The sequence below is a fragment of the Cibotium barometz genome, chromosome 11 (assembly GCF_041138505.1).
Source record: "Cibotium barometz isolate CiBa-2024 chromosome 11, ASM4113850v1, whole genome shotgun sequence".
Classification (NCBI taxonomy): Eukaryota; Viridiplantae; Streptophyta; class Polypodiopsida; order Cyatheales; family Cibotiaceae; genus Cibotium; species Cibotium barometz.
Genome location: NC_141056.1, coordinates 58,612,024 through 58,683,834, shown reverse-complemented (window position 1 = coordinate 58,683,834; position 71,811 = coordinate 58,612,024). Strand labels below are relative to the sequence as shown.

Sequence of the window (71,811 nt, the reverse complement as noted above, 5' to 3'; positions counted from 1 at the left end):
ACCCTTGTGAATATTGCTTCTCAAACATGTGGGAAATCAACACACTAAAATGCAAAGCTTCATCATGAGAAGAAAAATGCAAAGGAGAAGGTGATGATGATATTCATGTGGGCGATGTCAAAATGCAACATCTTGAGTAGCACAAGAATGATGATGATGGCAATGGCAATCCAAGCTGTGATACCATGTTGGCGTCCACAAGATCACACTTAGAGATATGGAGGATGAAATATCATCATCATAGTGGAGTGTGTAAAAGAGAGAGAGAGAGAGAGAGAGAGAGAGAAGCAATAGAGCTCAAGTATGAGAGAGAGATTGCATAGCTTGAATGGTACTCATTGTGAGAATGAAGGACCCAAGTACATGCTCTTATAGGCACCTAGGCCTTATCTTTGACCCTTAGATAGAGGTAGTTCACACCAAAGATAGAAAAGACCTTTCACACCACTAAGACTCGGATAATTCCAACAGTCAGTAGTCATCCAACTATTGGAAAATGTAGGCAACGAAATGCGTCATAAAGCTGACATGAGAACTGGCCAGGTAGTCTTCCAACCTACCAATTGTTGCCAAAGAATGGGATTTGAAAAGAATATACAGGTTGACAGAGAAGGATTGTGCTCAAGTTTGACAAGCCTAAGCCCGCACTGGGAAGATGTGATCCTACTGCATCTCATTATGCCCTACAGATTATGGTACACATACCTCTCTTTCTATAATCCCCATAGAGTACTCAAGTGGATGTTGGGTTACTAACCAGGTTTAAAATGGCACACCTCTGCCAGAACCCTAAGGCAAGAAAGGGAAAATTGCGTAGAATTGATACATGCAGGAATAAAGAGGACTTTCTCACTAAAGAATCCAAAAGAATCTACTTCTCACTAGGGTAATATATTAGGGCAGCATGAATGCCATAGACAGGTTGCCGCCACCACAAATAATTGCAAAAAGTAGGAGCATGAATGCCATAGACAAGTTTCCCCGCCACCACGAATAGTCGCAAAAAGTAGGAGCATGAATGCCATAGACAAGTTTCCGCCACCACGAATAGTTGCAAACGTAGGAGCACCTCCTAAGACCCCTACCAGCTTGAAGAAAGACAAGAGAACACATGAGGAGGGAAGTAGTGAGAAGCCAACTCAAAATATGTAGAAGTCTATCATAGACAAACACAAAAATATTACTGTGGAGTCAGGCTCAGAGATGAAATAGACATAGAAGCCGAAAAGGAGAAAGAAACAAAGAAGAACATTGAACCACAAATAGAACAAACCCCACCTCCTCAAAATAGAGATCCCTCTGCTCAAAGAGTGGAATGTAGACCATCCATCACAGTTATGGGCAAACTAGCACAAACCTTCTTCACTATGGCTCTACCATTGAAAACCAGCCCACTTGGAGGCTTGCTTGGTTTGCAGAGAGACCCTCCTACCAAAACGCTTAATGCAAGACATTAACTCAGCTATGCATTGATCCCCCAATACATGCCAATGAATAGAATCTTGGTCGAAATCTTTCTCCGGCGGCTGGGTCGAATGGTGGCATGGATCCTTCATTCGTATCTATCGCCCCGGAAACCAATGGCTCGCTGTCGCTTTTTGGTTGGTCGTCTGAAGGGAAAATCATTACTAGAGGAATTTTCCATGTCAAATGGTGGCTATGAATCTCATAATAGGGTAATAAGTACTATGCAATAGCTAGGAGCAATTTATAATCAAGTAAGCTAGGACTTGTGTCTCTAGGTCTAAACACTTGACGACTTCTCAAGCTAATCTATTGGAGGTAGTTCATTGAGCAGCAAGCCAACATGCCTTCTTAATCAACTTTCCAAAGCTCCCCGCACCACCTCCCGGAGAAGCAATCTCAAAGTGTTGGATGCTCCAAGTGATGTATTCCTTCGTCCGAACAACAAAGACTCCGAAGACCTCCATATCCAGGTTACTTGCAAGATCTTCCACACTCTCATCATCTTCTTGGAGGCCTTTGAGGATGTCAAGCCATTCAAGGGATGACATGACTATCACAAAAGTCAAGTATAGAAAATGGCTTTTGACTTTGCCATCGGCCCCATCATGCACAAAGAAAATCTATGGCTATTACGAGCGGGTCTAATACCTATCATCTCATCACCAGTGGACCTTTGAAGAACATTTCATGATATAATTCTTCCAATGTGGCGTGCCCATAATCATTCAGGACTTCTTAACAAATCCTCTTCTTCAATATGATGTTATCCCCAACTTTTTGCTCACCCCGCTTGTTGCAGTGTGATGAAGCTTCTGAGAACGGAAGCAAGTCTAGGCAGGGAAGGATGTTACCTCAATCCGTACTCATCCACACTTTTGTAGCTCCCAACCCTATCCTAGGTGGTTTACAGCATGTAAGGCTTGTAGCCCACTTTTTTAATGGAAGGCCAGCAATATAAATCTTGTGTATACATGAGAGTCTATTTTGGACATCCCATAAGTGTTGGTTGGCCAAGAAAATCCCTTTGTATATAAGTGAGACTTATCATAATGTGACGGACAACATTTTCTAGTGAACACACTCCTTCCTTTTTCTCTAGAGCTTCTACCTTCTTGCTGGTGCTTGCTTGTATGCTTGTGGTAATTGATTGCTTGTGCATGATGAGAGATTTGTGCATGCTTGCTTTCATTTGAGTAGCTTGTGGATGCTTGGATTAGGAGTAGGGAGTTGCTTCAAGCTTGCTAGCTTAGCCATGTTCTATTTATGAAGAAGTTTTCATGGAGGATTGAAGGGGGATTCAAGGCTTTAACTAGAGGGATTAACCTCTAGGCTTCTCTCACCACTCTTCCTAATTAGAAGGGACTTCCATGGAGGTGATGATCATGCAACCCATGGTGCATCATTCTCTCTTGTGGCTGGTTTCTTCTCCTTGCTATTGGCAATGGTTCATAGCCCCTTTTCTCTCAATACAAATTTGACTTTGGTTTGCATGTGTGAAACCCTTTCCCATTAAACTTTTATGTGTTCTTTTTCTTTCTGGGAAAAAGAACCTTCTATTAGTTAATGAAAGACAACCAGAAAGGGCTAGATACAACCACAAAGGGCTGGATACAAACTCGCCTCATATAAGGGCGGGAATCGTATGATCATGAGAGGAAGAGACACTTCTCCTCCGGCTAGCCACTCTGTGGAGGAGAATGCTAGCTCATACAGGGGGGAGGGGGGGAAAACAACTACATAGGTGGTTAGTAATGCCAAGTGGGGTCACCATCTCTATCTGTGAGAAATGGGCCAGACATCTAGAGAAAGCTTTCGACGCTTCCGCATGGAGTCAGAACCTCCCTACAACTTGCCCCACTGATCGTGGAGAGTATAAATGATGTCAATCCAAATGCTCCCGATGAACTCAGCAGGCGGAGTGCGGGTACCCCTCGATGGCCTCATTGCATCTAACGTGCCAAATGTGCCAGGCTACGATGCTACTACGAATCTTGCATCTCTAGCATGAGCGTGGTCACCACTGGTCATCAGTAAGTGGGGTTGTGGCTGGTACTGCCAAAATACGATGGTGAGAGACCTGAAGGGCTAGCCCTCCCCATCCTCCTCATAAGCCCTGACCACTCTAGCCTATGTGGCCCTAGCCACACTGGGGGAGTCAGGTCTGGGATAGGGGTCAACCACTCCTGAGGGATAGCTGAGTAGATGTCAATGCTGAGCACGCCTCTATCCCATACCCCTGCCAGCCCTCGCCCCTACACCTGGGGGTAACTACATGAGTGCGATCCAATCTCCAAGGGACGGTCCTGGGTCGAAGGCACACCAAGTGAGCGCGAATCATGTCCTCCATATAACGCCACTCTGTCCAAGCACGAGAGTATGCATACTTCGGACTCTATCGATGACAATGGAGGTACATGTAAGAAGGGGGAAGAGGTATTGTGACAGAAGTATGAATAAACACAAAAAGGAGTACCTCCAGCGCTTGGAGGCCACCATCTCCCCATCCTAGTCTCTGTGGCCTAAGCCTCCAAGCTCCATCCTAGGGAATGGCCAAAGATGAGTGAGTACATCGGTGACACCGCGAAGGTCGTGAAGATGATGGGAGAGGTCAACCACCTAACCCTGGATGGTGGGCGGTCACCGACTATGAATCCCACTTCGTCCATGGGGCTACACTTAAAAGGGAAAGAGAAGATCATTGTGACATTCTCTAGCGTAGAGGATTTCGAGTGGTGAAAAACCACACATACCCAAATAGGTGCTATTGTCTCCTCAAACAAATATGTCCCTTCTGCCCGAAAGACATCGGAAGAAACTATAATCCACAAGCTGTCCCAAGATCTTGGGCGGCCCACCTAGGGACTCTGGCGGGAGAGCCCTCATCAGAGAGGCAACAATGGTCATCTCCACCGGCTAAGAGAAGCAGTGAAGAGGTGGCAATGGTCATCTCCACCGACTCAAAGAGGCAGGCGGAACTCACTGGCTGCCTCCGCTTCGAGTTGAGCGTTGCTGGGGATCGACACACGGGAGTGCTCTAGAGAGGTAGAGGGGGGATGGGAGGAGGGGGGGGAGGGGGGGGAGGGCGGGCTCTAATGCAGAGGACGGGGCTGAAGGAAATGCTGCAGGGGTAAAAACGGGGGCAAGGATGGAGGAGAAGGGAGAGGGAGCGGGGGAGGAGGCGAAGGGGAAGGGGAAGGGGGAGGGGGAGGGGGAGGGGGTGTTTTGGGAGAGATCCATCAAGGAGGAAGGCTACTGGGAGAGGCTCGCAGAGGTGGTATAGTGGGGTCTACCGGCCTCACTGGGCACTAAGAATCTGGGAGGGGTCTCAATGTGGAATCGGCTGGCAAAACGAAAGGGCCAGAGGGGCCACTCAGTGAGACTGCCGGGGTCGTCACCAACAGGTGGGTGCTGTGATAAATGCTCATAATGGTTCTTTGACATAACCGAATCCTCCTGGGCTCTGTCAACCTGGCGTGCACGACATAGCACACAGCCCCACCCGGTGGTCGACTGAGGGCCCGGGCGCAGCCGTCCGCCACTCTCCGACAGTTGTGTCCTCCGCGGTTAGGACTGGTGCTCCACTACCTGAGAACCTGCCTCTCTCTCTACCCCCTAGTGAGAATCTAAACGGCATATGGGAGGGGGAACCATTGGAGGCAGTCTCTTGGACTAACGCCCAAGGCAAGCTTTGGCTAGATGGCCCATCTGCCTGCAAATGAAACATTGGTCTTGAAGGCTTGAATACTCCACTCGCTAAAGGATGGGGTCTCCCCAAAGGCATGGGATAGATATAACATGTGGCACTAAATCCAGTAAGGCAACACAGATGCGGAGGGATGGAATCCCAGCTGCTTGTGCAAGGGCCAAGGCAACAGTGAGACGGGGGGTTCCATCACTCTCCCAAATGGCACCACCAATCACCGGGAGGAGAGGAAGGTATTCCTTCCTAAGGCCTAGGAAGAAAACTGTCACTGGGAAGTCTAACATGCCAGCAAGTGGGTCAAAGCTGTGTTGCACCGCGCAAAGAAGGCTTCCGCTGTACGTAGTGCGAGGAGGCTCAGCTTCATGACTTGGTCTAATGTCGTTGGCGAGTCGAACTCCACCTGGTAGTAGCCACGTCCTAGAGGGTGAATGTCTGTGATCTTTGCATGCAGGGGGCGGCTACCAACAATTTTGCCAACGAGGGTGGAGGCCTCTAAAGCTATAATAGTCGTGGGTGGCGATGACAAGAATCTAAAGGTCCACTTCGAAAAATGATAAGCAAGCAATGGCGACCTCAGTCCAAGATGATGGAGGGGCTGCCATGGAGTCCTCCTAGGGGTGAAGAGGGCTCTACCTGCAGCGGCATTCGGGGCATAAACATTGAGGAAGCCAACATTATCCTCTCCAATCAAAATGGTAACCCACTGTGCTCATCCCGGGACTATAACTCCTGAGCATGTCAACTGTTGGCAAAAGCTACTCACTGTGACAGAAATACAAACTCCTCCCTGCGTCCGTGAAGGGCCGAAGGATGAAGACCAGAAAGTATGGCTCCTTCCTAGTAGAAACTTCCCGCATCGGCGGGTGTGCCCCTCAAAGATGTGATGCTCTTGGAGGAAAATAATGTCAATACGTCCCCCCACTATGGCTCTTTGAAGCTCTCCTCTGAGAGGACGTCTCGTCTCTGAAAGCACTGAGGGCCCCCTAAACCCCGTATGCTCCATGAGACTATCTGTATATCAATCTATGTGTGAGCGAAACTACCCTCCACTCGAAGAGTCTTGGGCAAGGGTTTAGACATGGAATAATCACAATAGGTCCTGGGTCGAAGGCGCACCAAGTGAGCGCGAATCATGTCCTCCATATAACGCCACTCTGTCCAAGCACGATGTAAGAAGGGGGAAGAGGTATTGTGACAGAAGTATGAATAAACACAAAAAGGAGTACCTCCAGCCTGGAGGCCACCATCTCCCCATCCTAGTTTGTGGCCTAAGCCTCCAAGCTCCATCCTAGGGAATGGCCAAAGATGAGTGAGTACATCGGTGACGTCGCGAAGGTCGTGAAGATGATGGGAGAGGTCAACCACCTAACCCTGGATGGTGGGCGGTCACCGACTATGAATCCCACTTCGTCCATGGGGCTACACTTAAAGGGAAAGAGAAGATCATTGTGCCATTCTCTAGCGTAGAGGGTTTCGAGTGGTGAAAAACCACACATACCCAAATAGGTGCTATTGTCTCCTCAAACAAATATGTCCCTTCTGCCCGAAAGACATCGGAAGAAACTATAATCCACAAGCTGTCCCAAGATCTTGGGCGGCCCACCTAGGGACTCTGGCGGGAGAGCCCTCATCATCAGAGAGGCAACAATGGTCATCTCCACCGGCTAAGAGAAGCAGTGAAGAGGTGGCAATGGTCATCTCCACCGACTCAAAGAGGCGGGCGAAACTCACTAGCTGCCTCCGCTTCGGGTCGAGGGTTGCTGGGGATCGACGGGAGTGCTCTAGAGAGGTAGAGGGGGGGGGGGAGGGCGGGCTCTAATGCAGAGGAGGAGGCTGAAGGAAATGCTACAGGGGTAAAAACGGGGGCAAGGATGGAGGAGAAGGGAGAGGGAGCGGGGGAGGAGGCGAAGGGGGAGGGGGAGGGGGAGGAGAGAGAAGGGAGGAGGGGAAGAGGGAGGGGGAGGGGATGTTGTTGGGAGAGATCCATCAAGGAGGAAGGCTACTGGGAGAGGCTCGCAGAGGTGGCACAGTGGGGTCTACCGGCCTCACTGGGCACTAAGAATCTGGGAGGGGTCTCGATGTGGAATCGGCCGCCAAAACGAAAGGGCCAGAGGGGCCACTCAGTGAGACTGCGGGGGTCGTCACCAACAGGGGGGTGCTGTGATAAATGCTCATAATGGTTCTTTGACATAACCGAATCCTCTTGGGCTCTGTCAACCTGGCATGCACGACACGGCACACAGCCCCGATGGTCGGCTGAGGGCTCGCGGGCGCAGCCGTCATCCACTCTCCGACAGTTGTGTCCTCCGCGGTTAGGACTGGTGCTCCACTACCTGAGAACCTGCCTCTCTCTCTACCCCCTAGTGAGAATCTAAACGGCATATGGGAGGGGGAACCACTAGAGGCAGTCTCTTGGACTAACGCCCAAAGCAAGCTTTGGCTAGATGGCCCATCTGCCTGCAAATGAAACATTGGTCTCGAAGGCTTGAATACTCCACTCGCTAAAGGATGGGGCCTCCCCAGAGGCATGGGATAGATATAACATGTGGCACTAAATCCAGTAAGGCAACACAGATGCGGAGGGATGGAATCCCAGCTGCTTGTGCAAGGGCCGAGGCAACAGTGACGGGGGGTTCCATCACTCTCCCAAATGGCACCACCAATCACCGGGAGGAGAGGAAGGTATTCCTTCCTAAGGCCTAGGAAGAAAACTGTCACTGGGAACCCTAACATGCCAACAAGTGGGTCAAAGCCGTGTTGCACCGCGCAAAGAAGCCTGCGTCGTACGTAGTGCGAGGAGGCTCAGCTTCATGACTCGTTGGCGAGTCGAACTCCATAGTAGCCACGTCCTAGAGGGTGAATGTCTGTGATCTTTGCATGCAGCTACCAACAATTTTGCCAACCAGGGTGGAGTCCTCTAAAGCTATAATAGTCGTGGGTGGCGATGACAAGAATCTAAAGGTCCACTTCGAAAAACGATAAGCAAGCAATGGCGACTCAGTCCAAGATGATGGAGGGGCTGCCATGGAGTCTTCCTAGGGGTGAAGACCAGAAAATGTCGAAAATTTGCCGAAAAGAGAACACCCCGAGATCGTGAAACTCAACCTGCGATAGGAAGAGGGAGAGGAAAGAGAAAAGGGGGCAGACAGTGAGGTGGGAAAGGCGGGGAGACGGAAAGGAAAAAGGGGGGAAGGGGGGGGGGGGGGGAAGGGGAAGGAAGGGGGGACGGCTGGGCGCCAAAAGGGGCATCGAAAGGGAGGGGGAAGCGGATGAGGGGGGGCGACGGAGGAGAGTCGGGTGAAGCTAGCGAAGGGGGGGCGGGGTGAGGCTGGCAAGGGGGGGCATGGCAAGCACAAGGAATGAAAGGGGGGCAAGGTGGCAAAGAGGACGGCGAAGGGGAAGGGGGAGGGGAGGCTGGCGAAAGGGGGGGAGGCAGGATGGACGGGTGGGCGAAGGCGAAACAGCTCGAGAGGTTGGGAGGGCGCACGGAGCTGCGCGAAGGGGGGGGGGGCGCAAAAAACGAAAGCTAGACGGGAGCACAGGAGACGATCAAGGAAAGGGGGGGAGGTCAGAGAGCGCTCACGACCGTCCGGTGAATTGCTTCTTCACTAGGGAGACTCTTCTTCTAGTGAAGACTCTTCTTAAATTTTGGAAAGATAGTTTGAGCCTTGAGGCTTTCTTTTTTTTCTTTCCGTTTTTTTTTTAAAATATGTGTTCTTTCGCGAGTAACATCTTAGGAGACTCTCCTATTTCTTTTACACTTGCACACTCTCAACTTACTAGAATCCTTCCTCTCCACATAAATGGATATTATTGCTCAGAAATTCAAAAAAAGCTCAATCCTTTAGAGTAGTATGATTTAGAACTTTTTTTTGAGTTTGGTCCTTCTAATTTTCATCTTGGCCTTAAGCTTGTTTACATTGGAGGATTCACATGAAGAGGGCATTGTGAAAAAAAAAAATCCAAAGGAATGTCGTTGAAATCCTAAGGGGGTTTGATGATTTGAGCTGAAACAATGTTAGAGCAACTCAACCCTTTGAGCCTTGAAGCTTGAAAGACTCACAAATTATAAAATGATTAGCATTTATCTCATCTTAATGTCTGTGAGTTGAAACTGCTAAAGAGCTTGGATATCACCATGTCAATGAAATCTTCCAAGATTTGATTTGTGCATAGCTTGTTTGCTGATCCAATAGATGATTCTTCCTAAAAGCGTTTCTCTTCACTCAGCACCACGGCCGCGAATTTGCGATTTTTCTCATCTTCACACTCGCGATTTTGGTGCAGTCTTTTGCGATTGGGCCACTCTGTTCTAGTTGGAGAAGGCATGCGCTAAGCTGCCAGCCCATGAGTTGAATTCTGAGAATGTGCTAAATTGAGAGGCCGCTACTAGAATCATTAATACTGCAATTTTGCTCAAAACCACTAATGCTAGTACATAACTACTAATGGTGGCTGATTAACTTCTAATGATGGCTCTAGGAATGTATTAACCTGGCACCGATACCAATCAATGAAGATAAAGAGTGGAGTTATAGCTAATGCAAGTGTTATGGTGGATTGAAGTAGAGGATTCTCACGACATTAGAGAGAGGATTAGCATAAATAATAAGTATTACTACTAGTCATCATCATCTAATTACTAATGAGCTAGACCAACACGATGGTGTAATTCTCACCCTCGTCTTCATTCATAGGGGCCCTCTTAAATAGGCTACATATACATAAATGACTACTTCATTCAGATGAGGTTAGTGAGGCTCCTCATATTCCTCCATAAATCTAGGGACTAAGGTCAACATGGTGGCTACAATCAAGGCTAGAGAATCTCTCCTATTCAAGTTGATGAAGGCACCTAGAATCCATGTGAGTAGAGTGGATTGTTTTACAAAACTTTTCAACCTTAGACTTTGGCCCATCAAACATATGAAAGCTAGGGACATGATACACACTTCTAACAATTATTGCATTGGGACTAAGTGATGTATTCAAACAAAGACCACATTGCATTGGAGGACAAAACTCCAAACGGGCATGGGATGAATTGGAAAATTTATTTGGGACGATGGGAAAGAAATCTAAAATCAGCCTTAAACTCAAATTTTTGGTTTGGACATGAAAATTTAAAAAAAAAATCATGTTTCCACACATGTCAATAAATTATTTGGGGAGAAGGGACAGAGTTTTAAAATCAGTCTTAAGACTCAATTTTTTTGTTTGGACATGAAACTAAAAAATTATGTTCCCTCACCATGTCAATAAAATGAAGAGTATCATGCAACACTTCAAAAGAAAAAGATGTCATTGACATCCTACTGAAGAGCATGTCAAGTGAAGACTTTGGGACATTGATGGCCACCTTGAAGAATTTTCCAACCCAAAGCTTGAAGGCATAGAAGTTGAACTCACAGAGAAAAAGATGTCATTCACATCCTATTGAAGAGCATGTCAAGTGAAGAGTTTGGGACATTGATGATGACCACCTTGAAGAATCTTCCAACCCAAAGCTTGAATGCATACAGAAGATGCACTCATGGAGGAAGACTAAAAGGATCAAAGCCTAAATTGCACCTACAATGGAAGAAGAAGCATTCTTTGACAAAGGACCAAGATCAAAAACCAAGAGTGGAGGAGTGTTAGAAAATAAGTGATGAAAGGTACTTGGAAATGAGGGAGGGTATGCACCTTAGAGATACAAGTGGTGCTAAGGTTATGAGAAATGGTAAATGTTAAGAAGAAATGTAAGCCTAAAAAGATGTTCACAAGCATGGTAGACTCCCAAGAAGAAGGCACCTACTTCAAGTGAGCATGTGGTGCACAAAATTCTCCAATGAGCCTCGAATCAAGGAGAGGTGGACCTAGAATCAAGGGAGATACTTAGGGCATGTCAAGATAAAGCTAGGCCATGGGCTAAAGGCCGTCATCTAATGGAAATTGTGTGTATTGGAGATCAAATCTCTAGCATTGTCATTATCCTATCATTAGTGTTGATTATCATTTCTCTTAGTGCTAATTATCTTTTCTCTACTTAGATTACGCCAAATTGTTTAGTCTAATCCACTACTATCCGGTCGTACATGGTTTGGATAGCATCTCCATGGACCTATGCCTCTACTCCACCTATCTAGCTCACAAGGCATGGACCCATTCTCAGACTCATCATGCCACAACAGATCTCCAAACCTCTTCAACCACTATTGAGGCACTTCACGCGGGGGTTTCTTCCTTACAGATGACACTATCCACTTCGGACATGACCCTCTCCTCCACTAGCGAGAGCGAGCAAGAAGTCATTGTTCCTCATCTTAGTAAACGCCACTATCCACTTCAAAGACGACCCTCTCGTCCACTTGCAAGCATTCCCAGGGAGAAGCCAAACTCACAACACTTCATGCCTACTCATCTCACCACAACATGGAGCTAGGCACCATACGAGCTCCAGTTGCATAACTTTTCATCAATCTCTTCAGATGCTTGTGGGCAGTGTCCCGTCTTCCAGATCCATCTACAAGGACTCCTACTAGGCCTCCTACCTCCTCCATAGCCCCAGCTTCAAGGCCTCCTACCTCCTCTGACACCACCTCGACCTGCACTTCCACCGATTGACATATCACTTCCTAGCTTAGCTCGTTTTTCCCAACATTTCACAGTTATTTCCACTATATCTATTATGATGCTTCACACTTCATACATCAAGCACCAATCACGGTTGATATTGTATTTACTTCTGGTTATCACTCTCAGCATTCACTTATTTACATTCCTCCTTCACATACTGCATCTTCTTGGCTTCATTGAGGACGGTCAACACTCTAGTGGTGGGTGACGTGAAGCCACCAAAGGTGCCTAGATTGATGTAACTCCACTTCCCACACCAGATCAATGGAACTTTACTTTCAACTCCACACCAGATCAGTGGAACTCCACTTTAGTGGAAGCACCTTAGGAGAGTGGGCGAGTGGGATTAAACGGTGTCTCGTGGGAGTACCCAAGGGCCATCCAACACAATGGCTATTCCATGTGGCATGCATCAAATTATTCCACTGGTGCAAGTCCACCACAAGTCATTGCTGGGGTGATGCTATCCACCACACCACCTACCAGATTCCACCTACCACCTCTCCAAGCTAAAAGGACTCTCCAAAGGGGATCCACTCCTTTGTGCGCCGTGTGACTCAACCTGCTACAAGCAATGTAAAAAAGTCCTCCACTTGTGCTTCTGCAACTCGTCTTAACACCCAAAGCCCCGTCTCAAGAAGATGAGCATTGATTGCAAGCTCAATGAGCAACTCTACAAGCATAGAAACTACCACCACTGCATCTTCCTCATCCCCAACGACACCACCAGCTGGAGTCATTCTCACCTCATGAGTATGATGGCAAGGAGGCGGGTTGGAGTCATTCTCACCTCACGAGGCATCATACTGAAGATGGAGTCCTTGCCGGTCATGTGCATGACCATGTGTTGGAAAGCATTTCCTCTGTTCCCCTCGTGTTGCAGGTGCAACAATCGTTCATATGCATTGTTTTTCTACAAATCAATAGTTGGCATGCAAAGCTTGCCCTGATTACAAAAACCTAGCAAAAATAGCTAACATATGTATGAAGATGACTCAACTGTCTCAACTCCCTTAGCTTGTGGATCAACCATAAGTCATTTTACCAGTCTTCAATCAAAGTAGACACCAGAGTAGACACTATTTTAAACCACAAAAGGAAAATTTAAGGATTATAACAATGCAAGCACCATTGATTTTTTGTTTTTTTTTCCCATGAAAAGGAAACAATACAAGAGCCAAGGCTCACAAACAAAACAGCACGCACAGCATATAACTAAACCACATAGGTGGCTGGAAACACCGACATAAACTGCATTTGGTTCTCCAGATGTGCCACGCTATGATGCTGGCCACAATCTCCCAACGAGTATCAAATAGGAAATGACATGACCTGAAAACTGAGGTGAGCTGCAACCACATGGCAAAACTTAATAGAATGACCATAGATCTTGATAGCCAGAGAAGTATGAGAGATCTCACTATTGTATCAACTTTCTGAGTTCATGCCTATGGTATTTCCAAGTGATGTGAACAGTTTAATTGTATACTTTTACTAGGTTCTATTTGCATTCCCACACTTCTTCGAAATCATGACTAATCAAAACCAAATAGAGTGAACAATTTGCATCCCCTTGGCATCATCAACTTCGCAATTTTGAGGAGCGATGTGTAGATAGAAATGTATTGACATCACCATGTTTGTAATTTTAAGTTACAATGTCAAGGAAGAGATGCAAATTATGATATTGTCACCTTCAAGGAGCTGTGTAGAGAATCTAAATTGCTCCTAAGCAACATATTCAATGACTTGCAAGTGGCTTTGTGATGGTTTGTTCTAATTATTTTCTTACAAAGGGGTCCTGACTTCACCCTTACTAATAAACAATTGGGATTGGTCCTCAAGCCCCGTCTCATTGCACGTATCCATTGCCATCAATTTTTATCTTTAAGGTATACATTGGGCAGAAAAAAAATGGTGATACACAACCCAGGACGAAAGATATGGATAGAGAACTGATAAGCCGCTTAATGAGCTAACGACAAAGAGACTCCAGTGTTCACCTGTATGGCTTTCTGTTTGTACCTCAAGTTCGAAGGATCTTGAGTTCAAGCATCCTCTATGTGTTCATAGGTCTCCTCAGTACGGTGAAGCATCTATGTCTGTCTTTTGAAAAAAGCTTGGATCTCCTCCAAGGTTCTGCCCTTCGTTTCTGGCACACTAAATGCCACAAACACCAGAGCAAGAGCACATATGCAAGCAAAAATGCCAAAAGATCCTGGAAAAGAAAAGATGATAAGAGTATGTGTGAGATTGTCTTTGATTCCAGATCATTTATTGATTTTAAAAAAATCAGTTCTGCTCATATAAATATCACCTGCTGCACTCCAATCAAGCATTGTATTGAAGGACACAGTGACAACCCAGCCTGAAAACCAGTTCATAAGGGTTGCCAAGCTTCCAGCGATTCCTTTTATATTTGATGGGAAAATCTGCCAATAACAGGTTTTGAACGACAAATACGTGTAAAAAGTCTCATGTAAACTTTTGACCTTTATGAAATGGGTTGACAGCACATTTTATGTGACTGCAAAGAGTTCTACCTCTGACATTATGACCCATGGTATTGCTCCAAGACCAAGTGAGAAAGAGATAATATAGGCCTGCATGCAAGCATTGTTGTATAGTCTAGTGCAGTTGAAAGCAAATCGCCACACTTGTTTATACAGGAAGGATCCTACTAGGCATAGATGAGTACCAAAAGGCTGACAAGAGCCATAACCCCTACAAATGTGTGCAGAGATGAACTGACACGTGTCTGTCAGCATGAAACGAACTCATTAGTAAGCAAGCTTCTTGTGTCTTGACAGAGGCATACTTCTGATCCTCTGAAAGGTGCAAACACCCAGAAAACCCCACTGTGACCAAAGGCCGCCTCCTCAAAAAATGCATTAAAGACAACCATATCTGTATGTTAAAACAATGGAAAAGAGAAGTTCAAAGCTTCCATTTATTTAGATTGCACCTAAGCAAGGAGGTTAGCCTCTTTACCTGTAAATAGAAGGAAAGACCAACAAGCAAACAGCTAGCGCTCATACCCCCAGATGACACCTGCACAAGAACAGCTTCCATTATTTCAAGCTTTCCATTCTACTTCCAAAGTTATAAAAATGCTATCATATCCACCTTGATAGTGAATGCATGGCTCCAAGTATGTGCACAGCAACTAGTCAAACTCACCATCAGCAGGAGGCGCCGGCCAGCTTTGTCAATCAACACTGCTGATACTCCCGTCATTACCACCTGCTTTCACCATTCAGGTGGCATAACATAGACCTAAGATTGCAAATACCAATATGTGGAGCAATTCTAGATGAGAGATAGGACTCATTAGCAAGCATCCATCACATACCCAATCAAGTTCAATTGAAATTGAAATTGGTACACACTTTCTAATAATGTTTTTCTCATCCGAGAAAGTATTCAGTGGACCAAGCTCATGGATGTAAAGCAACCAACCTGAAGAGCAGCAAGTGCAAGAGATGCTAAGCTACCAGCAGAAATGCCTGCATCAGTCATGAACTAGAGCATGAGATCTTTTATAATGTTTAGCACAAGATTCTTTTGATAAATGCAACAGAGTCTAAGATTTTACCAGCAGACTCAAAAATTGAACTTGCATAGAACAATAGTGCATTTACTCCAACAAGCTGCTGAAAACATAAAAGACCAACACCAACCTGTACATGGTGAAAAGACACTGTTTAGATTTGTACCTACTGAAGTCGGCGGCTCTACAAACAGGAGAAAATTGCAAGTGCAAACATTTGCTTACAATAAGAGGTTTTAAGTATTTTCCCTGGAGCATGTCTGCCAACCTGATCCTAGGTTGTGCCCTAAGAGCTTCTACAGCATCCTGATCATGTCAAACAGAATAAGAAATCTCTGTAAATAGTCTCTTGATCCGATCCCACATGGATTGAAACGTTGAAAACAAAGCCATGCAAATGTGAACAAAACCCACTCTAACACAACTTTAAGACATCCTTTTTTGCTTTTATCCTTGATGAGAATTTTTTACCTCTATCTCAAAAACCTCTTGAGTGATATCATTATTTTTCCCTCGAAGAGCTCGCAGGGAGGCCTTGAACACTTCATCGTGGCCTGTTTTTGCCTGCAAAACATCCCACTTGGTATCAGCCAATGTTGAACCGATGAGTACACATTTTAGAAGCTCCTAGATAACAAACAACACCCCCCCCCCTCCATCCCTCCCCAACAATGCATGTATTTCACTCTGCAAATGCCTGATTTTACAATGCTTTTTGGTGTAAGGTGGTAATGGAATCCACCTACCAGCCACCTCGGGGATTCTGGTATGAAAAACAGGCCCATCAACAACAATGAGCATGGTGCAAGACCTGGAAATTTTGAAAACAAAACACGTATGCAGTTTAGCTCACTTTATCAAAATCTTTGTTCTGTGAATGTTTCTCATAAAGTATCACCTGTCGTGTCTAGTCTAATTTGAAGTGAAGCCTAAGTGGAGAAAAAAACATGCGAGGATGATATCTATCTGGAAAAAAAAAAAAAAACGGGCCCGGACTCCAAGTCCAAAGGAAAGCAACTAGTTACTGCTACATCCGGTCCCAATCACCGGTCTACTGCCTTCAGCATTCCCCAAAAGGTGCAAATGAGATCCATCCAAATAGATCTGATGGTCTCCGCTGGTGGGATGACAACCATTGACGATCTTGCTGCACCGGCCCCCCAAGATGTGCCAAGCAATGATGCTACCGATGATCTCTCATCTCTAGTCCTCACAGGTATGTGGTCACACCGGAGCGGAAGAAGCAGGGGTAGCCATGATCCGGAAGTGAGTGAGCTGGAGCCTGGAGTGCAAGGCCCATACCATCCTAAAATACTACTGCCAGCCCCACATCCATGAAACAAGCAATAGAACTCCAGGTGATAATCCAACGAGTGCTGGGCTCGAAGGTGAACAGGCAGAGGATCCTCCACAAAACCGGCTGCACATTTGGGCAATCCCAAAGGCAATGGTGCTGAGTATCCAAGTGGGGCCACAAGAAGCTGGCCAACCCACCAACCATGTGCTCACGGCTATGCTTTTGTGAGCTAACACCCAAAGCAAGAGGGTGACCTTCCGAGGGCAACAGCTCTCCCAAAGCTGAGGGCAATGTTATTCTGTAACCACTGAAGACAGATCTCAGAAAATTACAACATACAGCTCAGCCTGTGTTGCTGAACAATGGAGGTGAAGGATGACGTGCCCTTGCAAGTTCTGTTATCCCTCCCTCCCCTTCCCCCCAGTCCCGCCGTCGTTAGTGTCGGATCTAGCTTCATCAGCAAGTCCATACTCCTCACTCCATCAGCACTGGTTGGCACAAGGCATGTTTGGCCCATCCTTGCAGAGTTCTGCAGATAGCTATAGTGCAATTTCTGAGCTCGCAAAGTCTCCTTTCTTTGGCTAAAAGCTCACAGGGATCTTACTATGTTGGAGTCTTGCATTGGCAGAAGCATAGACAAAGGAAGAGAGAGAGAGAGAGAGAGAGAGAGAGAGAGAGAGAGATATTAAGTGTCTACTAAAGACCCAATGGACCTATGGGACCAAAGTGATACAATAATGTTCATGGCATATCTCATCATGGAATGGAAAATGAAACCAGAAAGAAAACATAAACATAGCTATCTCACTAGGGTGATACAAAACTGTCCATGGAAACTCATCATGGAATACTACGAACATAGAAACATGAGAGCAGCATCAGCTCCAACTAGATGGTATACCACTCTCCAAAAAATCAACCATGGGGCTAATGAGTATGGCCGAGAGGTCTCCCTCAGCTATGTCACGTGGAAAGGTAGCTCGATGGCGATGGAGCATGTTCTGGATTTGGAGCTGATGAGGTGATTGTGGCCGACGGCCAAGGGCGTTGGGCACGCTGGAGTGCGGAGGCTCGATCCGAGGTAACTCCTCTCGGGCAAGGTAGGTCCGGAGCAACTCTTAGAGGGTCCACAAGATCCACTATATCGGTGTCCTCCACATCCTGGGTCCACAAGATCCACTATATCGGTGTCCTCCACATCTTGGGTCCACAAGATCCACTATATCGGTGTCCTCCACATCCTGGGTCCAAAAGAAACAAGTGATGGTTGACTGGCAAGGGATGGGGAGGGGTGGCTAGGGCCGACAAAGCTCTCTCAAGAAGGTGTCCCTGTGTCTGTGGAGCTCAAGCAGAAAGAGGCCTAGGCAACGCTGGTCCTGGAAGTCAATGATCCTAGAGAGTGGACCAAATCCCTCACGAAATAGACAGTGAGACCTCTCGGGCAGATCTCATAGTATACTGGGTAGCGGCATATGTAATGCTCCTCCGTCTCAACCTCTGTGTGGCATAATCGGCAGATCCTCTCCTCTCTGGGTCTCCGTATGAGCTTCCCGGCTCTAAAGATGCACTCGCTCTACCTATATCCACTCTGAGGCGGTGGGATGAAACCCATATGTGGCCACTCGCAGTCTGCATGGCATGGGACATGTGAACATTCAAGTAGCCCAACCGTTGGATGAATCCATCCTCAGTGAGTGTGAGGAAGTGATCTCTGTAGAAGTGCATCTTCGTGGGGAGCTCCGGAGGTGTGATCCATGTGCAATGGGTGTAGAGGCTGAGAAGATCTGACCGGATAACCCGGTTGGTATCCTCGTGAGAGAGCCGGAGAAAAGGGGAGTCCAAACTGTACTGAAGGGGGGGTAGGCAGTCTATGCAGAGCCCATATACTGAGAACCAAGTGGAAACTAGTGCATACCATACTCCAGAGTGGCCCTCAAGTGCTAGTTGCCTCGAGGACTCCAAGGCAAGCCTCGGATACCTGTGGGGATCCATGTGACTAATGCGATGGAGGTATGTGACTGTCTGGAAGAGTGCATCCACTACCATCGGGGCTGCAGCAAACTCTACCTGGATAATCTGGTGTAGGACTGATGGTTTGCTGCGGATCATACGGGAGAACATCATGACCTGCGACCTCTCAACTCGCTGCCAATCCTCATCAAATAAATCTAGCCCCACAAGACTGCTCCATACATCAAGGCTAGTGTGATGAGGGTGTCAAAAAGCCAACCCTTCGTCTTGGGCTCCTAGAAATGTGCCTGCATATCCCCGTGTCACTCTAGCATGTGCTGCGAGAAGCATGGTGAAGTGTGGGCCACTGAAAGTGACACCAAGGTAGACATAGGATGAGACAATCTCCACAGGATCCCCTCTATATGTGGAGCTCAATCTGAATGTGAAGGGGCGAGAGGTATTGAAAACCATTACCTTGGTTTTACCAAGGTTAACAGAGAGGTCCCGCAACGTGCAAAAGTCCTGTAAGGCATCCAATTGTCTCTGAAGCCCCTCGGCTGAGTCTGAGAGGAGGACGATGTCATCTACATAAAGTAGTATGGGGATCAATATGCCTACCAGTGTGGGACCAGCCCCGCCTGATCTGTCAATGAAGCTCGAGATCTCATCAATGTAGAGGCCGAAAAGAGTGGGTGATAGAGGGCAGCCCTGTTTTACCCCAATAGTGCTGGAAATCTCATGTGATGTACCTCCTGGGGCTCTCACTCGTCCGATGACGGACTCATAGAGGGCCAAATAAAAGGCCAAATCCCACACAAAGATATGCATAATATTCTAACACCCCATCTGCAGCTCATAGTGTACAAAAGTCTGAAGAAGATAAGCTAATGAAGATGCAACCATGGACACTCCAGTATGCACAGTACCGGATACACCTTGGAAAGAGCACCTACCAACTTGACTCCTCGAAACAAAATGCCACCCTAAATAACAAAGAAATCTACTTGGCTCCAAATTCACACCAGTGTGCAGTGAACTCCAAGAATATAGAATGATGAGTTGTCAGACAAACCACGCCCATATTCCCCCTACAGTGAACTGTGAACACATCACGTCCAAAAAACCTCGAACAATGACTTGGAACACATCCAATCCATAATCTTTGCTACACCAAGCAATGAATTTGAAACAGATTCAATCCATAGCTATCAAAGCTGACCTTGCCCTGCCAAATTCTCCCATGCACCAAAGATGGAGCTGCTACAAGCCCCTCTCCCGCTTACAAGCCTCCTCTGTCATGGGGGTAAACAATCTGCGTAACTAGAGAAGAACACCGTCCTGGTCCTCCCGAGCCGAAAGCGCCCTGGGAGCCCTAGATGAGTCACTAGAAGTATCTGAATCACTATCCTATGTCCTGTCTTTGCCCTTCTTCTTGGATGAAGACTTGCCCTTGCCCTTGTCCTTCTTCTTGGACAAGCAATCCTTAGACAAATGTCCTTTCTTCCCACACAAGTAGCAACAACTCCGACCTTTCTTCTACACTATAGAAAGTGCCTAATCATGACCATTAAGAGACACCCTGACCTTACCCTATGAAACAAGGACGGACTCTTCTTCCAAGAGAAGGTAGCTGAGGTCATCAAAATCCAACTTGCTTTCTATGACTTGGCACCGCAAAGCCCGAGAAACCACATCGTAGTCCGGAGGAAGCTTTGTGAGGATAAGTGCAGCCAACTGAGCAGAGGATGAGGCAGTACCCATTGCCAATAACTGGTCATGGATAACCTTGGCCTTCATTAAAAACGACTGCATCAAACTACGAGCAGAATATATCGGATTGTAGCGTTGTCCTTGCAGAGTAACTACCCTCATCGAAGAATCTCGTGCATAGAGATCCTCCAACTTGGGCCAAACTTGATGTACACTAGTAAGAGTTTGCACGGCTGGTGAGACATCCTTTGTAATGGTCCGCACAAGCACCGAATGCGCCTTCGAATCACGATCCTCCCAGTCTTGTAATTCTGCAAGGAATTCATCCTCCTGAACCTAGGTCCAACGCCTCGAGTTTTGAGGATGCTCGAGCTTCTTCTCACTGCCTTGAACAATCTCCCATAGACCCTTATGAATAAACCAGACCCGCAGATTCAGCTTCCAATGAGCATAGTTGGTTCCATCCAACTTGTTCTCCTTGTTCATACAAGGGGGACCCATATCCATAGCAACAACGAACGTTGCAAAAAATGCAAATCTCATCACTCCAAGACTTCTTCGATTACTGCACCTGAGGCATGGCATGCTTATGCTAGAGAGCTATATGATGCACCAGGACAGCCCCTCACCCCCCCTCCACTAGGAGCTAGACCAGCTAGCAGCACCTTTTTTACTATGTGAATCATGCTAGATGCGATAGACAGGTTACAGAATGGAAAGGCACAGGATCATGATGGGCTAGTTGGAGAGCACTTCTCATATGCGTGCAACACTTTGGCTCTGCTCATCGTACATGTGTTTAATTGTGCCATTTGTGAGGGTTTCCCTGCAAGCTAGACAGAGCATATCATTGTACCACTCTTTAAGGGTGGGGACCCCATGGTACCAAGCAACTACAGGACGATCATGATTGGTCATTACTTGGCCAAACTATATGGCTCTATATTGGAGTCGGCGGAGCTGAGCCGCTGGGCACAGAGACATGGTCATCGAGCACATGGACAGGCCGGCTTCAGGAGAGGACTTACTACCTTGGATCGCATACTGACACTTCGGGCACTTATTGAAGAGGGCAGGTGCGGGCGGGCACAGAAGAGAAGGATATACTGCTGCTTTGTGGACTTCCGCAAAGCCTTCGATACCGTACCACGTGCCAGGCTTATGCACAGATTGCATGACATTGAGGTACCTGAGGATATGCAGTGGAGATATATGCTTTGTATGAGTCTGTGAGTGACAGGCAGAGTCCGAGCTCCAGGCGGACTATCCGATATGGTGACCAGCATGATAGGAGTGAAGCAGGGATGCTCGCTATCGCCCACCCTCTTTGGACTGTACATTGATGTGGTCTCCCATTATGTAGACAGATTGGGAGGCCCAAGGGCATGCTTGGAAGGGGTGTTGATACCCATCTTGTTATATGCTGATGATATTGTTCTAATCTCCGACTCTCCAAAGGGATTACAGAGACATCTGGATGCATTACAAGCATTCTGTGCGGATAGAGATCTAACAGTGAACCTTGGGAAAACCAAGGTTATGGTGTTTAACACCACACAGGCATGGGTGACAAGATCAGAGCCTCAGTTCACTTTTCGAGGGCAGCCGGTTGAGTACGTCAGGTCATCTGTCTACTTGGGAGTTACTTTCACAGAACCGCGTTTCTCCCTGAAGGAGGCAGCAGCAGCTAGATTAGATCGAGGGCATGCAGCCTTGGGGGCACTTGAGAGGCAATGTGCACACATACAGTTTCAAGAGCCACGCACCAAATTGTGGCTATTTGATACGCTTGTCACACCGACCCTCCTGTACGAAGCTCCAATTTGGGGGCCCAGCATACATCACAGATCTCAGAGAGGGACGGATGAGGGATGGAGGCAAATGGAGAGACCACTGATTATGATGATTGCCCGCATGATTCGGAGCAAATCATCGGTACCACATGAGATTGTTCGGGCTAAGCTGGGTGCCGCACCAGTAGTGATCGAGGCCCTATTCCAGGCAGTTACCTTTTTACAGCGGCTATGGGAGCTCCCTCAACAGAGGTACTCCCGATTGGCATTGACCTCATCCATACAGTTGGCAGAGGATGGAGATACTCATTGCTGGTATGCTCAGATGAGATCATGGTTTGACCTACATGGTTTGCGGATAGAGGCACTACCACCCTTTCAGTACAGTCTGGATTGTCCATTTTTGGATCTCGCCCACTCAGAGCAAAACCGCGTGATCAAGATGGATATCATCAGAGTGGACACAGAGAGTCGGTTTACTCCTTGCGTATTGGGTCTCAAACTCTTTGCTCTGAGGGGGGGTGTTGGAGAAATCATAGTCAAAGAGTGTGTGTCTAGTGTGTACTAGGAAATAGTTTATGAGTCTTTGTGTGTGAGAGTGCCACGTGTCACTTTGGGAGTTATCCCATAAGCATATGGTACTTGAGTGTGTGTGTTCACTCTATAAGAGTGATGTACTTTCTTGTGTGTCACATCAATCAAATCAAGCTATCTTGGTCTACATGTAAGTACTTGTTCATTGATAAGTTCAAGGAGGAAGGCTTTCCCACATGGCAAACCAAGATGCAGCTGCTACTTATGCGTGAAGGAGTCTGGGAAGTTGTTGAGAACGACACATTTGATGCACTTGATTAGCCACAAAGAAAAATTTGGAAGCAGCAAAATGCAAAAGCCATTGCCCTCATTGGTCTCTACGTGGCGGACTCTCTCATTCATCACGTCAACTTTACATCCTCGGCTAAGGAGATCTGGCATCGATTGGAGAGCATCTTTGGTAACAAGGTCACTAATTCCAAAGTTTTTCTGAAATTGAAGTTTTATGAGCTGAAAATGCAAGACAATGAAGAGTGATCATCTCTCCAAATTTAATTCTCTTGTTCAACAATTATCAAGTTCGAAGTGTTCTCCAGATGATGAGGACAAGATGGCAATACTAATCAAAAGCATGCAAGGCATTTCTCACTTTGAGCACACCATTGAAGTATTATGCCTGGCCGCTACTACATATGATGACTTGGTTGCTCTTCTCATTGAGAAAGACCACCGGAACAAGGAAACCACTTCTACATCCTTGACCTCAAGCACTGAAGAGACGCTTATCTCCGCCAGCAGATGGAAAGCCAACAAGAACATCATATGCAGATACTGTAAGCGGAAAGGTCATATTGAAGCCAATGGCTTCAAGAAGAAGGAGAAAGAACAAGAACAACACCATGCTAATCTTGTTGCTGATGAACCACCAGAGGAGCTTCCCGAAGATCATGCACTTTCTGCCCATGTCACCCTCGATGAGGATGACAAAGATTATTGTTTCTGATTTCTTCTATGTGTGTGTGGGTGCTCTGCCCTTGCATTATGCATAAAATGAATGAAATAAACAATGTGATGTGTGATGGTCAATAAGGGTCCTCTGCCCTGGGTTGTCCCCCAAAAATGTGAATTGTTTTTTACTTTGATATGAAGTATTGACACCCAGTTCAGAGTAAGAGGGAGGTGACGAGTGATGGTTCTCACTACCGGTCGCAAGCTGACTCTGTAGTCACTGACACACGGGAGGTGTTGGTCAGTTGGACTGGTTCTTTGCAGTATTGCGGTGGAGGGGGGATCGGTTTACTCCTTGTGTATTGGGTCTCACACTCTTTGCTCTGAGGGGGAATGTTGGAGAAATCATAGTCAAGGAGTGTTTTCTAGTGTGTACTAGGAACTAGTTTATGAGTCTGTGTGAGAGAGTGCCACGTGTCACTTTGGGAGTTATCCCATAAGCATATGGTACTTGAGTGTGTGTGTTCACTCTATAAGAGTGATGTACTTTCTTGTGTGTCAAACAATCAAATCAAGCTATCTTGGTCTACATGTAAGTACTTGTTCATTGCTTTCATTTCCATTTCATTATGTTTGCCATCTTTTCTTTCTGCACCTAGAGTTAGCTTGCTCTCCTGTTCCAACAGAGAGGACATGGACTAGTCCCCTTGAGCCCTTAGGCACGAAAACACAACCCAAATAGAATCGTAGCCTTGACGTGTTCTTAACAATCCGGTAATAAAATCCATGGAAATACTTTCCCATTTATTACCTAGGATTTGCAAAGGATGCAACAGCCCAGCCTGTCTAAAGCGTTCAGCTTTATTTGCTTGACAAACTTGACACTTGAGAACATAATCTTCTACATACCCTTTCATCTTTGGCCAATAAAAAGTGTGTTTCACTAAAGATAATGTCCTGTGTACCCCAGGGTGTCCAGCAGAAGGGGCGTCGTGACACTCCTTAAGAATCTTGGACCTAATGTCCGAGATCTGTGGTACACAAATTTTGTCATTACGGAATAGTAAACGGAATAGTAAACCATTCCGAATCATCCACTGGCCTCCCGCAGCTTGAATGGTAGACTGCTCAGTCATTGAGTCTTGGTCAATCAATGAGCTCCCATCCTGGATCTTCTGCCAAATTGGACCAAATAACTATCAGTCCTGCAAAGCCCTCTCAATGACTGAAATAAGTCAGTAGAAATCTCGGTGAACGACAAAGTATTCACCTCTCTAATTCGACTAAGCGCATCTGCGACACTATTCATGGACCCTTTCCGATAACGAATCTCAAAATCAAAATCTTGCATTAATTCAACCCATCGAGCTTTCCTTCCTCTCAAATCATCTGCATCACACACATACTTGATTGACTGATGATTAGTCAATACCACAAACTTGGAGCCATATAAATAATGTCTCCAAACCTTGAGGGCGTGAATGACAACATAAAGCTTCTTCTCAAGGGTTGACCAACGAAATTGAGTGTCGTCTTACTTTTTACTCTCGAAAGCAACAGGTCTAACATCTTGAAATAGAGCAGTCCTGATTGCATAGTCACTGGCATCAATTTCAAGAACATAAGGCTGACTACGTCGGGTAATGCTAAGATAGGTGCTTCCTTGACTTTATCTTTCCAAAGTCTGAAGGCCATATCCTTATCGTTATTCCAAGCGATAGGCTGATTCAACTTACGTCCACGACCTTTTAACAAGTCGGTCATCGGTAGTGTGAGCTGAGAGTACTCCCACACAGATTTTCAAAGAAAAACAACAAAATCGAGAGAAGAATGAAGTTGTTTCACTGTCTACGGTATAGGCCAAGCCAGAACCTTCTGAACTCGGTCATAGTCAATGCTCAATCCATCTCTAGTGATCTTGTGTCCCAAGTAAATGATGTCTGTCATGAAAAACTCACATTTACTTAATTTAGCATATAGTCAATTCTGTCTTAAAATAGTTAAGACAATCGTGAGGTGTCTAACGTGATCCTCAAGGGTACGACTATATATCAAAATATCATCTAGGAACACAACCACAAATTTTTCCAAATGTTCACGAAAAGGATCGTTATCATTTGCTGAAAAGTGGCTGGAGCATTGGTTAACCCAAAAGGTAATACGAGAAACTCATAATGGCCACACCTAGTCCGAAAGGCGGTTCTTTCGACATGCCTTTCATGAATACGTATCTGGTGATAGCCAGTACGTAAATCTATCTTTGTGGAATACTTCGCTCTGGCTAACCGTTCAATCAGGTCATCTGATCTAGGGAGAGGATAACGGTTCTTAATTGTCAGCTTGTTCAATCTCTTGTAATCTATACACCTTCTCCAAGTATTGTCCTTCTTTCTCCTGAGTAGCACAGGTGCACCCCAAGGAAATTTTCTTAGACGGATCTAGCTCATCCTCAAATAATCTTGGAGTTGTTTGGCCAACTCATCTTCCTCAGCTTGGCTCATCCTATAAGGTGAAATACTAACAGGGTGAGCTCCAGGGACCATGTCAATACGATGATCTACTGCCCTTTCGGGTGGTAAGCCCGATTGCAGTTCCTTAGGAAATACATCTGGAAACAAATCAAGTATCTTCTTTAATTCGTTGCTTTCAAACACACTTAATTCATTAACATCCATAGTAGGTATGAGAAATGAAGAAAGTGGAATCAAGACACAATGGAAAGAAATATACAAAGAAGAATCCATTATATTTCCAAAATCAACTGTATTTACAAGAGGTCCCTGAGAGAGATGTATACAATCACCTAATATACTATACTGGGTGTTCCTATGTTCAAAAGAAAAAATATGACTAGACCAATCTATCTGGACTTGAAGAGTCTTAAACCACTCAATCCCTAATAACAAGTCTACATGCTCTAGATGCATAATATAACATTCCAGATTATCTTTGTAGTCCTGAATCCGGATCGGTAACGTCTCCACCTTTCGATCCCATACTTGCCGACCCAGAGGTACCTCATAGGTATGATCGTTGGGTGTTGTGTCAAGACCCAATTTCTGTAGAAGTTTGTAATTAACAAAGTTGTGTAAGCTGCCAGGGTCTAGAAGAATGTGGATTCTATGGCCATTCATTTCTCCATAAACTCGAAGAAGATCATGCACGCCAAAAACTTTAGAGTTAAATAAACAATCAGAACATGAACTGGGGCGAGAAAGTACAGTAACTGACGTACTTGTCAAAGACAACTGGCTTGGGTCCTGCATTGGTCTTGGCACCCTTCTGCTTCAGGCACTCCTTACGCATATGTCCTTTTTCTTCGCAGATGAAGCAACATCCCTCCTTCTTGAGCTTCAAAGCCTTAAGGAGACGTTTTTTCTTTGCTGGGATCGAAGTAGAATTCTTCAAAGATTGATCCGAAGACTTTCCTTCTGTCGTGCTAGCCATCGGTGTGGAGAACTTTCTTTTGTGCTTGTTTCCCTGCTCGGTCACGGGTTTAGACTTGGAAGAGACCATTGTATCATCATAGATACGAGCGAGATGAATAGCCTCATCCAAAGTTTTGCATTTGTTGTTTTTAACTTGTAAACGGTATGAGTGAGGTTCTGCGAGGTCATGGTCAAAGTAGCAAACCGGGCAGCAATATCATAGTCATCCTCTTTCTTGAGAAATTCTTTCTTGAAGACTCCTTCAAACTATGCCCAAGTCGTTGCCCACGGCTATCAAGGTTGGGAGGTGAGTCAGGCCTGCACCCCCTTCACGTTTGTTTGGTTTGTTTGCACGTTTCAAGTCTTGTACCAAGAGTGTTCTACGAGGAGATCCTATGGGGATTTGACAGCCACCGAGCCACGAGCTGAGCTAACTAGATGGGCGTACCGACCAATCTCTACCTCATGACGTCCCATACCGCCACGAAGCTACCCCCCTTGCGGGCCTCGAGAGACTGTTGCCGGCCTTGGCTGCATAAAGCAAGTACACGTCTGCACTAGATCCAGGCTCCTGACCATAGAGCTCTCACAAAGACACGCAAGACTCTATGAACTAATGACTAACCTTGCCCACCCTTTTATAGGCGTTCATCGAGCGTCCACACTTGGACGCCCACCCATCCATACTTGGGTGCCCGCCCGTTAGTCTATCCCTACCTCAGCTCGCCAATCAGCCTACCTAGCTCCAAGCTTCCCCAAACCTCAAAGCTAGTCTTGTGTGCGTGTAGTACACGGTAGATACACACTGTGCACATGACACAGAGGGAGGGGGAGGGATGGTGGGCATGGAAGAAGAGGAAGGGAAGATGGAGCGACTACAGGTAGAGTCGGAGGCGAGGGTGGGGAGGAGCCCGGGGGAGGGGGCAAGTAGGCGGTGAGGCTAGAGAGGGACGCTGCTGAGAGGCATCAGAGGAAGGCTGTTGGGAAAGGCTTGACAGAGAGAGGGTGGTGTCAACCGGCCCCACTGGGCACTAAGGGCCGGAAGAGGAGTCACGACGAGGAATCGGCCGGGGGAGGGGGGGAGGGGTCCGTGCCTAGAGGGGGCCCGCCATCTACGGACAGGTGCCGAGATAAGTGCTCGTAACGGTTCTCTGACAAAACCGATCCTCCTCCATGCTGCGAGCCTCTGGCACGCATGGCAACGACGCTCAACTCTGGTGCTCAACTGGCGACCCAAGCGGGGGCCAACCGTCCACCACTCTCCGACTGGTGGGTCATCCATGGTCAGTGCCTGGTGCTCCGCGGCCTGGGAACCTGCTCCTCCCTCAGCCCCCTGGTGCGGATCTAAGCAGGAAGTATGAGGGGGAACCACCAGGGGCGGTCTCCTAGACTGACGCGGAGAGCAAGCTCTGGCCAGATGACCCATCTGCCTACAAATGAAGCATTGGCCTGGAAGGCCGGAATACTCCACTCTCTACATAACGGGGTCACCCCGAAGACTGGGAATAGATATCATGTGAGGCACAGAATCCGGCAAGGCAACACAAATGCGTAGAGATGGAATCACAGCTGCTCGTGCGAGGGCCGAGGTAGCGGTTGGGGGGGGGGGGTTCCATCACTCTCTCAATGGCACCGCCAATCACTGGGAGAAGAGGAAGGTATTCCTTCCTAAGGCCTGGAAAGCAGACTGTCACGAGAAAGCCTGAAACTCCAGCTAGAGGGTCAGATGCCGGATCAAAGCCGTGCTGCCACCGTGCAAAGAAGGCCTGGGCCATATGCAATGCAACGGGGCTCAAATGCATGATAAGATAAGACTCCACTCCGCTCGCAAGTCAAACTCAACCTGGTAGTAGCCACGCCCAAAGGATGAATGTCTGCAATCTTTGCAGGCACACCTAGGAGGCTAGCCTAAAGAAGATCTCTGAGTTGGCCACGTGTGGGGCAGCTACCGACAATCTTGCATACCAGAGTGGAGGCCTCTAGGGATACAACAGTCGAAGCAAGAAGCTGCAGGTTCGCTTCAAAAAAAAGAGGCAGGTAACGGCAACCTTGGTCGCGGGAGATGGAGCAGCTGCCATGGAGTCCTCCTGGGAGCGAAGACGAGAAGAGGCCAATACTTGCCAAAAATAAAGCAATGCCCACAAGCTGAGGGCGCTGCCAGAGGAAAAAGGAAGAAACAAAAAAAGAAGAGGGGGGGGTGGAAGGGCATGAAGCACAGGATAGGGGGCAAGGGAGCGAAGGAGAGGGGGGGGGAGGGTGGAGGAAGAAGAGAAATAAAGAAAGAAAGAGAGAGAAAAACGAAAAAAGAAAAAGAAAAAGAAAAAAAATGATAAAAGATAAAAGAAAAAGGAAAAAAGAAAAAGAAAGAAAAAAGAGAAAAAAAGGGGGGGGGAGATATAGGCAGCGAAGGGAGAGGAAGGGCGGGCGAAGGAACAAGGACTGGGCTGCAGGCGCAAAGAAGGAAAGGGCGCAGGCACCAGAGGGGGGAGGTGAGGAGAGAGAAGAAGGTGAAGCAGAGGCAGAAGAGGGGGGGGGGGGTGGGGAAGGTAGCGAAGGGGAGAAACGAAGAGAACGGGGGGGAGTAGGCAAGGGAGAGAAGAGGGGAAGGCCCAAGCGCAAGCGAACCAGAGGGGGTGAGGCGAAGGCGGCAAAGGGGGAGAGAAGCAGCGAAGAGAGAGAGGAAGGAGAGGCGGGGAGTGGGGGGGGGGCACAGAGAGAACCAGGGGGGAAGGGCGCCGGCAGTAGAGAACCAAAGCGAGAGGGGGGGTGAAGCATGCTAGCGACCATTCTTTCCTCAGTTTCAGATTTGACCACGTAACTACATTCTTCTTTCCCGCACCAACGACGTTTAACAAGATGAGGTCTTGGGTTTTTGTGGAGTTCATAGAAAAGTGTGTTCATCTTTTTAGATGATATACTCATCTTTTCTACTATTGTAGAACAGCATGAGCGGGAAAAGGTCTTGCGACTATTGCAAGACGATGAGCTCTATATCAATACAAAAAGGAGCGAATTCGAAGTAGAAGAAATCCACTATCTGGGATGTCATCAATGCAGATAGGATTAGCCTTGACCCTGAAAAGGTAAGGGCAATTCTTAAATGGGATGTTTTCCACAAATTGTTAGTAGATCCACTCTTTTATAGCACACTATCAAACATAGAGTTCCCACATGGACAAATTTTCAGACCTTGCAACACCTCTTACAGACTTGCTCAAGGGCATGAAGACACATCCGTAGAAAGTGTCCGTTATTATAGGCAAAGCAATTGAGGCATTCCATGCAATGAAGAAATTTTCCTCTCAGTCTCTAGTTATAAAGTTGGCCTCATGGGCTGATCCTTTTGAGGTAATTACAAATGCCAACAATTTAGCCATAGGAGTTGTCCTCCAGCAGGAAGGGCGCCTAGTGGCTTATTACAGCTAAAAAGAAGAATTATTCAGTGTATGACAAAGACTTATTGGGGGTGATGACGGCTCTTAAGAATTGGAAGCCTTTCCTTTCCTTTGTGGGAGGGAGTTCACACTTAAGACATCATCAGGCACATAAATGGCTACAAACCATGCCTAGTGCCCAATGGAGTAGCAGACAAGTTAGATGGAGTCAGATCTTCCAATAGTTTGGAGGTATCATTGAATACATTCTTGGCAAGAATATCCCTATTGCCGATGCTCTAAGTCACAAAAGGTACCATTCAAACTCTACATAAGTCCACTGTGCTTGAAATACAAGGAAAAGATTTAGACAGTATGAAGGCACAGTACGAGGATTCTTTGGAATTCCGAACTCAGTATAGATTGGCCCTTCAGTCAAAACCGGGTCACTACATCCAAGATGGCTGGTTGTTTTACAAGAAACGACTATGCATACTGAGGGAAAAGCGACTAGCACTTCTTCACGATGCCCATGACTCTCTTGTCGAAGGTCATTGCGGCATCAACAAAAATGAGAATAGATGTCTATCAACATGTCCAATCATGTCAGACTTGACAAATGGTAAATGTTCCCCACACGAAGCAGGCAAAGTTGCTATAGCCTTTGCTAGTTCCAGAAGGACCTTTCTAGGACATAAGCATGGACTTTGTAGGACCCCTTCCAGCAGTGTTTGGATCAAGGAACATGTCAGATTTGCCAAAAGGTGAAAGTTCCTCATACAAAGCAAGCAAGGTTGCTACAACCTTTGCCATTTCCAGAAGGACCTTTCCAGGACATCAACATGGACTTTGTAGGATCCCTTCCAGCAGCATTTGGATCAGGGAACACAATGCATAACTATTGTTGACCGATTAAGTAAGTTACGCATGCACATTCCATGTAAGCAAATGGCCACAACAAAAGATATCGCTCAAAATTTAGAGATTCAAAGAGATGGAGACCTGTAGACCGTTGACAAAACCCCTTGATGTTCGAGAAGAAGTGTGTGTTGTGCGGACTTTTATGGACGCGAAAAATGCCATGAAGAAAGGCGCAGGAAAAAAAAATCCACCGGAGGCGGTTAAAAACGCGGGTCCATGGCTAAGCCCTTGGAGCAAGCTGCTCAAAACAGCTCTCTCTCCCCCCACTCCCCCCCCCCCCAAAAAAAACAAAAAAAAACTCAACCAACCGGCTAAGCTGCTCTATCATGAGCTCCACCCAACAAGAGCTCTTCACCACCAAGAGAAGTAGGCAAAGCAATGATACCAAATGCTGGAAAGCCACAGCCACACAGAGAGAGAGAGAGCATTTCAGCTGACAGCAGCCACACAAAGATAAAGAAAAACAAAGTACACAGATGTTGAGAGTGAGAATTAGTGGAGGTGATAGAGTCAACCTTCCACATATATCCATCCATCATAATAATATATTAGATGACAATACAAAGCAATAGATAGCATGTCCTTTCACACTGGATATCCAAGGGGAAAAAACCACATGGCAAAAAGTGTCCTTGGTTAGGTTCTGTTCACACAGCACTACCATAAGTGTGCATTTGCCTTCAATTACAAGAGACCGCTCAAAACAGACTAGCTGGTTTCCAAGAGCAAGAGAGAAGCATCAGTCAGAGCCTAGCCTCCTTGCAGTGACTCCAGGAGAGTACCCTGGACAGCCCGTGGATAGAGGCCCAGTTGGCGGCAGCCCGTGTAGAGCTTAGTTCCATCAAGGAGCAGAGGGTGGAATACACATACCACGCTAAAGCCTTCCTTTTGGACCCAGGCGGGAGACAAGGTCACTAGAGATTGCTTTGAGATTTCAAGCCCACACAGGCAGAGGGATGGTATTTGCAGGTAGCAAGGCCAAGATGGATCCATAGTTGCGGATCCCCCCCCCCCCCCCGCGGTCTCCTCATGAGTGCCCCCCTATCCTCTCCAGCCCTGGACCTGCGTGATCAAGTCTAGCAGCACACGAGAGAGGTGGTCCCTCCTACTCTTCAGAATTTCCTATTTTAACGCCCTTTACTGCAGAGGAACTTGCGGAGGCTCTGACGGCACTCCCTAGGGGCAAATGCTCGGGAGAAGATGGGCTTCCGGTTTCCTTATTTCTTCAACTTTGGGATCTCACGGTAGGTGGCTTCAAAGCTGCCTTAATGATATAATGATCACACAATCCATGCTAGAGAGGCTGTTAGAGGAATTGATCCATTTGATTCCCAAGGAGGGTGGTGACACGTTGGAGATTCGACAGTGGAGACCCATCACCCTCCTTGGGAGAGCCTACAAAATTCTAGCCAAGGCCATCAACCGGCGACGCAACCCTTCCTCCCCGATTTGATTTACAGCACGCAAACAGGTTTCGTCCAAGATTGGAGCATTCTTGATAACATCTTCACTTTTTGGAAGGCGACCGCTTTGGCCAGGTGGAGGCAGCAAGATCTTATTGTTCTCCTTCTGGATTTTTGAGAAAGCCTATGACAGGGTAGGCTAGGTGTCACCAGCCTGGACATTTCCCAGTCTAAAAGGGGTCTGGTGGACTCCAGGATGTTTAAATTTTTGGAAAGTACAAGCTTTGGGAATGGGGGATTATCCTAGAATACAAAGGACCACACTCCTAAAATTTAGGAGAGTTGCTATTTTTGGCCTGACTCCGATGGAAATTCTGTTCGCGTCATTACATCTGGAATTGAGCAGATACCAAGAGCTGGCAAAGTGCCTATGACAGAATGTCTACCAGTTGGGATATTTTTAGAGGTAAAGATTATGGAAGGACCCATCTCTTAGATTGGGACATGTGGCAAGAAAGTGGACCAAACTGAGACAAGTGGCCTGACACTTGTTAGAAAAAGGGATCAAAGTGAGACAAGTGGCCTCACACTTGTCACTTCAGCTATTGTGTGGCTCTCCACTTGTCATCGTAACCTTCTCTTGCCATTTTAGCTCATGGGAGGCCCAAATCTATAAATTGGAGCCCTCTCTTCATTAATGGAGGCTCTCTTGCTGCACACTAGCCTCTACCACCGTTACAGGCTGCCCTAATGATGGCTACTCTCTTTCTCTCTCTCTTGAAGGCTGCCCATGAAGAATACCGACTGTTGGGGACTGTTTTGGAGGCATCCATCCCGAAGAAATACTGAAGGCAAGGGTATTTAATCATTTATTATGATTTCTAGCCATTGTACTTGTTGTATCAACATTTGTACTTGTTGTACTTGCTGTACCAGCCCTTGTACTGGCTGTACCAGCTTCTGTACTTACTGTATCACCCATTGTACCGACTGTACCAGCTTCTGTACTTGATGTACTTGCTGTACCAGCCACCGTACCGACTGTACCAACCACTGTACCGACTGTACCAGCCACTGTACCGATTGTACCGGCTGAATGAAGACCCGTGGTTTTTGGGGAAGAATTAGTACCCACACGGAGGTATATGGATTATATTGTTCGCTCGGCATTTCTACAGCCTATGTTCCGGCTCAGTTGCCTCGTGTTGGGCTGTGTTATGGCACTTGTATATGGATAATCCGGCATCTCCCGTGGGGAGAGTAAGGCCCTCAAAGCTTGTACATGATATTATTCTCCTTGGGTAATAAAATACTCCAAGGAGGGGGGTCGGCCCATTCCGGCCTCTATGCGGTGTCACACGTGCAAGCTCCATTTTCAGCATTTGTGGATGTTTTGTCCAGCTTTATGTTTTATGCAAAGTGATGATGGATATGTGTTAAGGCTGTGGCCATGTTTAAATGTTTTAATATGCATTGATGGTATCAACAAGTTTGTCAAAGGCCCTAGTCCCCCGGGCACCCGCCGCGAGTTACATTGGTATCAGAGCACATGGAAGGGAACATGGGCACTTCAGAGGGTAGTGTCGAGCACAACATACCGTGTGTAGTGTTCTCTTGTCCTACGTGCTCTCTTGAAGATTGTTTCTACCATGTGTGGGTGGAACAATAGAGAGCAGATGGAAGGGAACATGGGCACTTGAGAGGGTAGTGTGAGTTGGTGGTCGAAATGTCTACAAACTATTGGTGGCCGAAATGCCTATAAACTATGTGTAGCAGAAATGCTTATGGAACACCAGGTTATCTATGCCTGCGAGTGATTGTTTTATCTTGTTACTTGAGCCCACCTCTCATCCAAGGTGTGTGGTCAGAGTACCAACACGGAGTGCAAGTGCTAAAGTGGACATGACGGGACTTATGTCTATGCCAAGGGTCATGTGGACCGATGTCTTGTTGGCAGGAGACTTATTTTGTCTCGCCCATTTACTTGGGACATGGATTATGATATCTGGACTTATGGGACTGTTTTGTCTCGCCCATTTACTTGGGACATGATTATAACATCTGGACTTATGGGACTGTTTTTTGTCTCGCCCATTTATCTTGGGACATGATTTTGATATTGGTATTATGGAGACTTATTTAGTCTCGCCCATTTCTTTGGGACATGGAATCTTCAGTTATATTGGATTTATGAGACTGTCTCGTCTCGCCGACTCGATGGAACATGATTATATCTTGAATATATGGCTTAAAGCTTAAAGTTGCGGACAACTTTTAAGAAGCTGGGAAGGATGTCACCAGCCTTGACATTTCCCAGTCTGAAAGGGGTCTGGTGGACTCCAGGATGTTTAAATTTTTGGAAAGTACAAGCTTTGGGAATGGGGGATTATCCTAGAATACAAAGGACCACTGAAACCGATCCCGTCAAGTGGGAAAGAGTCCGTTGGACACCCACACGCTTAATAGCACAACTTTAAATCCACAAATTTGAAATGGACAACTTAATACAACTTGAAATTGAAATGAAATGAAATGGAAAGATGGACACCAGCACTGGGGCCGGAACGGGCTGACCCCCCCCTCAATATATGATATATTTATTGGGAGTATTTAATGAATACAATGCTCCATGGGTTCCAAGAACCAGATGATGTCCATGTACATATGAAAACAGTACCAAACAAATAGGCTCGAAGTCGAATTTCGATGTAGAAGCTCGAAGCAGAACGACCACTAGTGTGGTCCAATCTCTACGGTCCTGTGCTTTCACTGGACTCCGCGGAGAGCGCCTCACTGGTGTTCCGAGACCACGCACAGACAGGCGCTCTCGTACTAACGCCTGGTTCTCCTGATCTCAGCACCTTTGGACCGAGGTTCTCCAATAGAGCTTGGACAACCCGGCACCGAACGGGTGTTGGCCATATAGGGAGTCGGGAATCCCTTACCAAATTTAAACACAAAATACTTTACTTAAATCTGAAATTCACTTACTTGTGGATAGCTGATAGAGAACCGATACTCGTGGTATGATGAAGCCACCCAGGAGATGCGAAGTCCCCTTGTAGACGCCAGTGGAGAAGATGTGCCACCTCTTAGAAAACAGAGAGGTAGCCTTAGAAGATATAACACCTTGTTGAAGACACAGTCACCTCGTGGAGAACCATCAAGACAAGTACCACCGCAAAAGTCCACAGTCGCCTGCTGTGAGAGGAGGAGTACCCACTTGCAAGGGAGAAGATACCCAACTGCAGCGTGGGAAGAAGATGGTGTGGAGGAGCAGCCTGTTATGAAGAGAGTGTACACACACAGCTGCCTGCAAGAGAAAAGGGCAGCCACCTATGAGGATGGTGGGCAGCCCTGCAGGTAAAACAGGCGCAGCCTGTAGAGGTGGGCAGCCTGCAAGTAACACCAGCGCAGAGGAGAGGGCAGCGCAGCCTGCTGGTATACTGTCGCCTGGGGGAGTAGCCGCCTGGGGAAACAGAAGCAGCACGCTGCAGTTAGGAGCAGCCGTACAGCTAGTTATGGCAGCCGCCTCTGTGTAGGAAAAACGGCCTGTACAGCAGTTCAGCCTTTTGGAGGTGACAGCCGCCAGCTGAAGGGGCTGAGGTGCACACAGCCGCCTCTGAGAAAAAAAAAATGCCTGGCTGCTGTACACAGGCACAGCCCACCTGAGATGGTGTAGGTGCAGCCTGTAGTGCAGTTGCAGCCAGCCGCCTGGGAAAAACAAGCGCAAGAGAGAGATGGTCGCCGGTTGGTGAATAAACGCAAGATAGAAGCGATCCGCCGGGTGGTGATGATCCACGCTTGAAGGAGGAGGTTTTCTTTTATAAAATTAAAGTGGAGTTTCTCTACGCTTGCATGTGGGTGGGGAGTATGGGTAGGTGACCATGCCCACCCCCACACTCACTTAAGTGGGGCTCCCCACCTTGGCCCCTAAGTGGGTGCCCAAAGGGGGTGCCCACATTTAAGTGAATGTGAACACTTAACCTTATAAAACTAAAGGTTAGAAATAAAATAATAAAAACAACATATGCGATATACTTACCACCTGTTCACATGCACTAAAGCTCGTCAGAATACAGAGCAGACTTCACGACTCACTGGCAGGCGTCCCCGCTCAGTAAGTAACACGTCAAGCAGGCAAACACAAAAATACATGTCATGCGAAAACAGTTTCAAACATGCAAATCATGTGTGCATGTGCAAATAGTAACATGGACATATCTCCCGTTCATGGAACAAGTACAAAATATCTGTCGGCACAAAATTGGCACGACATAAAAACATAAAAACCTGGTCTTCCTATGGAGTGACAGTCCCATAGGTAAGACACAGTTCCAGGCACGAGTTTCCCTATGGTGTGACAGTCCCATAGGCAAAACACGGCACGAATACTGGCTCTTCCATGGCGTGACAATCCCATGGGTCGAACACAGTCCAGGTCATACACGGGTGACACCAGTCTGGCTCCCGTCCGTACGACACCATCCTGCTAACACACACGGGTGGCACCAGTCTGGCTCCCGTCCATGTCAGCAAAATACTGGCCTCTCCACATGAGATACTGGCCTGGCCTCAAGTGAACGAGACACAAAAGCTGGAGATGGACCAAATGGTCGGCCAATTGCTGACAACCACACTCCTAAAATTTAGGAGAGTTGCTATTCTTGGCCCGACTCCGATGGAAATTCTGTTCGCGTCATTACATCTAGAATTGAGCAGATACCAAGAGTTGGCAAAGTGCCTATGACAGAATGTCTACCAGTTGGGATATTTTTAGAGGTAAAGATTATGGAAGGACCCATCTCTTAGATTGGGACATGTGGCAAGAAAGTGGACCAAACTGAGACAAGTGGCCTGACACTTGTTAGAAAAAGGGATCAAAGTGAGACAAGTGGCCTCACACTTGTCACTTCAGCTATTGTGTGGCTCTCCACTTGTCATCGTAACCTTCTCTTGCCATTTTAGCTCATGGGAGGCCCAAATCTATAAATTGGAGCCCTCTCTCTTCATTAATGGAGGCTCTCTTGCTGCACACTAGCCTCTACCACCGTGACAGGCTGCCCTAATGATAACTACTCTCTTTCTCTCTCTCTTGAAGGCTGCCCATGAAGAATACCGGCTGTTGGGGACTGTTTTGGAGGCTTCCATCGCGAAGAAATACTGAAGGCAAGGGTATTTAATCATTTATTATGATTTCTAGCCATTGTACTTGTTGTACCAGCATTTGTACTTGCTGTACCAACTGTACCAGCTTCTGTACTTGCTGTACCTACTGTACCAACCACCGTACCAGCTGTACCAACCATTGTACCTACTGTACCGGCTGAATGGAGAGTTGTACTTGCTGTACTCTTTCTATTGCATGAAGACCCGTGGTTTTTGGGGAAGAATCAGTACCCACATGGAGGTATATGGATTATATCGTTGGTTCGGCATTTCTACAGCCTATGTTCCGGCTCAGTTGCCTCGTGTTGGGCTGTGTTATGGCATTTGTATATGGATAATCCGGCATCTCCCGTGGGGAGAGTAAGGCCCTCAAAGCTTGTACATGATATTATTCTCCTTGGGTAATAAAATACTCCAAGGAGGGGGGTCGGCCCATTCCGGCCTCTATGTGGTGTCACACGTGCAAGCTCCATTTTCAGCATTTGTGGATCTGCAACGGATACTAGGGAGTGGATTCTCGATAGTGGTGCTTCCAGGCACATGACTCCTTCCCGTTCCGGTTTACAGGATCTCTGCAGGCTTTCTGGTCATATTCTTACTGGGGATACGTCCACTATCCCAGTTCACAGTGAGGGCAGGTTGGAGATAGTTCCCGATGGCAGAGGGGGGAAGCATTCCTCCTAGGTGTTGTATGTTCCGGCACTTGGTTTTCATCTATTGTCGGTGCATCAGGTTTGCAAGACTGGCGTACGGGTGGAGTTTGATGAGCATTTTGTTGCTCTCCGGGACAAAGCAACAGGCCACGTGGTTTGGGAAGGCGGAGTGGAGAATGGAGTTTACAGGCTTTCAGCACTCTCTCTCCCAGGTCCTCAAGATTGTGATGAGTGGCAAACTGGTAATGGCTACTCAAGTGTGGATACGCTGCAGGTGCGGGCTTTCCGAGACCAGGTGGTGGATAGCTTGCCAGTAGATGGCAGCAGTTGGCAGGAACTTTCCAGTACTGAGGTTGGTAGTTCTTGTGTTCGTGAGTCAGAGGAAGCTGAACCGGTCACTTATGCTCTGATGTCTCGTCATGTTCGGGACATAGAACTTCCAGTAGTTGAGGATGTTCTTTCCACGGGGACCTTTCGGAAAGCCAGGCAGGTGACAGGTGCTTACTTGCAGAAGGAGGTGGTTTCTCCAGGCTTTGTGGTTCCGGATTCAGAGGGGGTGGTTGACAGGTTTCATCAAGTTTCCAGGACTTGCTTGTGCACCGTAACAGGTGTTCATCCTTGTGAGCAGTGTGATGTCTCTTTGACTCAGAAGCTGTATGGTTCATTGATCTGGTTGATGGACACCAGATTGGACGGGAGCTTCCTCGGTTGAGCTCATGGTTGCAGATGTCTCTTTGGGAGGCAGGATTGCGTTTCCTGTGGTTTCTGCGGCATGCGAAGGATCATGGACTCTTGTACACAGGAGGGGGATTGTTGGATGGAGTCCGACTCCGCGGTTGGAGTGACTCAGTTTGGGGAGGAGATCCGGACACGAGGAGATCTACTTATGGCCCAGGAGCAGTTTTACGGAGCAAGAGGAGGTTACATTGCAGGTTTGGGCTTTCACTGGAGGAACCCATGGTCATCCCGAGGCACTTTGTTCGTGACCAGATCGCTGCTGATGACATCTTGCTTGAGTTCTGTTCGACGGAGGACAGTACGGTGGACCTCTTCACGAAGTCGCTCTCTCAGGATTTGCTCAGGCGGCACCCCAGCTCCCAGTGGTTGGTCACACAACCAGGAGCTGAGAGGGGGTGTTAGAAGTCATCTCCTGTCTAGATTTATACACCAGGGCCTTTGTTGTGGGTGTGCCCGCCCTTATGAGGTGTTTTCCCATTTTTCCCCACTCTCCGTATTTTTCCTCTATTTTTTTCCATTTTTTTGAGGCTTGGGAGGGCTGCCAGATGATGCCAGGAGCACCCCAGTACTGGCCGACTGGATACCCTTGACCCCAGAGTATGAGATGGATCTATACGGAGATGCAAGCGTGTGGCTTTAGCCAGCCTCTTGCATACTTGGGATCGGTCTTTCAATAGTCCGCTCCAGTTGCATCCGACAAGTGCCTTCGACAGCCTCTGATCTAGAATCCCCTCATCCATTTGCCTAGTGGTCACATGCTAGGGGATCGCTCGCACGTATCATGGGAGATTTGAGTATGGGTCCCGCTCGGTCACTTGGAGATTGGCTTATTTTCAAACAACTGCCCCCGGAGGCCCAAGAGAGGAGCTTCATTGGGATACGGAGTAGGGAAAGACTTAGCCTTCGACATCGACTCTTCCATCCCCCTCAAGTGGCTAGCCCCGATCCTGGACCCTCCCCCACCCCCCCCAACCCCCCGCCCCCGCAGTGGTTGGGAGTGTTCACCAAACGACATTCCTTTGGCCGTGCATGTGCGGATGAGAGCTTTGCTTTACTCACCTTCGCTATCGGACCACATGGCAGTGTTCACCAGACATGACATTCCTTTGGCCATCCATGGTCGGATGAGAGCTCTACCTTACTCACCTTCTCTATCGGACCACATGGCAGACTTGAGAGAGTAGAGCTCCCTTTGGAGGATTTTGGTGGATGCACTTTGCAAAGAGTGACAGTGATCGGTTTCCATGTGCATGAGTGGCACATAGACCCTCCACCAGCCAAGGTGGCCAAAGAGGGGTTCTAGCATTTATGGATTTGGGAGGGTCACCCTCGCCCTCTCACACAACTCCAGCGGGACCCAACAAAGTGGAACTTGGCATGATCCCTATGGTAGTGAGGAGGCTCCCAGAACCCCTTTTTGGGCCTACACTGCACGGCTGGGCCACAAGATCCAGATGCTAGAGATTAAGGGCACTCTATCTGCAGCAGGATATTGGTAGCCTCAGGGCATCCCTCAGTTTCTCTCAGATTTTTGGAAGAGGCAGTGGGACAGCTTACGGCCGCAAAAGATCGCTCTCTTTCTGTGGCAGCTAGCACATCGGAGTCTGGCAATTGGCACTTGGTTGGCCATAGGAGGTAGGCAAGTAGCCTGTTCGCGGTGTGGCCATCTACAAGAGTCCCAATGTCACTGCCTTTGGGATTGCCCGAAGGCTCACTAGTCATGGGAGGGGATTCTCCACATTTTCACGATGGACCCGGCCCCCTCCTATGTAGTTATTTAGGGCTCAATTGCTTGGGCCACTGAGGCCATGACATATGAGAAGGAGGGTGGGGGACTTGCCCTACAGGTCTCTCATCTCCGTATTTCTGCAGTACCAGTTCCAACTCCCTCCACTGATCATTGGACTCCTGGCTCCAACAAGAGATGGGAGATTTGCAGCAGTATTGCTGCGTGGCACATTTGGAGAGCTCGTGTAGCGAGGCCATTGAGGGCACCCTCACCCCACCAGCAAAGTCCATTTAGAGCATCTAGCTTGATATCATTCATACCCTCTATGGATAGTGGGGGAAGCTTTAGGGTGGCTCCGACCGTATGCAGAAGCATCGTGAGGCCTTCTTGAGGATTTGGCATCATGGACCATTTATCATTGTCAGTGGTAGTGAGTCCACTTGGCACTATAGACCACCCGTGTAGCTACCCCCCCCCCCCCCCCCCCTCTCTTGTAGCCTTCTCCTCGGGAGAAGAGCACCCTTCCCTCCAATTTCCTGTTTCTTGCTCCCTCCTATGGAGCTGAGTTTGTGCTTGGCCATTATGGCTGCTTTGTTTGGTACTAATGAAAGGATCTTTTTCCCGGGAAAATAAATAAATAAATAATCCACAATATAAAGTAACAAGTTAGCATGCGGAGCTTTACACCATCAAGGAAACAATGCAACTAAGAGTTTACATGAAAGATTACATCAAACATCGAAAACAATCATATCCACTATGAATGAAAGAAACCATTTCATATTTCACATAAACAAACTTACATCGTGCCAAATAATACATTACCATTTTCACAAGTCAAAATATTCCCAAAGTTCTTATGGTTCAAGAACTTGGAACAGCTCAACCACCATCGTGTTTCTAAGCACCCCAGCGTAGATGTCATTTTCTCTGATTGGTATGGAACACCATGGCTAGGCAATGAATGAGGTCAAGAGGTGTTTGTCTAGCCTCAAAATACATGCCAGCCGTAAAGGCCAAAAGACCTATAACATGATGTGTTCCACTTGTCTCACTAACATCACCTTCCATTATTATTGTAGGGGCCGTGTAGTACAAGGGCGTATTTTAATTTTGCAGTTTTTGTTTATGATCTTTATGAAACTGTTGTAACACCTTCTGATCTCATAGACCCTTTGGGTCTTTAGTAGACGTTAATCAATCTCTCTCAAATACAAAAAACAAAATAGAAATAGGGTGACAAAATTTCTTACCAATTAAGGCCAAACTTTGCCATGATACTACAATCCCCAAAATATAGGCAAGTAAAATGCCCACCGTGACAGAAAACTGTCAGAAGCAAGACGTCATTGAGTCTATGACATGTAAAAGATCTTCACTCCACCTAAGCATACCTCATTGTTAAAAGAAGGACTATAATTTAACCTGGTTTGCAGTTCCAAGAAATCCTCTCATGTGCGTCGGAGCGATTTCAGCAATATATATAGGGACCTAAAAGAAATTTCCTGTCAATGTCAGCAGTCCTTGGACAAACCAAGATAATTAAGAAATCATAATTCTATGCCATGCAAGAATCCAAGGCTAAAGAATGAAAGAAAACTTCACCAAAGATCTAACACAAATGCTTGGCAATACTGACCGAGAATGATATCACACCAACTCCAAACCCCACCAGCAATCTTCCAATGTAAAGACTAGAGGGGCCCTGTTGCAGGTAGGAACCTAGTAAGAATATGTGTAGAACGGTATAAATTTCACACTTAATAAATCATAAAGCAGTTACAATCATCTATTACCCAGGCTAGTGCAATCACCAACCAGCCAGCTATGTTTGGGATTGCTGCACACACCAGAGACTGCAACAGATTTAAATGTTAGCTGCTACAGTAGTTATTAACTTCTGATCTTTCAATCTTGGGGAAAAGAGTCAGGTCCTCAAACTTGAGTGCTTACCCCTTTCCTTCCCAAGCACTCAGCCAGTTGGCCACTGATTAACGCTCCTAACATTGCACCAATATTTGAGAGAGAACCAAAAATTGAAAACTAAAACAGGCAAATGTCCCAAGTTAGAAGCTCCCCAAGCATGCCTTTGATTTTTCTAGAATGTATTAATTCTTCGAATATATCATGCAAGAAGTTTCAAAGTGTACCTGTGTGGTGGTGAGATTCAAGGATTTTGTCAGAGCTGTTTGTGTGGGTGAAGTGTAACCAATCTGCAACAAATTCCAGACCAGCACAAATATCCCAAACGTTAATTTCAAAAAAAGAAGCAATGAAAACAAAGAACGAAAATAACTGGTTCAAAGTTGCAGCATCCTACTAGTCATGCTCTAAGATTGTTTTTTTTACTTTTCAGAAAAGAGATTTCTATGAAGTAAAATAAAATCATACAAAGGGAGATCTCAAACCAAAAGGTAGGGAGATTTCAACCAATGGGGGGGCACTATGCTGCCATAAAGCCCTGTAGGAGTGGAGGAGAAGAAAATACCATGGTTCCACTCTCTCATAAATCTGCTGCGTTTTGTTTGCACGTCTCTGGAAGATCCCTGTATACGGGCCCAAGCGGCCAAAAGAGTGTGAACAATTCAACAATGTCACTCCATATACTGCAGATACACTGGGTGTAATAAACATGAATATCCCCAAAAGCCTTTAAGCATCTGGTCTTCTACACCGTGATACCAGCAATGATCTCCTATGTGGTGTCAATATTCAACAGAGGTAGTGTGTATCGTAACTGACGGGATATCCTGAAGCAAACATCTCTGAGCTATGCCCCTATGGACAAGAATAACAGGATCTGCATCACTGCCCTCAAAAAGAAGTTGTGGGCCAGACCAAGTCAACCATGCAAAAGCACCCCAAGTAATTTAGATTGGAACACTCCTCAATTTTCCCAAGAGCTAGGCTATAGAAACCCAAATCCTCTATGCTCCTTTGCACTCCCATAAGCAATGTCAAAAAGAAGTTGTGGGCCAGACCAAGTCAACCATGCAAAAGCATCCCAAGTAATATAGATAGGACCACTCCTCAATTCTCCCAAGAGCTAGGCTATAGTTACCCAAATCTTCTATGCTCCTTTGCACTCCCATAAGCGATGATACACTATCTTGAATAGAGCTAGGCATCTCGGACAAGAGGGATCCATGCCAAAAATAGATCTCCATTGGTTGGTGGGCAACCCTCCATGTAGAAACAACTAGAAGTAGGAAATCTGGCTCCTGCCAAAGTCTCTGCCAGAATCTCCTCTGAATGGGGGTTGTAATGTCATACAACTCCTAGTGAGACCTAAGAGTGGGAATTCTGTCCAAGCATAAGCAACCTGGCGTTATGTAATGCAAGGGCAATGAGTTTCACAGAATTCAACTACTGTAACTGTTGGATTATATACACCAAAATATCCTATATGACATTAGGGGACAGGGAGCTAAGGTTCATAATCATTTTATCCATGTAAAAGCACCACTAGATGAGTGAAAAGTTAGAGCCTATGAGTTATGCAACAGTGGAGAGATTCTAGGCTTTATGGAGGAGCTTTAGAAGAAGATGTAGGAGATGCTTCCTAAGATCATGCCCACAAGTTCCTTTGATGAATCAATGTACCCATTATGCCTATTTAAGAGGCTAACCAGTTAATACAAAGTGGTCTTGATTACGCTAATCACTCTTGTAATTATATTAATCCATGTCTTAATATCTCTAGCTTATGTTCATCATTATGTTTGACAATGATGCTTCTTGATCATTATGAGCCTCCACGAATTCATCAATTGGTATCAAAGCCATCACGATCATGAGTTCTACTTGCATTATTCTTATTATTATCTCAATTAATCACCATCATTAGTTTAATCATGTTTTAGCCTTTTTTTCCTCTCTCTGCCATACCCATCTGTAGTGGGGGCTTGATCACTCCCTCTACACACCATCATTAGAGATATTGCTTGTCTCACATTATTCCTAACTCAGAGGCGTGCAAGCAGACCAGAGGAATCAGCAAAAGACGGGGCGCATCGCTGGCGGGAAGCTCTGCACAAGCAACATGCAGATTTGTGTGAAAACCTAAAATTGGAGACTACTCAGCGTTTCGCTCTGATTCAAGCTATCCATGGGGGTTTCGGCACACGGCGAACATGCCTGTGTGGTCTGTTTTTAGTGAAAACATCACCAGACGGTGTTGTACTTGCTCTGCACAAACAGGGCGAAGCTTTGGTAAACATCATTTTAATCCTTGTTGCAATTGCTTAAAGTATTGTTCTATAGGCTCAAACCAAGGTTAATACATTGCTTCTCAATAACCTAGAAGCATTTCAACTCCCTCCAAGCCTAACCTCATCAATTGAATCCTCCAAAGTGGCTCTGTTTTCTTGTTTATAACAGAGGATTAAGCATCACTAATCAATGATTAATTAGCCCTAATCCAAGTCTTTTTTGCAATTGGTTGTTCATCCACGCCATTAGGGAGTTGTTACAATCTTCTATCAGCTCACATCATAGTTTCTCATTAATTTGGTAGCTCATTTATACTCTTCTTTCATTGCATCCTCAAACTGCCAAGCTCAAGTGAATCATCTAATAGGAATTACATTAAAAAGAAGATTACAAAGATCAAAAAAAAAGCCACACTACTATGCTTATGCAAGGGTTATGGGTTTAAGTGAATTTTTGAGCAGTAACATGCATATGTATGGAGAGGGTGAATTCTAGTTTGTTTTGCTATTCGAATCTGTAAAGGGACTAGACACTGCTTTTTGGGGATTCATCCCAAAGGTAGGACCCTTGGGACTAGACACTGCTTTTTGGGGATTCATCCCAAAGGTAGGACCTTCCCTAAAATGGCTTAGTCAATGAAGATAGATACGTTTAAAGGCCAGAATTTCCAAACTTGGCAAACTAAAGTTAAAAATGAAGAAAGGATTGTGGAATGTTGCAAATGGCAAAGACAAGAAACCAAATACAAGGGATGCAAAGGCTACATGGCTAGCCAAAGATGAAAAAGCACTTGCCAATGGTCGGACTGAAGTAGCGCACCCCCCCCCTCACTTGCCTTTCCGCCCCCTTTCCTTTCGCCGACTTTTTTTTCCTTTTTTTTAAATTTCTTTCTTGTCTTTTTTTGCCCTTTTCTTTTCTTTTTCTTTTCCTTTTTCCTTCTCTTTTCTTTTCTTTTTCCTTTTCTTTTCTTTTTTCTTTTTTCTTTTTTCTTTTTTTTTTCCTTTGCTTTTTCTTTTTTCTTTTCTTCTTCTTTTCTTTTTCTTTTTTCTTTTTTCTTTTTTCTTTTTTCTTTTCTTTTTTCTTTTTTTTTTCCTTTTCCTTTCTGCGCCCTCCGCCCCTCCCTTTCCTCTCTTCTCCACCATCTCTAGCCCGTCCTTGTTCCTCCGACAACGCCCTCAGGTTGTGGGTATTTCTTCATTGTCTCGGCAAGTTTCGGCCTCTTCTGGTCTTCGCCACCAGGAGGACTCCATGGCAGCCACTCCGTCTCCCCCGACCGAGGCCGACGTTACCTACCTTTCGTTTTCCAAAGCGGACCTGCAACTTCTCACTACGACTGTCGCATCCCTAGAGGCCTCCACTCTGGTATGCAAGATTGTCAGTAGCCACCCTGGTATGCAAGATTGTCGATAGCCGCCCCGCGCGTGTCCAACTCAGACATCGTCTTCGGGCTAGCCTCCTAGGTGCGCCAGTAAAGATCGCAGATATTCATCCTTTGGGGCGCGGCTACTACCAGGTTGAGTTCGACTCACCAGCGACGTCTGATCTTGTCATGCAGCTGAGCCCCATTGCACTGCGTACGGCCCAGGCCTTCTTTGCACAGTGGCAACATGGCTTCGACCCGGCATCTAACCCATTAGCTGGAGTTTCAGGCTTTCCCATGACAATCTGCTTTCCAGGCCTCAAGAAGGAATACCTTCCTCTTCTCCCAGTGATTGGTGGTGCCATCGGGAGAGTGTTGAAACCCCCCCCCCCCACCGCTACCTCGGCCCTCGCACAAGCAGCGGGGATTCCATCTCCACATTTGTATTGCCTCACCGGATTCTGTACCTCACATGATATCCATTCCTAGTCTTTGGGGCAATCCCAGTATGCAGCGAGTGGAGTATTTCGGCCTTCCAGTCCAATGCTTTATTTGCAAATAGACGGGTCATCTGGCCAGAGTTTGCCCTTGGTGTCAGACTAGGCGACCGCCCCCGGTGGTTCCCTCTCCTACTTCCCACTCAGATCCTCATCAGGGAGCCGAGGGAGGAGCAAGTTCCCAGGCCGCGGAGCACCAGGTTCCGACCATGGATGACCCATTAGCCGGAGAGTGGCAGACGATTGGCCCCCGCCCCGGTCGCCAGCCAAGCACCAGAGCTGAGTGTCGCTACCGTGCGCGCCAAGCTGGCAACATGCAGGAGGATTCGGTTCTGTCAGAGAACCGTTTCGAGCACTTATCACAGCACCCGCCCGCAGACGGCAGGCCCCCTCCAGTCACGGCAATGGGGCAGGTTGACCCAACCCTCGCTTCGTCGAGCCTTCCCCAGTAGCCTTCCTCTCCGATGGATACCTCTCAGCAGCATCCATCTCCAACCTCTCCGCCTTCCAAACCCCCCCCCCCCCCCCCCGGCAGCCGCCTCTCCCCCTCCCCCACCCTCGCCTCCAACTCTTCCCGCAGTCGCTCCAGTTGCCCCTTCCTCTTTCTCCGTGCCTACAATCCCCCGCCCTTCCCCGCCTCTCCAGAGCATTCCCGTCGGCCCCCTACAGCCCCCGACCCTTAGAGGAGACAACCGGCGAGTACCATTCACCGCTTGATTCATCGTTTCTCAGAGCCAGTGGAGATGACCATTGAAGCCTCGCCAGTGACGGCTCTCCCACCTGAGTCTCCAAGCGGCCCCCAGGATCTTGGGGTAGCCTGTGGATTATAGTTTCTTCCGATGTCTTCCGACCGAAGGGACAGACGGGTTCAAGGAGACCGTAGCCCCTATTCGGGTATGTGTGGTCTTCCACCTCTCTAGACCCTCCACGCCAAAGAATGGCACGATGATCTTCTCTGTCCCCTTGAGCGCAGCCCCTGAGACAAAGTGGAATCCAGAGTCGATGGCCGCTACCATACAGGATCAGGCAGTTGAGCTATTGCATCATCTGCAAGATCTCCGGATCACAGACGTTCTTACTCATCTATGGCCTTTGGCCAGGATGAAGCTTGGTGGATCAGCACACCGAGACCAGGGAGGGGAGATGGTGACCTCCAGCCTGGAGGTGCTGCTTTTTGTGTTCATGCATACCTCTCTTGGAGTACCTCTCCCCCCTTCTTACAAATTCCTCCTTTGTGATCGATGGAGCACGGAGTATGCATACTCTCGCGCTCGGGCAGAGTGGCAGGACATGGACGGCAGAATCCACGCCCACTTGGCGCATAGTCACCAGAAACGTTTCGGGGTTTTTGACATTTCGGGGTTTTTGGGATTTCGGGGTAAAACGTTTCGGCCTTCGGCTAAGAAACACTAAGGTTTCAGTTTTTTTTCTATATAATTTTGCATTGCTAAAGTTCCAAACAATTGGAACTTTTAACATTTTGAGAAACTTTTTTTTTTTTTGAGAAACCAAAAAAAATAGGAGTTATTGAAATGTTTCGGAACGTTTCTTGCGTTTCGGGGTTTCGGGGTTTCTCACTCCAAAAACACGTTTTCATGTGACTATGACTTGGCGCGACTCTGCACCAAGACAGATTGTGACTATTCCCCGTCTAAGCCCGCGCCCAAGACTTTTCGAGTGGAGGGAAGTTCCGGTAGTTCTGCCTCACACAGAGATTGATATGAGGATTGTCTCATGGAACATTCAGGGCTTAGGGGGGCCTCAGTGCTTTCAGAGGCAAGGCGTCCTTAGAGGAGAGCTGCATCAAGCTATGGTGGGGGGATCTATCGACATTCTTTTCCTTCAAGAGCACCATCTTACTGAGGGGCGTACCCACCGCTGCAGGAAGATTCTACCAAGAAAGAGTCATACTTTTTGGTCTCCATCCTTCGGCCCTTCGGGGACGCAGGGAGGAGTGTCTCTCTCTATCAGTGAGCAGCTTCTGCCGTCTGTGACAGGATCAAGAGTCATAGTTCCAAGACGTGCTCAGTGGGTTACCATTCTAATGGGAGAGGATAGCGTTGGCTTCCTCAACATTTATGCCCCGAATGCGGCTGCAGGTAGAGCTATCTTTTGGAGCACTGTCCGACAGGCCCTTCCCCGGGCTGATTTTTGGTGCATGGGCGGCGACTTCAACATGATAGAGGCAACAGAGGACAGACTTGGAGGTGGCACGGCCACTATCTCACAGGTGGAGTACTCTGCATGGGAGGAGATGATACTGATTCTTAGGGGACAGGCCCTTGGCATCTTCCAGAGTTTGGGCGCAACCCTGGGAGTCCTAGCTTTTCTCGATCGGATAGGCGGAGCACTGGCCCCAACCTCTCTCGGCTGGACAGGTTTTATGTTGACGAGTGGGCTTGCAGCCATGGAGGCATGGTTGGTATTTTGGCAGGCACTACATTTTCAGATCATGCCCTAGTTATTCTGTCCCTAGAAGACCCATGGAGGCATGACAGACATGCGAGCTCCAGGATTCCATACAGCCTCATTCAAGACATCGAGATTTGTAGCCGGATTGAGCAGATATGGATGGATCTAGACTTTTACTCAAGATCTACAGCGTGCACTTTGGATGAGGGCCTTGGGGAGGTCAGTATTTTCTTACAGGAGGCAGCCCAGAGGAGATTGGAGGGATTTCGGGAGCAGGAGAGGAGTCTGAGGAGGGGCCTAGCCTCTTTACATTGTCTTTAGGAGAGTTCCCTGCACAACCCGTGGATTGAGAGTCAGACCGCAACTGCCCGCATGGAGATTCGGTCCATTGAGGAGAGGAGGGTGGAGTATAGATACCATGCTAGGACCTCGTTCTGGACTCAAGCCGGTGACAAAGTTACTCGAGACTTCTTTTGAGATTGCTGGCGCTCACAGGAGGAGAGATGGTATTCGCAGGCTACGTGGCCAAGATGGAGTTATTGTTTCCGATCCCCCGCAAGTGAGAGCCATCGCCATGGATTTCACCGGTGCCCCATTATCCCCCCAGATGCACGCGAGAGTCTAGAGACACACGAGAGAGAGGTGGGTCGCCCCTCCCTTCGGTCTTTCTTATTGACCCCTTTCACTGCAGAGGAGCTAGCGGAGGCGATGAAGGCATTACCCAAGGGCAAATGCCCGGGGGCGGATGGGCTTCCTCCTCCTTTCTTTCTTCGCCATTGGGACCTCATGGAAGGTGGCCTTCACGCTGCCTTCAATGAGATTATGCTCACAGGTGCCATGCCAGGGAGGCTCACAGAGGGCTTGATACATTTGATTCCCAAGGAGAGTGGTGATAGATTGGAGATCCAGCAGTGGAGACCCATCACACTTCTAAGGACGGCCTACAAGATTTCGGCCAAGGCCATCAACAGGCGACTTCAGCCTTCCCTCCCAGACTTGATCCATGACACTCGGATTGGTTTTGTTCAAGATCGGAGTATTCTAGACAACATCTTTACCTTTTGGGAGGCGACAGCTTCAGCCAAGATGTGACAGCAGGGCCTCATTGTGCTACTCCTTGACTTTGAGAAAGCTTATGATAGGGTGAATTGGAGCTTTCTAGAGGGCACTGTGAGCCGGATGGGATTCCCCGTGGAGTGGATTCACAAAGTCTTAGGACTTTATTCAGCATCTCACAGCCAGGTTCTCATTCAAGGAGCCCGAGGCGACAGATTCCCCCTTTCCCGCTCGGTTCGACAAGGCTGTCCTCTGGCACCGTACCTCTTTCATTTGTCGCCAAGGCAATGAGTAGTTTTCTCTCCGCCCAGGAGACTAAACTTCAGGGATTGCGCCTTCCCCTCCGCTCGCAAGAGAAGCTGCTGGACTCAGAGTTTGCAGACAACACAACAGCCTACCTTGCTGGAGATGTTGGGAATCTCCAGAGATTCGCAGAGGCGATAGAGATTTTCTGTCGTGCATCACGAGCAAAGATCAACTAGCACAAGTCGTGTGGTTTTTGGGTAGGCTCAGCACCCACCCCGGCGACCAGTTGAGACTTTCCAGTGGATCTCGAGGGGCACTCCAGTCCAATACCTTGGCTGCCAAGTTGGCATTGATCTCTCTCTCGAGCAGCAATTCACTCCACTTCTTCTGAGTATTCGGATGAAGCTTCTATATTGGAGCTCGGCGAGGTTATCCCTTGCAGGCGCAGAGTGGTGGTGGCGAACCAGGTACTGCTTGCCACCATGTGGTACATCACCTTGTGTTGGGCCTTTTCTCGGGCTTGTATTGGCCAGGTACAGCGTTTGATCCGGAACTTCTTGTGAACCGGAAGTGATGGGAGGCCAGCCAAGACCAAGGTGGCATGGAGAGTGATCATTCAGCCACATAGCAAAGGGGAGCTTGCACATATCCTAGGGCGCCTTGAGCATGGGACTAGCCAGGTCTCTTGGAGATTGGGTTGCACACAGGCAATTACCTCAGGAGGAGCAGCAGAGAGGCCTGACAGGGATCCGAGGTAGAGACAGGCTCAACATCGACATTGACTCAGCTATCCCTCCAGAGTGGCTGACTCCTATTCCAGACCCGACCCCCCCAATATGGCTAGGCTATTCACCAGACACGATATTCTCGTGGCGGTCTATGGAGCAGATGAGGACCATTGTCTGCTCACTTTTTCTATTGGATTACATGGCAGATTAGAGAGATCAGAGCACCCCTTGGAGGATCTCAGAGGATGCACCTTGCAGGGGGTGAGGGTGATTGGTTTTCAGGCACGTGCATGGCACATAGATCCAACACCAGCCAAGGTGGCCAAGGAGAGATTTTGGCGGTTATAGATTTGGGAGTGCCGACCTCTCACGCGGTTGCAGTGGGACCTTGGAGAGTGGACGTGGCATGATCCCACAAATCGGGTGGAGACTCTAGATGCCCCTTTCTTCGCATATACAACAAGGCTCGGCTGCAGGATCCAGATGTCGGAGATAGATGGCACACCAACAACAGCAGCACACCAGCAGTCTCAGTCTCAGGGCCTATCACAGCGGTTCCTTTGAGATTTCTGGAAGAGGCTTTGGGACAGCTTTCGACCGAGGAAGATCACTCTCTTCCTCTTGTTGACGGCACATAGGAGTCTAGAAATGGGTACTTGGCTGGCAGTTAGAGAGCAGCCAACAGCTTGCCCGAGGTGTGGCCACCCCCAGGAGTCTCAGCGACGTTGCCTTTGGGATTGCCCGAAGGCTCAGCAGATTTGGCAGCGGATTCTCCACATCTTTGCTATGGACAGGTCACAGGGCATCGACCCGGATTATCACTTGGGGTACCGTCGCTTGGGCCACCGAGGCTAGAGCGGTCAGGACTTACGAGGAGGATGGGGGAGGCCATGCCCTTCAGGTTTCCCACCATCGTATTGCAGTAGTACAGTCACAGCCCCACTTGCATGGCGTCCAGGCTCATGCCAGCGCTAGGAGATTTGCAGTAGCATAGCAGCCTAGCACATCTAGCGTGCTTGATGTAGCGAGGCCATCGAGGGTTGTTTTTTTTTACAGCCCTCTTGCTTCAGAGAAGGTTTACTATCAGAGGACAGAGGACAGGGCTCTCAAAAATTTCTTTGCTGCCATTTCTTCTCCACACTCTTACGCACTGTAACAGTGGTGCTTAGTAGGTTGTCAACGGACTACCTAAGTAAGAGGAGGATTATCTGTCAGCAAACATGGCTTCCGGAGATTTCTATACAGTAGTTCCTTCTCCAAATTCAACTCGAGGGCCTTCTAGGCCTGAATCCTACCCTCTCTCCTCTACTGAGGCACTTTGGATTCATCAAATTCTGGAGCATTTGTGTTGTGCCAACACTTCCCCAGTTACCATCTTCTTGGATTCTTAGAGTGCTATTGCTCTAGCTCAAAATCCTGTGATACGGGGACGATCCAAGCATATTGAAGTGCATTATCATTTTGTACATGAATGGATCGAGTTGGGACTTCTTCGGCTGGCCCACTGTTCTACCAAGGACAATGTGGCTGATCTCTTCACCAAACCACTTCCGAGAGCTACTTTGGAGGTGTTACTTCAATGTGTTGGTATTGCACCGCCCCTCTGGCGCTAAAGAGGAGGTGTTGGAATATATCATCTCCAAAGGGTCTACATACACCTTTTCATGCTTGTACTCGTCAGTTTATGAGACCCTGCATTGGCATATTTAGCATATATTATTTAGGCATTTTTTACCATTTTTTAGGCATTTTATAGCATTTTATTCAACTGGACAGCTCTCGGCCTGCTACAGCTGGCCAACCAGTTCTCTGGAGGGATATATAAGGGTGCTCACCCTTCCCCTCACTTTTCATCTCATTCTTGCATATCTACTGGAGTTCATTGGCTGTAGCAGCAATCTCTTATGCTTGTAAGCACCTATGAGCTTCTCTCGTGCTCATTTTCAGCAATAATCAACTGTTTCCAGCCTTGTACAATTTGTGTTTTTGCACCTACAACCTATGATGCTCTTTCTTTCATCCCGGTGGAGTCACAATGAGTGCAGCCATGGGGTATAGAGCCCCCAGGTGGGTATCATGGGGTATGAAGCCCCATGATGCTTAGCTTGGCCGCCATGGTACAAGGATGAGTGAAGGAACAAGGGGTTGCAGGTTTTCAAGAAGGGATGAAGTTCTCAGCCCAAGAAACGTGCAGGTCTTCAGCTCAAGGAGGGACAAGAGGAACAGGTGCACATTTCTCAACGCAAAACAGAGCATTAGAGATTGGTGCAATCCAAGTTTGCAGCAAAAGGTTTCAAGACAAGATCCAAGTGGTCAAGAGTGCCTCAAGTTTTGGAAGCATGATGCCATGGATGGAGTTCACATTCAGTAAAGGGATGATGACAGTCATCTACAAGGAAGGTGGATTCCCGTCATCGTGCTTAGTAGAAGGGGATGTCAGATGCCTGGCATGTGGACATGCTTAATCCCCAATTTTGGCTATAATTAGGAACCTTGTCAACCATTGACCAGCTTTTCATGGGATTTTTTATATTTATTTTCCAAGTGACATGGGCGATAGCAGTCGGGTGGTGGTAGGAGCAATTCCATGAGCCTATAAATAGCATGGCCTAGTACACTCATTAGTCATATGATCCCAAATTTGTGGGGCAGGTCATAGGCTTAGGTGTTTTCTTTTGGAGGCCGTGTTGGCTAGGATCTATGTACCTATTGATACATATATACAAAAAACATCCCCTGAGCTGGAGGTCTAGATAACTTTGTTGGTCTCATAGACCCTTTGGGTCTTTTCAAGACCTTAATCTCTCTCTCTCTCTCTCTCTCACACACACACACACTGACTTGCATCTTTAGAGTATTGCTAATAGTTTTTCTAATCTATATGTACATTTTACTAATTGAAAACATTTCTCTAGCCATGGAAAATACCTGAGGTGTACTACTAAGTAAGTAATGGAGAACCAATAGAGTGAGGTATATTTATGGAAAAATCTAGACTTGTGCAAGCAATGCATTGTGTTGTAGTCAAGACTCAAGTTGAAGAGGTGAATGCAACGAAAAAAAAAGGGGAGCGACAAGCAATGAGCAACCATAGAAGGGTAAGAGCAATTCCATGAGCCTATAAATAGCGAGGTCTCGTTAGTCATATGATCCCAGGTTTGTGGGACAGGTCATAGGCTTGGGTGTTTCCTTTTGGAGGCCATGTTGGCTAGGATCTATGTACCTATTGATACATATATACAGAAAACATCCCTTGAGCTGGAGGTCTAGATAACTTTGCTGGTCTCATAGACCCTCCTTTGGGTCTTTTCAAGACCTTAATCTCTCTCTCTCTCTCTCTCTCTCTCTCTCACACACACACACACACACACACTTGCCTCTTTAGAGTATTGCTAACAGTTGTTCTAATCCTTATATACATTTTACTAATTGAAGGACGTTTCTCTAGCCAGGGAAAATACCTGAGGTGTACTAAGTAAGTAATGGAGAACCACTAGAGTGAGGTATATTTATGGAAAAATCTAGACCTGTGCAAGCAATGCATTGTATTGTAGTCAAGACTCAAGTTGAAGAGTTGAATGCAACAAGGAAAAGGGAGCAACAAGCAATGAGCAACCATAGAAGCGTAAGAGGCTCTAAGGTCTGCATTCTAACAAAATCAAGGAATATAATCTGACCCTATGATCTTACCACTACAACTCACGATTCAGGCACCAGCACATAAGTATTTTGTCTAATTTCTCATGTGTCCGAATCGGTTTCTGTGGACAAATGAGAAATTGACAAGTAAGAAGTCTTGTTCTTCTTTCCATGGTCAAGTCATGGGATAGCACAAAAGAACAATTTGGCCCCATCTACATGACTAGGGCAGGTAAAAATTAGGAGGTAAATCATGCGACTCCTGCTACATATTCCTCAGAAGGAACCGTATAGGGAGGGATTCCCCAATAACACCATATTAGTGAATTTGGGAATTTCTCAATTTCCATTTTTGAATACTTAAAAAAGGGGACATGGATAACATGTTTGTAAGTTTCTCAAAACCCTATCATATGACCTATCGTTGGAAAGCGCTTGAAAAATGGAATCTAAAGAGCTATAAAGCGCTCATTTTGGATTAGTGGTGTTCAAGTTATGGTTAATCCAAACTTTTGACCACGTGTCCCAAACTTGTGGGAAATTCCCATATTCCCCAATATGGTGTTCAATAGTACACATGATGGCACTATAACCTAGTTTTTAATCTTTGCAATAGAATAAGGAACATGACTAGCCGAAGGAGGTGTAGCTTTGAGTCCTAAGGGAGCTCGCCATAGGCACACATCACCTTAGTGCATATCTTCTCACCACTTTCGGGTGGGCTACCTAGATACTGCCTCCAGACGGGCAATACTGTAACTTCTGAAGGATCTACCATTTGAAAAAAAAAAAAAAAAAAACGAATAAGAAACATGTCTAGCTAAATATCCAGGCGTGTAATAATGTAACTTCTTAAGGATCTACCATTTGAAAAAAAAACGAATAAGAAACATGTCTAGGTAAATATGCAGGCTTCCAGATTTCAGCACGCATATTTGTTGGTGTTCCGGAAAAGTGGTCTCCACATGTGCTAATTATTAGGGTTTCGACAGCCAAATACATGACGGATCATACGTAGTCCACATAGTACACTGATTTAAAGCAGGCTTTAGGCATGACACCCTAACCTGCATCAACATCCGAAGGTGCAAGCCAGACATGATGGCTCAAAAAGACCTAATTTAGTACAGGGCTTACAAATGACCTCCGTTTTCCAAACCCTAATCGACATACATTTGCAATGCAGCGCACGTATCGACACAGAACAGGGATTTTCTTAACCTAGAACTCAGCTGCGGAACTTACCGAGAAGCCGAATTGGATAGGCCCCAGGGCTGCCACAGAGGTGCAGAGGACGGCGATAGCGACGCTCCCCGTGAATCCATCAGATCTGCTCCTGCGTCTGCGCCTGCGCCTGTCTCCAGTCGCTATCTTGAAGGAGCTTCGTAACAAAGGTTCCCTGAGAGGGCCGTTGCCCCCGCCGCTCTCCATGTCAGCCCTACTATTAGCCATGGTGATGTATATCGCACATAGAAATGATGCACAAGAGCAGAGTAGACGATGATGGCTGAAAAGAAAATACGCAACAAGGGAAAATCTAAGGAAATGATGGCTTTGTAACAGAGCTACCACGACAGAAAGTTGGCAGCACGGGCTGCTTATTTTGCTGACTCAGCTCACGTTTGCATGCCGTCGGTTTGGTTTCACATTTTATAAATTGTCCGGGCTCCAAACTTTGTGTAAAACCAAATATGTGCGAAATGAACATTTAACGGTATTCATGGTCACATATTGAGGTACATGTAGCACTCGTTTCCTTGCATGGTTTAGAGCGCTTCAAACCCTCTCCTGGGATCTTATTGCTCAATCATGATTGTGTTTATATGGAGGATTTGTCCACTTCTCCATGTGGGGCGAATGCTCCTTGAAATCTGCTCCTTGCAATTATGATTGTGTTTATATATTTGGGACTTCACAAAAATGAGAATATGTATGTACATCAACCCACCCTTTGAGCTAAAGATGTTGCATCATCCCTTAACTGTCCTAGAAGCAATCCCTAGGAGCCCATGATGCATCCTATCCCCTTTTGTTTTGTAGTATCGCGTTCAATGTTCATAGTGATAACCATTTTTTGTCATCCCTTTTTAGTGGTTATGGTAATTATACTACTCCATGTTTTATTATGAAATCGTACATTATCAAACTTTTGAAATTGTAAAAGAGCTTTGTGATTTGGTTAATGTATCATAATCTAAGTTGTAGATTGGAAGCATTCAAACTATGTAGTGAGGGTTTAGATGATAATTCTACATTGTGAGTTGATGTAGATGATAATTATGATTTATTACGTAGTAAGGGGTTATGATTTCCTATGTAGATCAAAGGCCAAGGAAGATGTATTAGATAAATAGTATGCCAAATACATAAGTGTCTAAAATTGCTCGCAAAATGCCGAAGTGGCAAAAAAAGCTCGTAGAAAAAATCCCCCATGTTGATGTGGGGTCATTTTGGACAAAAGGGCTTCATTAGGACTCCTTGCAATGGATTGGTCATCATGCTATTGACGTGAAAATTCATCATGCTATTGACATGAAAATGTATATCTTATTTTCACAGACGTGAAAATATAACATATTTTACATGAACACGAGGTCATATTGAAGAAGACGGCTTCATTAGGTCTCCCTGTAAACGGATTGGGTCATCGTACTATTGACATGAAATGCATGTCTAATTTTCACAATTGTTAAAATCTCTTAGATTTTCACGGACATGAGAATCCGAATCATATGATAAATCTAGGTGATTAGAAGCGTTAGTGTAATTTCCTCAATCATTAAACTGTTGGTATGTCAATAACCATTTCCCATTAGTAATTTCCTCAATCATTAGAGTGCGAGTTTGATTTTCACGTGCATGAAAACCATGATAATTTTCACGACATGAGAATTGAGTTTTTTGTTAGAATAGGAAGAGTTAGAATGTTAGCTTAGTAAACATGGTGTTAGTGTTAATAGGAGGCCACAATGAGTGAAAAAAAAATCTTTCAATTAATCGTGGAAAGCTAAGGTTTTTAAACACTAACGCTAGCTAAGGTTGATAGGGCCTTTTTAAATATTTGGGATTTTTTTAAAGCTGAAACGTTGCAACCGTCCCCCCTTGATTGCCTTCACCACATCAATGATGGGAGCCAATTCCACATGTGCAGTGTCATGTGTTGCAATGCTAGCCCGTATGAGAAAGACAATGTCCACCACAGCTTCACGGCATTCATCCGACTGATTGCATTCAAATTCACTGTCGCCTCCTCTTCGCTTTGTCCACCTGAAAGAAACATCACCCCAGGAACGGCCACAACAGGCACCATCCGTTTTGCAAACATTGTAGTCTCTCTCCCTCGTCGTGCCCAGCCCCTCGCACATGTCGCCTTTCTCGCTTAACCCCGGGGATTTCAACATGAAGGAAGTCATTCTCATTAGCATCTTCACCAACGCTAGTAGCGCTTTTGGTAATGGTCCTACCTACGCCATGGGTATTGTCAACGTCGTCAAATCCCTCTACCATCGCAACTTCTCTTTTGTTGTTGGCTTTATGTTTATCATTTCCACACATGTAACACGCTCTTAAGTCAATCAACATGAGAAACACCTAGTTAAAGCAACAAGACGATGGGATCGAGTCATGCATGTGTGATTGAAGTATGTGTGGGAATCCATATTCCATACGTGTGTGGTGATGGGCAAAATAATAGTAATTTGTAACAAAATAGCAAGCGCAGGGCCCGCTGTGGTGTTAGCAAAGTAAGCTTCTCATTATAATGTTCTAATACATGACGTAGTACTACTAATGTTTATTGATGAGGAGTAGTGGCTGATACTTCTACACTTTGATTAATAAATAGTTGAATTGAGTTTGGTGGTGGTGGGCATTGTTGGCATAGTAAGCTTCCAATTATAATGTTCTAATACACGACGTAGTACTAAGATTTTATTTAATTTGGAGATGGGGAAGAAGTTATGCAGGTGGTTCACTCCCTCCCAATGGTAGCGATGTCGAACACTCGTAGCAAATGATCTTTCACAGCGTAGCAGTCGAGCGTTATTGATCTTCAATGAAAGCAATTCACAGCGTTATTGATCTTCAATGAAAGCAATTCACAGCGTAGCAGGCGAGAAAAAGCAAATGATGCAATTCACAAAGAGTTTTCTTGGGTGACCACAACCAGTAACATTTTTAATATGTTTCTCTCAATTTTTAATCCATATATATTTTTGTCATGAAAAATAAAAAATATCTATAGTTTTATTTTTGTCTTCCTCTTTCTAAAATCGATAGTTATCTTTTTCCAAATAGTAGAGTGTTAAATATTAATAGTGATGAATGTGGGAATAAATATTAATAGTGGTTACCATGATAATAGTTTTAGTGATGAATAAATGGTTGCTAGGGGGTTGTGTAAAGTGGATCTTAGTACTTCAGTATTCTAGGTTTAAAATAAAGAGATTTTAGTATATGTGAATAACCGCTGGGTTCTTTTGTGTGTGGACAACCTCTTAAAGAGGATCTTATGTGAATAACCCCTTGTGTGGTTTCTTTTTGTGTGTGGACAACCTCTTAAGAGGATCTTAGGTAAGCAATTATGTATGTAGATAAGACAGTTGGCATCATGTTTGACATGTGGCATCTACATGATGGTAGCATATGTATACACCCCCTATAATGTTATGAGTATGCCTAGTCTGTCAAGTTAATCTGGTGCCCTCTCCCTTAATCACTCTTGTTAAATCCTTGTGATTAACTCTTAATCGCAACGTCTGGTATCAAAGTCTCGTGTCCAATTCATCGCACGTCTCTGGTGCACCAGTTTGGCCTTCACCTGTTCCTCGTCGCTGCTTGTCTTCTTACATGCTCTGTTCCAGCCGACTCGCTCGCCCACGACTCTACGCCATTCGTTGTTTCTCCCGTGGTGTTGCATTGGTGGGCCATAGTTACTTCTCTGCCAGTTTCTGCTCCTTTGTCGGGCGGCTCTAGTGCCAAGCCAACCACTACCACTAGAGCCTCTGCCCAGAACCGGCGTACTTTATGATAGCTCCGCCCAGTGATGGCCATGGGGGGCAAGGCATTGGGCGGTGCTCCTGCTACCAACTCATTACCTGGGCGGTCCGACTTTTCCCCTACTAGCCTGAGCTGGCCAGTAGTCCTCTTTTTGGCCCAGCAATCGTCTGTGTTGCCTGTTCTTATGTCCTTTCCGTTGGTGCTCCTCGTGGCAATTCTACTTCACCATCACCGGGTTTCATCAACCAATACGAGGATCTTGTTCATCACTCGTAAAACTTTGAGGTACTGTTTTTTGATTTGGGACTTCACAAAAATGAGAATATTTTTTGGATCTCAGTGCAAGTCTAAGCACTCTTGCATCAATGCAATCAGATGCAATCAACTATCTGGAGCATTATTTAGGCTCACTCAGGTGTACATCTAGTGTGAGGATGGCACAAAGAGGATCATATACCTTTGGGTGAAGATAGGATAGATAGATGGGTCTAATTACTCTTTGTGGAGCTTTATGTTGAAAAGTTTGTTTGTTGAAAAGTTTGTTGGTAGCCAAGACTTTGGGAGATTTTTATCATTGTGGGGAGAAACCTTGTCACTCCATCCCATCCTCCTCCAACAACAAAAATTGCACAAGTTCATATAGTTTCTCACGTGGTGGCTTGAGTCTAAGAGGTTACTACTTATCCTTCTAAAGAACAATGTAGGTGGGACTCCAGGGATGTCCAAGCCATGTCCATGATTGCTCCTTCTGTGAAGTGAAGTATCATACCTTTCATCCGATCTTATAGCTCTTCTAGGGCTGCATTTTAAGGTCTTTGAAGCCATGTTCCAAACGTGCAGTGAAGCTAGCTAGAGTCATGTCCTAATATATGAGTTGGAGAGCCTTGATATGCAAGAAGGAAATTCTAGCATCTAATCAAGGTGAAGGACCTAAAAGAAGAGTTGTTGAACATCAATGAGATAGTATGAGACATAAAGTTGGTCACCACTACTCTCAATTCCTTACGTCCTCCTTATCAAAGCTTTCACACTTTCTTAAAATCTTTCCATGAGAGGTAAAGGCAACCCTATTTGTTTTGAAGAGTGGTTGGATTGGTTGGGTTATTCCTTCAGGAAGAACCGGTAATGAAGAATAGATCACGCGGAGATGCTTCTAGAGAATACCAAATACCAATCCTACTTCTGTAGGGAAGGTAAAGACAAAGTGGACTCATCTAGGGCTAACACCAAGAAAAAGGAAAATGTCATTACTACCACAAGCCTAGGCACTACATCAAGGAGTGTGTCGTAAATGACTTGCCAAGCTGAAGACTGATGAATCGACAAACTTTGCTACCTCTACCTCCAATGAGAAGAAGATATGCAACAAACCTACCCACATTATCACTATGGGGAGAGAATGTTCAATACCAATAGTGATGAATGTGGGAATAACAAGTGTTGGTTGTGTAAACTAGCACCTGATAACTTAGTATTCTACTTTTAAAATAAAGCGGTTCTAGTGTTCTTTTGTGTGTGGACAAAACCTCTTAAGAGGAACTTATGTAAGCCATCATGTATGGTGACACCTCTTCGGGGCAGTTGGCATCATGGTTTCACATGTTGCATGTGTGGACCACTGTGATGATAATCGGAGTAGCCCTATATATCTCACATCCACCTTAACACAAGTGCCATAATTCAGGGAGTCACTTCTGTCGGTCCTCACCTATCCCAGAAGCACAAATACTCCAAGTACCGGCATCAGGAGCCACATATGTCTAAGTACCAGTAGGCATACTTAGTCACCAACAAGCACTACCTTGTCTGTTTTACTCCGAAGGCGCTTCCTTGTCCATCACACGAATCATACTAAGCGCACATCCATGTTCAATGGAGAGGGGTCAAGGTTTCTGACTACCACCTTCGTGCGATGCACCCTACGGATGACACCCACACATCATGGTCCATTTTTTGTCTGTGATTCTGAGCATGCAAGACCAACGAGCTTGTGGACACGAGACCTCACACGTGTAACAAGGCTAGATAAGCAATTTGTGTTATACATCTCTTTGGGCAACATGGTGACCTTCAATGAGAAATCGCTAGAGTTCAAGAAGCGAGTGATGATGCTATATTTACTGTACGCAAATACGGTACACAAACACTTGGTTTTAATGCGCAAATAGAGACATTTAATGAAAACAATGACAAATAAAAGTGGCTTAATGTGCTTCCAACAAGTAATGGCGTTTATAAGGGCCTAAACACACCCACTAACATTAACTTGGCTACATAATATATATATATATATATATAACATGAGACCTAAGCCATAATGAAGATCAACTTGGTTACACAAAACATAAATTCAACCCCCTTACACTAGGTTCTTGATGTACCCAAATAATGATGTTTATACAAGACCTGAGCCGTATTGAAGACTCACCCCCACTAAAATTACCTTGGTTACACAACACACAAACACACACACACATATATTCAGCTGTATCGACTCTTTATATATATATCCTCACACTTTTTCTTCTTGACAAGCACCTCTAAACTACAAATTTTATATCGAAAGCTCTCCTCTCTTTTTCTCCTCCCTCGCGCACATGTAGCTGAGCCATCCTCAATAGCTTAGGTTCATCGCCTTCCAACTCCGTGCATTTTATCTTCTGCTAAGCCAGTTTGCAATCTGAGTGCCTCCACTTTAAAAAGATATTTACACTGTTTAGTTAAGCAATGCTCTGTTTCTTCGTTTTTATTATTGTCCGTCTCCCTCCCAATCCAATGTTTCTTGCATTGGTGAACCAAGGTATTTTTTTATATGGACACCATGTCCTCTGAAAACCGATGACTACACTCGTTTGATGGACACCCTTGGGCACCCTCCCAAGAAAGATATTACACTCCTTTTGTTTCTTCGTTACTATCGTACGTCACCCTGCCAATCTCAGGTTACATGCATTTGTGAACCAAGGAGCTTTTTAAGTGGACAACATGCCCTGAGAAAATTAACTACATTCTCTTCTTATGGACTCTTGCATACAGGATTAAAAGGTTTGAAAACTATAAGCTTTGGGCACTATTTTTGGTAATCCAACTTCATTTCCAAGATGCCAACCTTTGGTTTAATTGTACTGAGCCTCACCTTTATAGCTTGATCTGAAACTTGAGATACCCATACTTGGACCAACCTGAGAAGCTTGACCTACCTACAAGCTTGACATGAAGGTGTTCAATAGACAGGCACTGATGCTGTTGTGAAACAGCATTCAGGGCACATAGGCAACTTAATTCCTTATAGTGCAGAGGCAACTTAATTCCTTATAGCAGACACATCTTACATACTCGCGGTTCAAAGCGCACACAGTACACAACTTGAGAACCAGACAGTTTCCAGGTAGAAGTTTTCACGCGTTATAAGACTTGAAATCACATACATCTAGACAGTTTCCAGGTAGAAGGTTTCAACAGAACAAATTAACATACTCAGGTGCTTGACACAGTTGTAAAAACATCAGACAAGATTATCCTGGACTTCTAATGAAGCACCCATGTCAACAAATAAGTCACACAAATAGAAGCGACGGAAAACACATGTAATTGAAAGTATACATACCCAAGTAAATATAATTTTTGGCACATACTCCTGCGAGAGCCCATCTTGAGAACCAGACAGTTTCCAGGTAGAAGTTTTCCCGCGTTATAAGACTTGAAATCACATACATCTAGACAGTTTCCAGGTAGAAGGTTTCAACAGAACAAATTAACATACTCAGGTGCTTGACACAGTTGTAAAAACATCAGACAAGATTATCCTGGACTTCTAATGAAGCACCCATGTCAACAAATAAGTCACACAAATAGAAGAGACTCAAAACACACATAATTGAAAGTATACCCAAGTAAATATAATTTTTGGCACATACTCCTGTGAGAGCCCTCACGCATCATCCTAGATACAACTAAAAAAACATCAGACATAAAACACCTTACTTTGAAGCACGTGCACATAGACAAGATGGCAAAGATCATCTATACAACTTCCACCACAAAATTCAAAAACATACCTGCCACAAAAGTGAAATCAAAACCCCTTTACATCCAGCAATATTTACCTCTTCTAGTCGCAAGTTGCAACCACCAGCATATAAGATTGAACTTGGAAAAGATGCGAGTTCATTGATGGAATTCTAGGGCATAAAGATAAATCAAGCCTCACGACAACAGCTTGACACCAAAAGGCTACGCAGGCAAATTGATGGGACATGACTCTTAAACAACCCTAAAAAGTAACTTAAATAACACACCGAAAGGAGACATTTTAGGGTCCTGCCAAGCACTATCCAACACACCAAAATATGGATTCAAAATACCCCCTTAAGAGTTTTGAAATCTGAGAAATATATTAACCTATGGAAGTCAAAATCCTAACCAAGGAGTAGAGTTTCAGCACACAAAACAGAAAGCTAAAACTACCGATTGAGAAATCTCCACAAAATTTTACTTCACAATCCCATCATAATTTCTAATTAATGTCAACAGAGCAACAGCCAGGCCACGAAATCCAATCAGTTATCTCTGGCGGCGCCTTGGCTCTTTGGCATCTCTGCTCGAGGAAGGCTGCAATCCAGTTCCATATCCACCATAACCATAATCCATACCATGATAGCCCACATTTGTCAATGGATACATTCCCGCAGGAGATCCTGAGTCAAGCCTGCCTCCATAGCTGCTCAGCATGTTAGTTCCAGAATATACTGCACCAGGTAATGGCAACACTGAAGTTCCTAACATTGAGCCTACATCTCGGCCTTCCTGGCCCTTGAATAAATTGCTGCGGAGCCTATTAAGAACTTGGATAAGCGCATCCTGAACCACACTCTGGTCACCCATAATCTGTGCAAGAGCAGCAGTTGACATTCTTGTTTTCAAATACAGAATATCTTACCAAAAGCATCACATATGTAAAAACAACAGGACAAGTGTTACCTGCACAAGTTCATCATTCTCTTCTGCGCACTTGGAAGGCTCGTCCTTTGGTGAGATTCGAATATTTGCCTTCGTGACCTTCCTCATTTCACTTACGATGCTACCACCTTTTCCCAGTAGGCAGCCAATCTGGCTGGATGGCACAAGCAATCGCACGATAAAAGACTTGTTGTCTTTGTCCTTATCCATCTGCAACTCCGCAAGGCGCCGAAACACTTGTAATGCGGCTTGAATGCCAGGTGAAGAGTAACTGTCCACAAACTGCCAATACCAGCGAGACTGTTCGTGACTCAATTTTAATAAAATTAAACTACAAAAGCACGTAACCAGACATCAAAGTCAGCTACCAACCTCAGCCGAAGAGATCTGTATAATTCGCTCGTCACAATCAGGCACTTGGTCTCCAACTCTAATCTTTGCTCCGGTGTCTTCCCTCATCTTCTTAATCACATTGCCGCCCTTTCCAATAATGCTGCCAATCCTAGCATTAGGACACAAGATCCGGATGGTCAGGTCCTCCTCAGGAGCTCCTTCGGGCCGTGTGTTAGCACCAGCTGCACCAACTGCAGGTGGCATGGACAAACCAGAGGTCAAAGACCACGCACTTCCCATGCCAGTTTCTCCATATCCCCCACCGTATGAAGGAAATGAATATCCAAGTCCTGTCATAGGGCCTCCAACAGACGATGGCCCAAGGAGAGATCCAGCCTGTGATAAGTAGCCACCTGAAGGATACAATACACCAGCAGCAGGAAGCATTGATGGCACGGTGTTGCCAGGACCTTGGGACATGTAGGCTCCTCCCTGAGTGCGTTCACCAGTGATATTCTCATGCAACCGGGTTGAGATGGCAAACAGTGCCTTCCTTACAAGAGCTCCATCACCAGTAACCTACATGCAAGTAATTAGTGGGTGAGTGTGAAGTGAGCAGTCCCCCCTTTGAAGATCTCCACATATCGATGTCATTCAAAAATCACATAAAAGAGAATCTACGACTAATGGCACATGTATCCCTCGAAGACTTCTAGGAACTACCTTGCAAGTCAAGACCACCTTCAAAATTCTAGAGACACTGGTCTCTGCACGAAAGGAAAGAGATATCTCCATTATACTATAAGGGAAAGGACCGACTGGCTCACCTGAACCAACTCATCTGTAGAAGTTGCACAGGGTGGGAGCTGCTCCTTGGGGAGAATTCTGATTTGGGCTCCAATCTCCTTCCTCATTTGCTCGATAATCTTGCCTCCCTTTCCAAGCAAGCACCCAATGTGGATCTTGGGCACCAGGAGCCTGACTGTAACAGGCTGTGGAGGCTCATCGTCATCTTCAGCATCGGTAATCCTGGCATGCACTTTGAAAAGCGCTTCCTGTGCACAACAGACATAAGGGCTTGGCTCTCTGAACTGGTCTGAAGATGAGCTGATTAAAACCACACGCTCCTCCGAACCAGAAACAGGGTCTTCGACTTTTATCTTGGATCTGCATTCCAATCTGAGAGCTTTAATGATGGAGCCTCCTTTGCCAATGAGGCTCCCAATCTTACTTCCGGGGCAAAGGATGCGATACTCTGTGTCCTCAGAGGTCGGTGTGGACTGCTCGTCGTTCATGCTGGTTCGCTTCTTCTGCCTTCCGTTGCGCTCCCCACCGTCATCATCGTTATGTGAGCGCTTCCCTGTATAGCCATAGTACACGCCACCGTCCATGGAATGAAGATAAAGAGCGGCAAGTCTCGATCCAAGGGCTTGTTAGGGTGTGCTATGGCGAGCTTCCAGCAACCTGAAAGAGGACATGGAGGGTTGGTTGAACAGGCAATACGGCAAAGCCAAACTCTTAACAATCGAGCATGCTCTCATGAGGCAGGAAACAGGAAAGACAGGCGAAAAAGAAGGTAAGAACATGCTCCGTTGCATGGCTAAGAAAACCCTAAAAGCTTCCATCATAAGCTGCTATCAAAAATTGTCTCTCAACGTCAAGATCAGGCTACTATGTGAACATGTTAAGGAAAGCTTAGCAACAAAAGGAAAGAGAACAAAGGCAGAACGTTTGAATCTACATACGGCTTAAAAACCCTAAGATTTCAGTCGCTACGATAGCTACTGTTTTGTTCGTGAAGGTAAATCTGCAAAGAACTGGATATGAAGGCCAAAATTAAAGGCAAACAGTTAGAAACGAGCCTTTGTAACCGATTTTAGCTTCGACATGGAAACAAAACAGACAGACAGGAAGGATTGAAAGGTTTTAAGGAGGTAGGGTTAATTTTGGGGAGAGCTTCCTGAAGCAGCTTCTGACAGAGAGCCTTGTCGAAGGGGCATCCGACAGTCAAGAACTCGTCTGCTGCTGCGAAATCAAAACCTGCGAAGGAAGGTACAGCCTACCTCTCTCTCTCTTCGAGATGTCGGAGAATGACGGAAAGAGGCACGACGGAACAATAGATGTTAAGGCTATGGCTGTTGCAAAATGTTAAGGCCAGGCTGTGGCGGTTTTGGGTAGCGGAGGTTTGGCTATGGCGGTGAACAGTTCAAGGGCCAAGAAGATCGACCGGGGCGAGTAAACCCTAGAAATAGACGAGAGAATTAAAATCATTTTTATCTCGCGGAGTTAAGGCTATAATAAAATGAGGATAAAAAGAGGCCCTTATATTATTCTGAAAATGGGTTATTAGAACATGGTGGTGGCTTCTTCTAACGAGAAAGTAGGAGGGAGCCTCTCTCTCTCTCTCTCTCTCTCTCCCTCAAAATCGAGTGGAATTATGCAATAAAAACTTGTATACTTGATAATAAAAATGGGTTATGAGAACATGGTGGTGGCTTCTTCTAAAGGAGAAAGTAGGAGGGAGCCTCTCTCTCTCTCTCTCTCTCTCTCTCTCTCTCTCTCTCTCTTTCTCTCTCTCTCTCTCTCTCTCTCTTCGAGTGGAATTATGTAAGATGAAGTAATTGGCAATCACATAGTCCTCATCTATGATACCAGATCCAACAAGGTAGATATCCCTAAGCACTCAAGGGAACCCAAGGGTTCCAAAGTGTGGATTGCACATGAGCTCACCCCATCACAAACTAAAGGAAAAAAGTGTTCAAGTATTTTAGCACATTTTTCTTCAATCGTTGTGGTAAGAACTCGACGATCTAAGTGCATATGGGTCGTTTTTCATGATGGAAAAGCTCACATCCAAAAATGTCGCAATCTAAAATCACTTGCTTCTCTTAAGTGGCGCATGTTGTCAACATAGCCACCAACATCCAAAGACCCCCAATCCCAAATTGTGTAGACGAACAATATGTTTTACTTTGATTTGATGTTCCTTTCTCTAGACCATATATTTGGCATAAGATCTCCATGGCCATTTGGTCTTATAGGTCATTTTGGCATTTCACATCCATTAGTAGAACTTTCATTTTTCTGGTTGTACATGCACGCAATAAATTTCCTTAAGCGATTCCATGGTGAATCTTGTAAGAGAGAAGGGGAGTGCAAAGAGTGGAGAAGGGATGCTAGATTGTGATATGGGGAAAAGAAAGAGCTAGATGAGAGAGGAGGGCCTCATAGCCTATGAGTAGTAGATAGGATGAGATCTCAGGATAGGTGGGAAAATCACTGGAAGAATGAGCTCTTGCCAACATGAGGGTGGAATGGTAGGTCTACCTTGCATGTCCTTGTTAGAAGTCATCTCCTGTCTTTATCGGACACCTCTGTTATGGGTGTGCCCGCCCTTTGTAGGTGTTTTCTCATTTTTTCTCACTCCCCGTATTTTTTTCCCCATTTTTACCTGGTGTGGGAGGTAGTTTTCTGCACCTTGGCTGATCCAGATACTGCCGACTGCTGGTCAGGAGGTTTTGGATGCTGGTCGACTGCCCCTTCTGGTCCCTGACCTCTCATGCATGCTGGCTGACTGTGCACAGCCCGACTGGTGGATGGGACTGGTCGTGGACATGTAGGCCTAGTCGGCTGCCTTTTCAACAGGCTGACTGCATGTGTGGGGCCATATAAAATGGCCCCATGCCTCCACACCATTGTATCTTGTTTTCATCTTTGGGATCTTGTGTATAGAGAAGAGTTACACGCCTATCTCTCTCCTTCTCTTGTGCTGTCTATTTCCTGCACTCTACTTGCTCTTGTGGTCTCAGATTTGGTTATCATCTCCGCTGTGTATTTTGACATGGTATCAAAGCCCTAGGCTCTTGAAAGATCTTGGGAGTTTTCTGAGCAAGAGGGGGATTGTTGCGTTGCTAATTGGTGGATTGTTAGGGACTGTTCGGGAAGAGAAGAAGCAAGAGGAAGGCGGGCTGAGTTGCTGTGGCCACTTGCAGGTTTAAAGTTTTTTTTCCCACCCACCCACCCACCCACCCTTTTTCAGTTACATCCCCAACGTTGGCAGATTTGTTAGAGATGGCTGAGAAGCATGTGAAGATCCCAACTCTCCCCACATTCCTAGTGGACCGTCAGTTGGATGGGAACAATTACGGCATTTGGAAGGTTATGATGGAGTATGTGCTGGAGTCATATGACCTTGCTGATAAAAGCAGAGGAAGGGGAGTTACTGTCTCAACGAGGAAGGACCGTGAGGTACAAGCACAGATGTGGGATCGTGTCAACGCTAGGGTCCATTCATTTATCTTCCTCAACTGCACACCGCAAGTAATCAATCACATAAAGCATATGACGCTGGCCAGAGGCATATGGCAGCACTTGGCTTCTCTTTATAACAGGGTATTGCCCATGAAGAGGATTTCCTTGAAAGTACAGATCTGGGTTATGAACCCTGCAAAGTCATCGACGATGCGCGAGCACATTAACAACCTGCAGGAAGTCGTCCAGGCTGGGAAGGAAATATCATCAGAAGATATGGCCATTACTTTGCTGTCCCACTTGCCTGCTCAGTATTCCGCTTTCTACTCCTCTTTGATTACTATTGGCAGGCTTAGCCCCATTACTTGGGAGGAGCTTGTGCCCATGGTCTTGGACTAGGAGGAACGATTCACGAACCCTCCTCACAGGCGGAGGTTCGGAGGCCTTAACTGGCCAACGGCCAAAAGGCCGGAATAACAACAAGGGCAAAGGGAAGGCTTCACCAGAGAAGTCTTCTGAGAAGAAGCCTAACATAGAACGAGAGAAACTGAAGGCCGAGAGGTCCTGCTATGATTGTGGCGAGAAAGGCCACTATTAGAGGAAGTGTATTAAGCGGACTGGGAGGAAGAGTGCTGATTCTTCAGCCTCAGCTGCTGCAAAGACTCCTGCATTTGTGCACTTAGAGATGATGGACTCAGATGCTTGATCGTCTTCAAGCAAGGAGGCAGTTGGCTTCACCACAAAGGATACCCGGGAATGGATTCTTGATAGTGGTGCTTCCAGGCACATGACTCCATCCCGAGACTTCTTTTTGGATCTGAAACGGCAGTCAGGTCGCATTTTCATTGGCAACAACTCCACCATTCTGATACATAGTGAGGGCCGAATGGAGATTATCCCGATGGGGCAAGGGGGCAAGCATGCCTCCCGTGTTCTTTACGTCCCCGGAGCCAGGTAAACTATGCTTTGATGTCTCGTATTATGCGGGACAAGGAGCCCACTTCCGTTAAGGAAGCCCTTTCACAGGATACTTGGAGGAAAGCCATGCAGGTGGAACTTGATGCCATCGAGAAGAACAACACATGGGAGTTGGTACTAAGGCCGTCGAGACAGTCAGTCATGGTGTCAAATGGGTCTTTAAGACCAAATATGCATCAGATGGGTCGGTGGACAAACACAAAGCCAGACTCGTGGAGCTAAAGGTTATGCTTAGCAGCCAGGCATTGACTACGAGGATACCTTTACACACCAGCAACACAGATGACCACGATTCGGACCGTTCTTGCCCTTGATTCTTCTCAGAGGTGGCCCGTGTATCAAATGGATGTAAAATCTGCGTTCCTTAATGGTGACCTGCAGGAGGAGGTGTATGTTGAGCAGCCTCCAGGCTTTGTTGTTCCAGGATCAGAAGGGATGGTTTACAGGTTACATAAGGCCCTGTATGGTCTTAGGCTCCCAGGGCTTGGAATTAGAAGATTGATTCCTTCTTTGTTCGGACTGGTTTTCAGAGATCGGTTGTTGCAGATCCCAACCTGTATCTCTTTCAGGGACGCGGCATGGTTACGATTATCATCCTTTATATGGATGATCTCATTCTCACCGGCAGTCATGTGGAGCACATTGGCATGACGAAGGCTGCCTTGTCAAAGGAGTTTGAGATGACCGACCTAGGCTTACTCCACTTTTTTTAGGGATTGGAGATCTGGCAGACCTAGAGGGGGTTTTTTGTCTCTCAGTAGCGGTATGTTCATGAGTTGCTTGAGGCCTTTGGGATGGAGAACTGCAAGCCTATTACTTCACCGATGGACCCAAATACAAAGTTAACTATTTTAACGATCCTTGTGAGCCAATTGATGCCTCGCAGTATCGGAAGTTGGTTGGTTCATTGATCTGGTTTGCTGAACACCAGATTGGACTTGAGCTTCTCCGTGGGACTGTTGAGCTCTTTTATGCAGATGCCATTGAAGTCTCATTGGGATGCAGGATTGCAGATTTTGCGGTATCTGCAGAGTACGAAGGATCTAGGACTCTTTTACACAGGAGGGGATGGAGTCAAACTCCAAGGTTGGAGTGACTCAGATTGGGGAGGATATCCAGACACTAGGAGATCTACTTCAGGTTACAGTTTTACC

General features: G+C 46.3%; 2 protein-coding genes across 4 annotated transcripts; both read right to left on the bottom strand.

Moving 5' to 3' along the window:
• Window positions 1-13,398: 13,398 nt before the first annotated feature.
• LOC147634390 (sugar transporter ERD6-like 4) lies at window positions 13,399-56,716 on the bottom strand. Its single transcript, XM_086805545.1, has 18 exons — window positions 56,384-56,716; window positions 43,139-43,201; window positions 42,942-43,031; window positions 42,785-42,844; window positions 42,628-42,693; window positions 42,414-42,479; window positions 42,242-42,317; window positions 16,085-16,149; window positions 15,810-15,902; window positions 15,564-15,644; window positions 15,384-15,468; window positions 15,248-15,294; window positions 14,969-15,031; window positions 14,780-14,839; window positions 14,487-14,546; window positions 14,332-14,391; window positions 14,106-14,220; window positions 13,399-14,006 (listed from the first exon to the last, which is right to left on the bottom strand). The coding sequence occupies exons 1-18, from the start codon at window positions 56,588-56,590 to the stop codon at window positions 13,885-13,887; spliced, it is 1,479 nt and encodes a 492-aa protein (XP_086661671.1). The 5' UTR covers window positions 56,591-56,716; the 3' UTR covers window positions 13,399-13,884.
• Window positions 56,717-64,509: 7,793 nt separating this feature from the next.
• LOC147634389 (RNA-binding KH domain-containing protein RCF3-like) lies at window positions 64,510-67,867 on the bottom strand. 3 transcript variants are annotated; one of them, XM_086805542.1, is made up of 5 exons: window positions 67,492-67,767; window positions 66,256-66,892; window positions 65,468-66,007; window positions 65,117-65,377; window positions 64,510-65,023 (listed from the first exon to the last, which is right to left on the bottom strand). In XM_086805542.1, exons 2-5 carry the CDS (start codon window positions 66,817-66,819, stop codon window positions 64,700-64,702), a joined length of 1,689 nt encoding a protein of 562 aa, XP_086661668.1. In that variant the 5' UTR covers window positions 66,820-66,892; window positions 67,492-67,767; the 3' UTR covers window positions 64,510-64,699. The 3 variants fall into 3 exon arrangements, with proteins under 3 accessions (XP_086661668.1, XP_086661670.1, XP_086661667.1); XM_086805544.1 differs by having other exon boundaries at window positions 67,174-67,691; XM_086805541.1 differs by having other exon boundaries at window positions 66,256-67,867.
• Between the last annotated feature and the right edge of the window lie 3,944 nt (window positions 67,868-71,811).

Bases quoted from the DNA above. Each gene is read 5' to 3' on its own strand.
- LOC147634390 (XM_086805545.1), bottom strand. From the start codon at position 56,590: ATGGCTAATAGTAGGGCTGACATGGAGAGCGGCGGGGGCAACGGCCCT. The intron at 42,845-42,941 runs GTAAGCACTCAA...AATCTGTTGCAG, and splicing joins AGTGCTTGGGAAGGAAAGGG to TCTCTGGTGTGTGCAGCAAT. The intron at 42,694-42,784 runs GTAATAGATGAT...TACCTGCAACAG, and splicing joins TGGTGATTGCACTAGCCTGG to GGCCCCTCTAGTCTTTACAT.
- LOC147634389 (XM_086805541.1), bottom strand. From the start codon at position 66,819: ATGGACGGTGGCGTGTACTATGGCTATACAGGGAAGCGCTCACATAAC. The intron at 66,008-66,255 runs GTGAGCCAGTCG...ACTTGCATGTAG, and splicing joins CTACAGATGAGTTGGTTCAG to GTTACTGGTGATGGAGCTCT. The intron at 65,378-65,467 runs GTTGGTAGCTGA...TGGTATTGGCAG, and splicing joins TACAGATCTCTTCGGCTGAG to TTTGTGGACAGTTACTCTTC.